Source organism: Nyctereutes procyonoides, unplaced genomic scaffold (genome assembly GCF_905146905.1).
Source record: "Nyctereutes procyonoides isolate TBG_1078 unplaced genomic scaffold, NYPRO_anot_genome, whole genome shotgun sequence".
Taxonomy (NCBI): domain Eukaryota; kingdom Metazoa; phylum Chordata; class Mammalia; order Carnivora; family Canidae; genus Nyctereutes; species Nyctereutes procyonoides.
Window position 1 is genome coordinate 114052860 of NW_026575125.1, and position 72089 is coordinate 114124948.

At 39.8% G+C, this 72089-nt stretch overlaps 1 protein-coding gene across 10 annotated transcripts; it reads left to right on the forward strand.

Moving 5' to 3' along the window:
- Positions 1–18384: 18384 nt before the first annotated feature.
- Positions 18385–57020, forward strand: FMR1 (fragile X messenger ribonucleoprotein 1). 10 transcript variants are annotated; one of them, XM_055337829.1, is made up of 17 exons: positions 18386–18699; positions 28130–28182; positions 31630–31723; positions 34316–34387; positions 34659–34807; positions 36115–36208; positions 36292–36408; positions 38657–38827; positions 38921–38999; positions 43168–43277; positions 44042–44176; positions 44699–44761; positions 47064–47150; positions 49660–49855; positions 51404–51586; positions 52058–52140; positions 54605–57020. In XM_055337829.1, exons 1-17 carry the CDS (start codon positions 18649–18651, stop codon positions 54764–54766), a joined length of 1899 nt encoding a protein of 632 aa, XP_055193804.1. In that variant the 5' UTR covers positions 18386–18648; the 3' UTR covers positions 54767–57020. The 10 variants fall into 10 exon arrangements, with proteins under 10 accessions (XP_055193814.1, XP_055193804.1, XP_055193805.1 ...); XM_055337830.1 differs by having other exon boundaries at positions 51440–51586; XM_055337833.1 differs by having other exon boundaries at positions 51479–51586.
- The last annotated feature ends 15069 nt before the right edge of the window (positions 57021–72089 follow it).

The window sequence follows — 72089 nt, forward strand, 5'->3', positions numbered from 1 at the left end:
ATAGATGTTTCTCCATACCCTCACTTTCAATCTGCAGGTATCTTTAGGTCTAAAAGGAGACTGACATCCTTCACTTTGGCTAACTCTGGCTGTACCTGCAAGAGGAGCCTGCTGTGACCTAGCAACATGGGGAAATGAGAGATCTCCCAGTGTTTTGCTGGATCTCCTCCTACTCTTTCTTCTCTTGTGTGCCCAATGTCAGAAGTACTATTGGACTGTGAACACAACAGATTTCCATCCTGTCTGATACTGTCCATTTAATACCCCTACCATCTTTTGCAATCTGCATTTCTCCAGCTTTTATTACAGGGACAATCCAAATTCTCTATATGCTAGGTCAGATACTACAGCCTCAAGCTGAGATTTTAAAACTTTCTCAGAGGAAGAAAACAAAAGAAAAGCAGACTACTCTTTTCCCAAGTCTTCTAGCCTTGAGGAAGAACTATTTAATAACAGTCTGGATTTATTGACAACTGCTCCCTTGCCCCCAGTCTTAGCAGCATCCCATTCCAGCAAGATCATCTTCTCAAGTAAAATCATGTGTGAAGTAAAACAAAGTACCTAACTTGTTAAAATTATACTTATTTTAATCCTTTAGGTAAAGTACCTGAAGGCAATTTCAGTTCAGTACACTTGCAGAATATAGATCATCACAGAAATGCCAAAACTTAGGTATCAATTGCTCAGACCCATTAAAAGTCCCAACACTATCTGATCTACCTGCCCAAAATGCATGCATATACTGAGTTATCTTTTAAACAAAACATCAGGCAGAAATTGTTTTTTGGACCATTAACCAATGGAAGTTTCATGTTGCATTTACATGTACATTTTTGGGTGGAGGGTCAAATTCCATGTAGAAAATAATTTCTAAATCCTTGTCCTCTGACCATCAATTAAAAGGAAAATAATTCACCTTCATAAATCACAAAGTTCAAAGATTCCAGCTGCCTTTGAAGGGGAACAGTTTAGTACACCTTTCACAAGAGTTACTTTTAACAGAAACTTTTAACTTGAAGCCCATTTCCTCCTTAGCCAGTTTTTCAGAGAAAGTTAATAAAAACAAAGCTTTTTAAACTTTACTGGTATTACTATTATCCATTCCTACATTTAAAACTTTAGGGGGATGCCTAGGTAGCTCAGTGATTGAGCATCTGCCTTCGGCTCAGGGCATGATCCTGGGGTCCTGGGATCGAGACCTGCATTGGGCTCCCTGCAGGAAGCCTGTTCCTCCCTTGGCCTGTGTCTCTACCTCTCTCTCTGTCTCTCATGAATAAATAAATGACATCTTAAAAAAATAAAATAAAATAAAAAAACTTTAGGTATCTACTTAAATTCCCTGATTTTGTAGTCTCCGTATTTCAGACCATTTCTACAAGGAATGAAAGTTAAAACTTTTTCGTCATTGCTGTCATCACTTACTTCCCACTTCTAAAAGCCCTGGATACTATCAAATCCCTGCCTGAAAAGTTAGCAACTGTTCATTTGTTGGGGTCACAAGGTGGTCCTCAAGACATCTCTAATTTCCTGTGTTACCATCTGCAGTAATAGGACCTGGGGGGCATCCATTTGAGGTACATATTCAGGCCCCTGGCTTGAATGTCTGGTTTCCCCTCCATTCAGAGTTCCAACTCCCTTTTGCTGTGAATAAAAAATACAAATGATACATAAAAAAGACTAAGCCAAAAAAAAAAAAGACTGCAGCAACATCAAGAGTGTACCAATGTCTCAGAATGGGAGACAACTTGCTTCTAAGTTCCACCTGGAGGTGCAGCTGCCAGTGGTACTTTCCCTATAGGCAGGATCCCCCCAGATCAGAGAAAGTGGCCAAATGATTGCTACACCGCTGTCCTTTTATTCTCAAATTCACATCACATTCTGGACAATCTGAATAATCTGGGTGTTTTCCTTCAAGGCAAGGTTTACGAACATTGAGCTCTCTTGATTCTCAACTGAAACTTGGCCACAGCCAGGGCGGGAGCAGAGTCAGTGCCACGGTGTCCCTGGGGAGTACCTTATCCTGAGGCTTTCTGGTGTCCTGGAAAGCCCATCTCCCCTCAGTGACCCTTCCCAGTCCCCCAGTTGGGAACCTGGTGACCTCTTTCATCCTATAGACCCTGGTCTTTCTTCTCTCAGGTCTCTACTGTGGACCCTCCCCCATCTGCTCCTTTTGCTTCTCTTAGGCCTCCTACTAATTTGCACATGATATATGTGTCTATCCTCAAAATGTCCTTTTATTTTCTCTCATGATTTCCATGTCTCTCTATTTTTGTATTTTGGGTTGATGTTCCAGGCCACAAAATTGGATCCCCACAGTGACTCTCCTTCAATTCATCTACTGTATTGTGTAGTTTGGAGATCCAGTTGTAGAGCTTTAGACTTCTCTTCTTGGTGCTCTTGAATATCCTCGAATGCTCTTGCTATTTTCCATACAACCTGTTTTGTTGGCTCTAGTAGGCCATTTACCTGAATGTGTCTTGATGGATCTTTTTCTCTGGCTCCTGTGCCCCTGAGCTGATGGTTATTTTGTGTTATGGTTCCCTCTTTAGGACTCAGTTCTGGATTTTAGAGAGCCCTAAGTTGAAGTAGTCCTTCAGCTAGAATCAAGTGAAGAAAAGATTCAGCCCCACAATCATGAACATAAGCAAATAGATTGCAAGTTCCCAGCAAGCAGGCACTGAAGATGACTCCATTTGACCACCAAGCTCTTCTTGGGATGTAAAGCATTCTTTCCCTAAGCCCAGGACTTCTGGCTACTGCTCAAGGTGTTTCAGTAGCCTGTAGAGGAGAAAGTCCCACAGCAGTTGTCTCCACTGGAACTCAGAGCCCAAAGGTTTACCTGCACTCAATAGCTGGAGACGTCAGCATCTGTCTCAAGAGGGAGAGATTGGAGTTGGGATCTGTATGTTCAAAGTCTCCCTCTCCACTTCCAAGACTTTGTAACACCACTAAAATTAAGGAATTTTTTATTTCAAGCTATAAATTGACTTTGAATTTTAAAACTCTGCCTGATTTTCTTCTAGATTTATTGCAAGCATTTTCAGAAATTCATTATGGTAAAGAAGTTTCTGATTTTAAAAATCACAAGATTGGTAACATTTTTTGGTGTTCTTCATATGGTCTTCTTATCACAACACTTAACTGTCAGTGATCAGATTGACACCAGCTCCAAACCCTAGTGCTGAAGAATTAATTTCTTCTGAATAATTAATTGGTCAGTTTCCATGAATAATAATGATGTTTAAAATGTAGCTTATTTTCTCTCTTAAAAGACAAGATCACCATTTACTTGAAGAAAGTAGCATTTTCAAATACACATCTTTCAAGCCAAACTGATTTTCATTTCCTTTTTTATCATTCTGTATTTTGGTCAGCATCCATGAGTCAGATTTCATGTACTAAAAGAACCCAGCAAGTAAGAATCAGTTCTACAGTGAGGCCTTGCAAAATGCGTTCTCATATAAACTGTGATTCTCGGGTCATATCAACCTCGATGTTAAAGGAAAGTTGCAATGGTGGTTGCATGTTAGTATTTCTCTGCCCCTGCTCTTATATAGTTCTGAGGAAATGCTGGCCTCTTCAGTACCTCAAACATACGTCTGTCTGTTGAGTCCCCTGGCTTTGCTTCATGTGTTTTCTTAGAACCAGCCTTCTTGGCTCTATGGCATTTTATATGCTCCTCTTCTCCCATATTGGTATCTCCTATCACTAAAACGATGCTACCGCTGCCAACTAGAAGCACCCCTGCTGATTCTTCCACCCTCCAATCAGACCAATGATGCTTGGGCCCATTGCTGAAAGTGCTACAATAAGAAAATTAAGGATGCACACTCCCATCACTCTGAAAAAAGTTCGTGTCACGTCTCTATTGCTTGGAGAAAATCATGGGCCCTATGCAGTTGACACCTTACATCCCCTGTTGGCAAACTTTATGAGCCTTTTAATATTTTTCTTACATATAGAAATCTGGCATAATGCCAGAGATTCTAGAACTGGGATACACTCTCAATGACTGATATTGCACTAAGAATTGGTCCTCTTGTCCCATCGTGGTCTCAGGCTTTGAATCACATTTCATTGATCTCTCCACCTCAAACATCAGTTCTGTCATAACAGTCTTTTCCTCATGAAAAACAGACTCATGGTGGGCCTTCCTCCCACCAGTTTTCTAGACATGCCTAAATTTGAGCTGTGAAAATACCTTACACTTGGACCCCATTCACTCTAATTACAGTTGCTGTTAATTAAATAGAAACATTTAGTTTGTCATGTAACCATTTTTCCTCCAACATTACCCTAATTTTTTCATGAACTTTTTATGCTGGAATAATTTTCAGTTTACAGAAAAGTTACAAAGATAATGCAGAGCTCCAATAAACACTCACCCAGTTTCCCCTAGCATTAACATACATATCGCCTTGTTACGTTTGTCACAAGAAACCAACTTCTGTACACTTCTATTAACTAAACTATAGATTTTATTTGGATTTCACTAGTTTTTCTGCTACCTTCTTTTATCTCTTCTAGGATCCAAACTAGGATACCACACTGCATTTTGTCATCATGTCTTTTTAGTCACCTTTGGTCTATTACCATTCCTCAGACTTTTCTTGTCCATATAATTTTTAAATGGTTGAAATATTTTTATGTCAGTTCTATAGGAAGAGTCTGAGCCCTGCTCTGCCTAGATACTAAAGGTTATGGAAAAGATTTTTTCCCATTAGGGATGCCTGGGTGGCTCAGCAGTTGAGCTTCTCTCTTTGGCTCAGGGCATGATCCTGGTCTGGAGATTGAGTCCCACATCGGGCTCCCTGCAAGGAGCTTACTTCTCCCTCCGTCTATGTCTCTGCCTCTTTCTCCGTGTCTCTCAGGAATAAATAAATAAAACCTTAAAAATATTTTTTCCCAGTTTTTCCCTTCTGAAAAGGTTGGTTTGCCATTAAAGAGAGAAGCAAGAAAGCTCTAGAATATAGCTTTACAATATAGCAATTACATAATTCTGAGTTTAGACTTTCCTTTACTCCTTCAAAACAGGCAACCTTTCCATAGAGGCCAGGCGCAAACATCTCTACATTTCACCAACACCCTTTGCTCTGTCAACTAGTTTGCAATTGTCAGCTCCTCAGCTATTACTGTTCCACAGTTGACACTATGGAATCAGAGTGTGGCACTCACAGCCACAGCCAGCTGCATACCCAATATCATTCCCATCTTCTTCCAAAATAAAACCCAAACTCCAGTTTTGTTTAGAACTGCAATGTGTCTAGTTAAAAGATGGCAATCCTCAGGCTTCCTTGCAGCTATGTGTGCCCATGAAACATCATCCTGGCCAGTAACATGTCAGCAAAACTCTACTGGATGGGGCTTTTGAAAAGCTAGTATTTTCCTAATTTTTTTAAAAAAGAAGCAGCTGGTATGTGCCTTGTGCATTCTATTCTTCCCTCTTTTTCCTGCATAAAATATAAACTTAAGGCCTGGAGAAGGAATAGTCAACTTGCAAGCACGAGGACATCAAGAACAGTAAGTGGAAAGCAGGAGGACTCCCCCCATACTAGCTCCACACTGCCTATCTCCAGGCTTCTCATTACATGAGGATAATAAATAAAATAATATTTTAAAAACCTTTATTAAGTATTTGTCAGGCTTAAGTGATATGTATACACAGATAAACAGAGCCACACTTGTGACATGTACTGACCCAGTACAATGGTAGACAGTGACAGTTGGTAACTTTTTAAAATAATCTCTGAGAAATCAAGAGAATGAGAAAAATGCCAGGAGACTGTAGATGTCAATATTCCACATTTCAAGGAGGACATACAGACCTCCAAGCTTAGTCAATTCCTGAAATAATTCTAAACATGATTGTTACTAACAAATTCAGGCTTCCAAAAGACTTTACTTACTGCCCTCCAGGTTAAAGTTCACTTAATTTTTGCAGCTAACCGGGCCCAATGGTTAAATCAAGGTTCCATTGCAACTTAAGAAATGTTTCTCTGCCCTATTAAGAGTCCTTCTTGGAGTACTCCTTGATGTATGAAGAACAAGCCAGTCATGTGTGCTGCACTCCAGAGTGAGGCAATGTTCTGTGTGAGTTTGTGGCTAGTAACGGCCATGCAAGGCAGAGGGCTACGTCCACAATCCAGTTCTAACATTGTTGATACAATACTTCTGGTGTGCAGACAGCAGTTAAACTTTTCACATAGATTATCTCACTTAGTGCTCACAATGCCCCAGTGAGGGGCATACTATTATTATCCTCATTTTACAGATAGGGAAACTGAAGCACACAGAGATCCAATAAGCCCAAGAAGACTGGTTAAGGAAGAACCTCTTACCCCTAATTCAGATATTTTGAGAAATCTATTCTTTGTTTAATTTCATCTGCGCAGCACTGGGATACTACAATAGCTCCAATCTCCTTAAAAATTGCCCTTTTCTCATGCTACTGGTCACTGTGATTTTGAACTTACACAAAATCAACATTCCTTCCACATCTCACAAAATGTATGTGTAGAACAAATGGCAATCAGCAAAACTCTAGTCCCTGGTATTTCAACATTAAGACTAATCTTTGCTTTAGTTATTTGAATAGGTGGGTGTCAGCATTACACTCTCATGGTAGTCAAACTTTTTCCTGGTCTTTCTAGTGTTTATCTATCAGACTCATTTCTTGGTTTTATACCTCAGATTCCATATTGGTTAGGTGTTTCATGAGTTAGAAGTGCATTATATCTGTAGGTATAAAGCCACCTTAAGAAGGCTAAATCAAATAGAGGTTTATTTTTCTGACACAAGAAATCTGGTGATAGGTGGCTGCTGGCAATGGTTCACTGATGTTACTTGGTGATCCCCTCCTGGTTTCCCTAGCTTTAGGTATCAAATCCACAATCAAGGCAGGCATTACAGAGGAAGTAGCAACACCAGCCAAATTTGTCCCCTTTTTTCAAAAAAAGCACTTTCTCAGAAACTTCCCAATAAACTCAGGTTTACATCTTATTTTTGAAAAGAAAGAAACCCTGTAGCCATTTTTTGCCTCCAGGTAGCTGGAAAAATGCATCTTTATGTTTTCTGGCCTCTAGAGTAGAGGCAGCCAAGGGGAGAATAAGGCTAGGAATGGAAGTGGAGTTAGCCAGCCCACTGCCTGCTATAGGTTGCATGCTAACTTGTTCTTAATGTATAAAAAGAAAATAATATAATTATCTCATAATGAAGTAGATACTTAACTGACCTTGAAAGTTAATACTTCTACTTGTGCAGGCTTATTGATGACATTTGGGCTATGAATAGGAGTTCTGACACACAACGCCAAGGTACAAGAGAAATTCCAACTCAAATGTCTAATATGGAGCTCTGACATGTAGAGAATGTGGAAGTTCTCACTCCCGGCCTCACAAGAAAGATGCTGAGCAAACAGAAAAGCAATGACTTTGTTTAGACCCAGAGAACTGAGGTCATAGGGCAGACTGCCAGCCTAAAATGCGGAAAGACAGGTGCCTACAGAGTATCAGAGCAGAGATCAGGTTACTTAAGGCTGAAGCTGCTGGAGCCAATTATTGGTAGGAACACTTAAACGGTGGTTTTAATGAATTACTCGAGGCTGGGTGTAGACTTGGTTGAGAGTTAAAAACTCCTGGGGGACCAATCTTTAGGGGAGGCCTACATTTTCATAGGTTTTGCCTCTAGAAACCCACCAGATTCTCACAGGGAAGATCAGTGAAAAAGTCCCTTCTGTTTCCTGAAGAAGATGGAGAAAAGCAACCATTCTAAAATACACCCCCTGTTCTCTACAACAAAGGCCTGCCTTCCAAGGGAAATTACTTACCAGAGCCAGTCCTAATCTGGCAGAGGGGTTATTTGCTAATGCTACTCCCCTCTAACCTTCCTCTATCACCTAAAGGTTGGGGGGGGGGAAACTAAGAGATGCTTCTGAAGAACACAGGCCAGGGACTCAGGTGTACTAAAACTCTGGGAGTTAGTCATAAGATGACCAAATGCTTTCCCTCCCTAATACCTTGCCACAATGTCAACAGGACTCCAGGGTAATAGTGGATTAGAACCTAGAAAGCTGAATAGTAGACTATATAAGAAGGAGTTCTCAGGGAAACCCAAAGATAACAAAGGGGACCAAAAAAAAAAAAAAGCAAGGATACTGAAGGAAACTGAACTGTCACCTAAGCTGCAACAAATAAACACAGCTCAGCTCCTAACCAAATTAACATAAAACCTCAAACTAAAAGCCTAATTAACTTGGTTCCTATTACTCAATACATCATTCCTTAATTTTATTTTATTTTTTTAAAGATTTTATTTATTTATTCATAGAGACATACACACACACACACACACACACACAGAGAGAGAGAGAGAGAGAAAGAGAGAGAGAGAGAGAGAGAGAGAGGCAGAGAAGCAGGCTTCATGCAGGGAGCCCCCGACATGGGACTCGATCCAGGGTCTCCAGGATCCCACCCCTGGCTGCAGGTGGCGCCAAATCACTGTGCCACCGGGGCTGCCCTCATTCCTTAATTTTAACCAAAAATTGCAAAGTATGCGAAAAGGCAAGAAAAAAAACACAGTCTGAATAGTCAAAGCAAGCACAGGAATGAGAATTAAATATGATACTTGTTCTAGAATTATTAGATGGGGAATTTAAAATAACCATGAATTATATAGAAAGATTCCAATGGAAAAAGGAGACAACATGCAAGAACAAATCAGTAGTCAAAATCAGATACTACACACACTGGTGGTTTCCAGCTTATAATTTTTGCTATTATCTCTAATCATATTTTTCCTGCCCTTATACCTTAAAATGTCCAGCACTATAGTTTTATTTTTTATTTTATTTTTTTATTGGTGTTCAATTTGCCAACATACAGAATAACACCCAGTGCTCATCCCATCAAGTGCCCCCCTCAGTGCCTGTCACCCAGTCACCCCCACCCCCCGCCCATCTCCCTTTCTACCACCCCTTGTTCGTTTCCCAGAGTTAGGAGTCTCTCATGTTCTGTCTCCCTTTCTGATATTTCTCACTCATTTTTTTCTCCTTTCCCCTTTATTCCCTTTCACTATTTTTTATATTCCCCAAATGAATGAGACCATATAATGTTTGTCCTTCTCCAATTGACTTATTTCACTCAGCATAATACCCTCCAGTTCCATCCATGTCGAAGCAAATGGTAAGTATTTGTCCTTTCTGATGGCTGAGTAATATTCCATTGTATACATAGACCACATCTTCTTTATCCATTCATCTTTCGATGGACACCGAGGCTCCGTCCACAGTTTGGCTATTGTGGACATTTGCTGCTATCAACATCGGGGTGCAGGTGTCTCGGCGTTTCATTGCATCTGTATCTTTGGGGTAAATCCCCAGCAGTAGCACTATAGTTTTAGTAGAAATTTGAGGGAAAATATTTTCATGAATGTTAGCAGTAATGGAATAAGCAGAAACAGAAGGAAATAAGAAAAACACAGTGTCATTCTCCAATATCTCTACCGAAGATGTATAAACTGAATCTAATATTGATAGAATACGAGATAAACTCAATTTGAGTGACAGTGTACAAAATATCTTATAATCCTGAAATGTGTCAAGGGGATTAAAAACAAGGTAAAATCAAGTAACTATTATATATATGTGGCAATCAAATGTCAAAGTATTATTGTAGACTGAATCCATTTGCTATAAATGGCTTTAGAGAGATAATTGGCCAAGCTTGAATAGAATAATAGGATTGGATAGTAGTATTTTATTGATGTTAATTCTTGATTTTGATGGTGGTATTGTCATTATGCACAGAATGCCCTTGTTTGTAGGAAATATGCACTGAAGTATTGGGAAGTAATGGGCATCAGGTAAACAACTTACTTCCAAATAGTTCAGGAAGAAAAAAAAAATCTCTGTAATGTAATCACAGTTTTTCTGTAAGTTTGATATTGTTTGATAATAGAAATAATAAAAATGTATATGTATAAAATATGAAAAATAATAAGTCAGTAGTGTAAGCAGAGGAATGAAATCTCTGAGAAAGAATAAAAAATTATGGAAATTAATAAAACCACAGTGTAACAGAAATGAAGAATGCCTTTGATAGGCTCATTGGTAGACTGGTCATAGGTGAGGAAAGAATCAGTGAGCTTGAAGATATGCAAATGAAAACTTCCCAAACAGAAATGCAAAAAGAAAAAAAATTTGTGGAAGAAGAAAAAAACAAAAGAGAATACCTAAGAACAGTGGAACAATTGCAAAAGGTGTAACACTAGCATAATGGGAATACCAGAAGAGGAGAGAAAGGAGAAAAAATATTTGAACTAATACAGGGTAAGAATCTTTCAAAATTAATGACAGACAATAAACCACAGCTCCAGAAAGCTCAAAGGACATCAAGCTTAATAAATACTGAAAAATCCACACGTAGGCATATCATGTTCAAACTGAAGAAAAACTAAAGACGAAGAGAAAACTTGGAAGAAGTCAGGGGATGGTGGTGGTGGCATTTACCTATGGAGGCATAAGGAGAATTACCTCAGACTTCTCATCAGAAACTATATAAGCAAAAAGAGTGCAATAAAATACTTGAAGTGTTGAAAGGAGGAAAAAGACATAGAATTCAGTACACAGTGAAATTATCCTTCAAAAGTGAAGAAGAAATAAAAATGTTCTTAGCTAAAGACTGACAGAATTTCAAACTAGTAGATCTACCTTGCAAGAAATGTTAAAACTTCTTCGCAGAAAAGGAAAGCGATGCAGGTTAGAAACTCAAATCTATAGAGAGACAGAAAGAGATGGAATAAATGAAGGTAAAAAAAAAAAAAACCTCTTGTTTGTCTTAATCTTGATCTAAAATACATAAAACTATCTTTCAAACCAATAATAGCAACAATGTACTGGTGATTATTGAGCATAAATAGTGAAATTAAATGACAGGAGAGAAGAATTGAGAATACTATAATACAGTACCTGCACTGTACATGAAGCCATATAGTGTTGTTTTAAAGTAGACTTAAATTAGTTATAAATATATATATTACAAATTCTAGAGAAACCACTATAAACATTTTAAATAAGTATAACTGATATCTTAAAGAGAGGACATAGAATCATATAAAATGCCCAATTAAAACCAGAGAAGGTAGAAAAAGAAGAAGATAAAAAAGGAAACAAAGAACAAATGCAATGGATAGAAAACAGTTACAAACATGGTATATTAATCAAACTATATCAGTAATCACTCTAAATGTGAATAGTCTACAAAAATGAATTAAAAAGCAGAGGCTGTCACAGAAGATATGACATTTTGTCTACAAGATATTCATTTTAAATATAAACACAAATAGATTAAAAGGGATGGAGAGAAATATACCATGCTAACACCAATCAAAAGAAAGATAGAGTAGGTATATTAATTTCAGATAAAGCCAACTTCAGAGCAAGGAACATTATCAAGGATAAAGAGGAGTATTACATAATGATAAAGAAGTCAATTCTCCAGGAAGACATAAAATTTCTTAAGGTCTATGCAGCTAACAAGAGTGTCTCAAAATATCTGAGGCAAAAGCTGATAGACCTATAATGGAGAAATGGACCAATCGATTACTCTGTTTTTGTTTTTTATATTTTATTTATTTATTTATTCATGAGAGACACAGAGAGAGAGCGAGAGAGGCAGAGACACAGGCAGAGGGAGAAGCAGGCTCCATACAGCCTGACGTGGGACCCAATCCTGGGACTCCAGGATCATGCCCCGGGCCGAAGGCAGGCGCTAAACCCACTGAGCCACTCAGGGATCCCTGGATTGCTATATTTGAAGACTTCAATACTATTCTCTCATTAATTGATAGACTGAGCAGCAGAAAATCTGTAAGGATATATAGTTGAACAGAACATCTCCATCAACCAACTCGATCTAACTGGCATCAATAGGCTACTTCATCCAACAGCAGCAGGATACTTTCTTCTCAAGTTTACATGGAACATTCACCATAACAGTCTACTGTCTGGTCCACAAAACATACCTTAACAAATTTGAAAGAACAGAAATCATATAATGTCTGTTCTCAGACAACAAAATTAGATCATAAATCAATAGCAGAAAGACAATTGGAAAATCCCCAAATATTTGAAGATTAAACAACACATTTCTAAACAATACATGGGCAAAAGAAGTTTCAGAAGAAATTTAAAAATATTTTGGACTAAATGAAAAAAATAACTTATCAAGACTTATGGGTTGCAGCAAAAGCAGTGGTTAGAGAAAGATTTATATATAAGCAATGAACAACTGGAATTCGAAAACACAATACCATTTATATCAACACCAAAAAACATGAGATACTTAGTCATAAATCTGACAAAATATGTACCTATATGAGGAACACTACAAAACCTTGATGAAAGAAATGCATGAAAATCTAAATGGAGGGATATTCCATGTTCATGGACAGAAGATTCAATATTTGTTATCATTTCTTCTCAACTTGATCTACAATGCAATTGCAATCAAATCCCAGCAAATTATTTTGTAGATATTGACAGAATGATTCTGGAGTTTATATGGAAAGGCCAAAGACTCAGAATAGCAAACACAATACTGAAGAACAAAGCCAGAGGACTGACACTACCCAACTTTAAGATTTACTTTAAAGCTACAGTAATCAAGGGAGTATGGTATTAATGAAAGAATATACAAATCAATGAATGGAAGAGAGACCAGAATTAGACTCATAGAAATATAGTCAACTGATCTTTTCCAAAGGAGCAAAGGCAATTCAATGGAGAAAAAGGAGTCTTTTTAAAAAATGGTGATGGAATGATTGGATATCCATATGCAAGAAAAAAAAAAGAATCTAGACAGACCTTACACCTTTCACAAAAATTAACTGAAAATGAATCATAGACCGAAATGGAAACTGCAAAAAAAAAGGAAACTGCAAGACTATAAACTTCTAGAAGTTAACGGGGTAAATCTAGGTGAACTTAGGTTTGCTGAAGACTTTTTGGAGACAATGCCAAAAGCATGATCCATGAGGAAAAAATTACTAAATTAGACTTTTTTAAAATTAAAAAATTCTGCTCTGTGAAAGACACTCTTAAGTGAATGAAAAGAGAAGCCAAAGACTGTGAGAAAATATTTGCAAAACACTATCTGATGAAGAGCTGTTATCCAAATAACAAACTATTAGAACTCATCGATAAAAAAACAACTTAATTAAGAAATGAGCAAAAGATCTGAACAGAGACCTTATCAATGAAGATATACAGATGGCAACTAAACATAAAAAGGTGCTCAACATCATGAGTCATTAGGGAATTGCAAATCAAAAGAACAAGATTCCACTATACAATTATTAGAGTGTCCAAAATTCAAAACACTGATAATACCAAAAGCTTGTGAATATGTGTAGCAACAGGAACTCTCATTCATTGTTGGTGGGAATACAAAATGATACAGCCACTTTGGAAGACAGCAATTTCTTACAAAGCCAAATATAGTCACCATACAATCCAGTTATTGCACTCCTAGATATTTACCCTAATGAGCTGAACACTTACATCCACACAAACCTGCAAACGAATGTTTACAGCAGATTTTTTCATAATAGACAAAAACTAAAAGCAACCAAAATGTCCTCCAATTGGTGGATAAACAAACCATGTACATCAGATGATAGAATATTATTCCTCAATAAAAAGAAACATGCTATCAAGTCATGAAAAGACAGGAAGAATCTAAAATGAAGACAATATGAAAAGGCTCTATACTGTATGGAACCAACCATATGACATTCTGGAAAAGGCAAATCTATGGAGACAGTAAAAAGATCAGTGGTTGCCAAAATCTAGTGGGTTCAGCTGATGTATGTAAGTGGAGTACAAGAGATTTTTAGGAGAGTGGGATTACTCTTTTTTATCTTTAAATTTAATTTAAATTCAATTTGCCAACATACAGTATAACGCTCGGTGCTCATCTCATCACATACCCTCCTTAATTAATGCCCATCACCGGTTACCCTATCACCCCACCCCCTCCCCTTCTGCAACCCTTTGTTTGCTTCCCAGTTAGGAGTCTCTCATTGTTTGTCTCCCTCTCTAATTTTTTCCCACTCAGTTTCCCCTTTCCGCTTATGATCCCCTTCCCTATTTATGCTGAGTGAAAGAAGTCAATCAGAATAATTCTATATACTATAATGGTGGATGCATTATGCATTTGTCAAAACCCATGCACTGCACAACACAGAGTGAACCTATAGGTAAGGAATGGACTTTAGTTAATAACTATGTACCAGTATTGACTCGTCAATGACAACAAATGTAACAATATTATTAGACGTTCATAACAAAGGAAACGGGTGGGGGGAGTATCAGGGAACTGATATGGGAACTCTCTCCTATTGCCTCAATTTTCCTGTAAATCTAAAACTGTTCTAAAAGATAAAGAGTATTAATCTTTAAAAGTTTTTTAAATATCTAGTTCAAAGGAGAGGTCAAATTGAGGAGAAATTGTGTGAGGGAGCGTCATGAAAGAAGTGAAGCTTTATCTGGGTCCTAGAGGATACATAGGGTTTCTAGAATTAGAAAGGACAAAGGCCATTTCAGCTGGGATTGAGGCATGAAAAAGACTCAGAGGGCTCAAATTGCGAAGGAGCAGGAAATAACACAGAATAAATCAATGCAAAGACAACAGGCAGCAACTTAATGGAAGCTAGGGGCCAAGACAAGGCTAGAAGTGCTGAAGCATCAATTCCAATATCAGATAAACATAGGCATGGGCGCAGACTCGATTTGAACTGGGTCCTCAACACATATTCACTCATTCATTCATTCACTCAATATTCATTCAATAAGCACCTGCTATGTTCCAAACACTGTGGTAGGCACTGGGGACAAGTGAATAAAAGAAACAAAGATCTCTGTTCTCAGTGAGCTTACATTCTAGAGAGAAGAGACAGCCAGAACTTGCATGGTGTTTTCAAGAAACAGCAAAGAAGCCAGTATGGCTGGAATGGAGTGAAGGGGGAAGTAGAAGGTGAGATAGCTAACAGAGGCCAGAATAAATAAGCACTTTGGCTTTGACCCCGAGACAATCAGGGAACAACCGGAGGGGTTTTGAGCGGCAGAGTGCCTTGGCTGACACCTGAATAGGGTCACTGTCTCTTCTGTGTTCAGAATACACAAGACAGTAAGAGTGGCTGCCGGGAGACCAGCAAAGTTTTTGCTGTCATCCAGGTAAGAGAAGATGGGGGCTTGGAACATGGTCTTAGCAGTGCAAGTGGTGAAAAATAGATTGTAGACTCTGAAAGGATTTGCTCATGGGTTAGGTGTGTGGTGGAAAGGCTAACAACCACTCAGTTTTAGGCCTGGAGAACTAACTTAAAGAGTTGCCAGTTACTAAGAGAGAGAACATATGGGAGGAGCAGGCTCACAAAGAGGACTGAGCTTGCATCTGGCTTCAGCTAAGCTTGTGTTGAAAGGGGGCTTTGCAAGAGCTAGAGATCAGAACAAGACTAAGAGCAGATACAGGAAGTGAAGCTAGTCAGGTATTCATTCATCAAACATTTCCTAAAATCAACCACCTTGTGCCAAGGATACAAAGAAAAATAAGACATCTTTCCTGCCTGGAAGCAACTCACAGTCTAATGAGGGAAACAGAAATATAAATAAGTGATTGTAGTACATTAAGCATCATAGGAGAGGTATCCGACATTTACTGACTCCCTGCCATATGCCAAGCAGTGTGGTGACGAAGCAGGACGTGTGTACAAAGTTCTATGAGAGCACACACAAAAAAATCCGTAAAGACATTCACAAGGGTTTTCACCGCAGTGTGACATCAGGGAGTTGGCAGTAGCCTAGAAGCCCATCACTAGGAAAATGTATCATCAGTAAAATCTATGAAATACTCAGCAGCAGTGAGAAGCCAAAAACTAGGTGTACACACAGCAACGTGGATATAACTCAAGAACACAGTATTGAGTGAAAACAGTGAGAAACACATTTCCAGTCCAATATCATCTCTTTAAATGTAAAGGCATACACAAAACACTGCAAGTCTTAAGTTATCAAGGATCTAGATCAACACATCGCAGTTGGTATCTAGAAGAAGGATGAGAGTAGGTATTAAGACAATGAAAAAATAATAACATAAAATAATAAAAATAGGAAGGGTTAGCAGTGACTGATGATGCTAATGTGCTAAGAATCGAGGAGCAAAGTTATTTTTTTTGGTTGTTTTTGAGGAGCAAAGTTAACTCAACTCTCTGCACCTGAGGAAAAATAACTAGCTAATAGGAATCCATCCGAGGGGTGCCTGAGTGGCTCAGTCAGCATCCAACTCCTGATTTTGGTTCAGGTCATGATCTCAGGGTCCTGGGATCAAGTCCCCAGTCAGGTTCTGCACTCAGTGTGCAGTCGGCTTGGGAGTCTCTCTCTCCCTCTCCCTCTGCCCCTCCCCTGGTCTCTCTCTCTCTCTCAAATAAATCTTTTATTCATTCATTCATGAGAGACACACGGCGGGGGGGGGGGGTGGAGACAGAGACACAGGCAGGCTCCATGCAGGAAGCCTGACGTACTGGATTCTGGTCTCTAAGATCAGGCCCTGGGCTGAAGGCAGTGCTAAACTGCTGAGCCACCTAGGCGCCCCTAAAATAAATCTTTTAAAAACGGAATCCATCTGATAACCCTAAGGAGAAGGGTAGTCCTGGGGAACCAGATGTGTGTGTAGAGACATGGAGGCATGAAGTGACTCATAGATTCACGGAACAGCACCAGGTTTAGCAGGGCTTGTAGAAGTTTTGAAGAGCTGATAATGTCTGAAAGCCCTGGATGAACTGAACAACACCCTACATGTGGATGGTATAACCATTCGAGTCAATCTGTCCCCTTTAAGTACATTGGGGTTAAAGAGCAGGCTCCGCTCCCATCCAGCCGTGGTGAGATTCTCTTTCCGTCACCCTGCAGTCTTCACAGCTTGTGACTACCCCAGAAACCCTATTCCAATGGTTCATTTTTGTGTACTGTGGCCTCAAGGAATGTGGCCTTTGATCCACTGCTTTAAAACTGGAGCCCCACCCCTACTGCTCTGGCTAGGAGTAGGGTGGGAAGGAAAGTGGAGGCCCAAGCATACCTCTAATTCTGGGGCACCTGCCTGGGGCGGTTCACCCAACCTCCACCAACTCTCTCTGGTCACATTCCAGCTGGAGTCACTTCCCAGTTCTGACCACCCCTGCCCCACCCAGACTGGGTCCTCGCCACTATCATAGGTGTATCTAATTCTTCACAGCCCTTATCGCAGTTGCAACTCCACATTTACTTTTCTGATAATTTATGTCCATCAATGCCTCTACGTTTCTAGGTGAAATGCTGGCAACTTTTCTCTTTTTATTCCTCGCTAGCACTTAGCACAGTGCCTGGCATATAGTAGAGGCTCAATAAACTCCTCCGTAGGATACAGGCCTTCCAAAGGAAACCTAGGTCAACGTGGATGCAAGCTCGGTGCAGAAACAGGAATAAGAAAGAGCTGAGGTTTGTTGTACTGTGTGTGTGTGTGTGGGGGGGTAAAGAGGGAGAGCTGCACCGAAAACAGGCGCACTGGCCCCTGCAGAGAGGTCACCTGACTGCTGTACACATGCGCACACTCCACCCTCTTATACAGGGTGGGCATACAGTAGGGGCCAAACAGCAGGAAAATAAATTGCAAAGAAATTTAACGGGTGTTTTAAGACATTTTTTTTTTAAGTCAAGTATGGAACTGAACCGAGGGAAGGGAAGTACACGGGTCAGTGCTGGGTCTGAGGGCGGACTGACACTTCCAGAGGTCCTGACGCAGTCCGCTGCCCTCAGAGGGCACAGGATGTAGCCACAGGACAGCCCAAAAGCTCTTGCGGAGGGAGCGGCGTTACTCTCACCTGCTGCCTCCAAGGGTCACACAAGGCTGGGTCACCGTGGAGGCCACTGTTACTAGTTCAAAGTCGTCTTCAGTGTGATTCTTCACCTTTAGGCTTGTCCCCTCCTCCACTGCCCCACTTAAACGAACCCTCCAACCCAAGGCAGCCCAGACTCGGATAAGTGCATACACGTGACGCTACGGGAGCACCGTTCCCACGCCTCTGCTTGACCTTCTACAGGAATCGGCGCTCTGGCCCTCGCCGGGCGACGCCGCCTCGGCCAGCGGCGCAACCTGTCACCGCCCTTCCCGCCTTCCCGCCCTCCACCGAGCCCGCGCACGCCCAGCCCGCGCGCCTTACGTTCGGCCCGGCCCCCAGCCGGTGCCTCAGCAGCACGCATGCGCGCGCTCCTGGGCCCGCGGGGAGAAAGAGGGCGGGACCGTGGGGCCAAGCCCGCGGGGGGAGGGGCGGTGTCGGTCACGTGACGCGGTTTCACTGTTTACACGCGGAGCGGTCGGAGCTTTCGGCCTCAGTCAGGCGCTCGGCACCGTTTCGGTTTCACTTCCGGTGAGGGGCCGCCTCCGAGCGGGCGGTGAGCCGACGGCGAGCGCGGGTGGCGGCGGTGACGGCGGCGCCGCTGCCGGGGGGCGTGCGAGAGCGCGGCGGCGGCAGCGGCGGCGGCGGCGGCGGCGGCTGGGCCTCCTGCGCCCGCAGCCCACCTCTCGGGGGCGGGCTCCCGGCGCGAGCAGGGCTTTCGAGAAGATGGAGGAGCTGGTGGTGGAAGTGCGGGGCTCCAATGGCGCTTTCTACAAGGTACTTGGCTCCAGGGCAGGCCCCATCTTCGCCCTCCTTTCCCTCCCTTTTCTTCTCGGCCTCGGCGGGAGGCAGGCCTGGGGCCCTCTTCCCGAGCGCCGCTCCCGGGGGCCAGGGAGCACTCGTTGGGATGTTGTTTGGGAGAGAAGGACCGGACTTCGGGCCTGTAGGAAGCCCCTCGAGCCCCGCTGCCTCTCCTGCGAGAGGCCCCGGTGCCTGTGGGAATGAGAGCGGGCAAGGAGAGGAAGGTGTCCTCTCGGGAGCAGACGGAGAGCCGGGGATGGCCGAGGGCCGGCAGCAGGTACAGGATCCTGGCGGGAAGGGCCGGTATCCGCGCGAACTGCCGGCGACGGCTTATTTCCCTTTCCTAAATATCCTCTCCCAGTGGGATCCGGGCCTGACGTGTGGGTAGTTGCTGAGTAGCGGGGGGCGCTTCCGTCGAGCCGCCTCCTGCCTTGCAAAGAGGTTTTGAGATCTCCTTTGGCTTCTCTTTTCCGGTCCAGCATTGGGACTTCGGAGAGCTCCACTGTTCAGGGCAAGGGGTGTGGAGAAAGAGTAGTAAGAAGCTGTAGTCCGTACCGACTCACAATGGCAACTGATTTTTGGATTTCAGAAGAGATTTTAGATCCAAAAGTTTCCGGAAGACCCTGACATAACCGAGTAATGCATTAGAGAAGTTCGTAGTCTTAAATATTCGCGTTCCCTCTCCCTTGTTGTAAATGCGGCCAAATCCAGGAATTCAGATGCTTCAGCATCTAAAAGCATTATAGCAACTCTGCTGCTTAAGGAAAAAAAATTTAACCCTCCAAAGGCCTTGAATGTATGCCACGAAACTTCAGGCAATTAACTGAGAGTGCATTATTACTAGAGAATTTTAAATCGTGAGTAGAGATAATTGTGTTGTGCTCCAAGTACTTGACTGTCTTCTCTGAATGTGTAATGTTGCAGTCGACGGTATTCAGGTTTTAAATAGACATGCATAGTATTACTGTGGATTTTTCTTTTTTACGTTACACCACTGCAGATCACCTAATAGCTTAGATTTTCAAAAGGAGGTTTAGAAATATGTTGATGTATCGGTTCTGCATCTGTTGATACATACTTACTCTAGATCTCATGATTTATAGACTCTTGTTTTCTCTTAAATGTTCCTCTGTAACTTCTGTAGGTAATATCCCACCTTAGTACAGTATTTTGGCAGTAAAAGGTACATATGGAAAGAAGCATGGAAATTAGCTATTGTTGTCCAACACAATTCTTAAATTTCTTATAGCATGACTTACACGTTTCAAATGAGACCCGTTTGCAATGGGAAAATTAACAATTGACTTCATGTTTACCAGTTCTGTGGAGGTATTTGGAGATCAGCATATTTCATAAGTGGGTAAACTATGTAAACTGTTCATACTTTGAGCCAAAAGATAAAACCTGTAGCGGTAAAAGGAAGAAACCCAGCGTTTATGTTAACATTCTCACCAATATAAAACTGTCTCAGTTGACTCTGCAGTCAAAATTTTGGTTGTATTTATTTCGGTGATCCATAGTGATTCCTACTAGTTAGTGTAGAATCATGTGGTTCCTAGATTAGTAGTTTTGCTCACTAGATTTGTGGTACTAACTGTAATAAATATAAGTAGGGGTTAATGATTGAGCAGTATTCTAATAGGCCTGTAATATTTGCTAAGATTGGACACCACTGTTAACGTCTTCCAGTGGAGTTTGCCTGCTACAGGAGGGGCTAGTAAGTAGCACATGGTGGTGTTGAAGGACATACTGTTCTCTTCCAGCAGCAACGAATGATTTGCTCTGGTGATTTTGCCTGCAAGGTGATTGGAATATAATAAGAATCCTCTATCTTTCCTATTAATCCCCCATTTTATTTTATTTTATTTTTTTTAATCCCCCATTTTAATTGTCTTTAACAAATTTGCTTAATTTGAAGATGAATAACAAAAATGGATTGTCCATTAGTTCCTTGAGGAGAAATGTGAAACTTGGTCAAATATGTGTGGAGAAAAAAAAAACAAAAAAAAATATGTGTGGAGAAATTGCTATTACATTTACTTAAAGTTTATTTTTCAGAAAACTTCGAATGGTCTGTATTGGTAGAAAAAGGTTCAAGTTTTTATAGGACTCATTGTTGTGAGTTACAAAAGTAAAGCAAAAAGTAAACCAAGTTGCTTATCCAGTGAGATGGGCAAAAAATATGGGAAATGAAAGACCAATAAAAAATGAACTACTGTGGAGAAATGTTACATTCATGAAAAAATAGGGACCTGTTCATCAAATTGATAGAAAAGCCTTTAAAAAACTGAACAACTCAGATGGCTTCAGTATTAGTGAATTCGACTTTGATTTGCCTAACAGAACCACCATATTGCAAGGAATGATTCCCCATCTTCTGAGCACATGGTCCAAGTTTACAGTATAAACTGGATAAAGTATACTTGGGCATATGTGGATTCTTTCTTTGCAAAATAACTAAAGCTCAGGATTCAGAATTAACAGAACCATGAAACCTAAACCCTAAGATTGGACAGCTCATTTCTATTTTTCCTTCTGTTTATTCTTAAACACTTGAAAGTTAGATTTAGTAGTTCTCAGAGCCACTACTTTTGTGCTTAGGTATTACTTTGACTTAGAAAGTTAGTCTGTACACCTTAAACTCTTATGTTATTTAAGACGTGAAGTCCCTTGGATAAACCTCACAAAATCTTTACGAAGTGTTTCCTAAATGCATAATGTTGAAATAAGGTCTTTATTCTAGGGACATCTACCTAAAATAGTATAGTGTTTTGAGGTTTTTTTTATGTTGGGGGTTTCTTTGGAGGGGGGACTTGAATTTTGGTGCACTGAGAATGAAAATGAATTTAATAACTCCATTTTATATATAGAATGTATGTCATTCTGATATGAATATACTAGTATATCCTGATTCTTAGGTTTTAGGTACCAGTATGAAAATTGCTGAAGATGCATAAATCATGTGTTGGAAACATAAGGTTTAACACCTTTTTGTTTTCTGAAAATACAGTGACTGATACCTGATTCGTTATTGTAATATGGTGTGAGAAAGCTAAATTGTATTATTTTTAGATTTTCATCTAATATATCTTATGTTTTTAAGTTTGATATCAGGATAGCTTTAACATGGTGAGTAATATTATGGAACTAGCAGCTACCTATGACAAAATGTACAATCAGGAGGAAATATTTTTAAGACATTAGTGGCCTAGCATGTCACGTTAGTTACCTAGCCTGCTAGAAATCAGTGTTTTACCACAAATAAACTTGCGTAAGGCATTATTCGTGTTTTCTCTGAAGTCTCTAGATCTAACTTTGCATGCAGATGTTATTATGTACTTCAAGGAAGTGAATTATTCAGGTCAACCACATCTTTTTTTCTTCCCCAAGTCTAACTTTTTAATGTTTGGTGTCTTTGTGGAAGCATTGTTTTTCCCCCATTGAACTGTGCATTTTCCAACTTCATGGTCACACATTCTGAAAAACCTCCAAATTATTAATTAAATGCAAAATTTAGTGATACAATAATTGAGTTTCTGATTCCTGTCCACTGTGGGAAGGTGCACCTGAGATGACTGCAGTCATGATCACAATAACTGAGAGCTTTCTAGGTGCCAGGCACTATTCTAGACATCTCTAAATAATTTACTTAATCCTCTACCACAATCCCGAGGTCCTGTTGTTATTTCCACTTCATAGATGAAGATGGAAATGTACAGAGAGATTAGGTAAGTGGCTTACTACTAAGCAGCAGAGCTAGTAAGGGTCCTCCGATCTGGAATTTGAGATCAGATAGATTGACTTCCTGAAATGATGAAATTTAGCTTGAGAAAATGAACTGCATTTGATTTCCTGCCTATTTTCATATTTCATTATAATCCTTAATTATATTTTGTTGCTGTAACACCTCCTTAGCATTCTTTACAGTTGGAAGGTGATGCTGCCACTTTTTAGTATTGATGCAAAGATGTCATGACCTACTCAGCTTACCTGTCTGCCTCCTCTTTTATTAACTCTCACAACTTGATGTATTATACTGTATTTCATCATATGAATGCCTACTAAGGAAAGAGAAAGTTGACAATCTCTGACCTTGCTATAAAATCTGCTTTTGTTATTTTGGAAGCACATGAGAACTGAAGTATTGAAAAGTTAGAATACACACACACAGGAAAGTTCATACTATTCTCTCTCTCTCCCTCCCTGTGTGTTGTCTTGTCTGGATGAATCAGAAAAGAACGCATTTTTCTCAGAATTTGTGTTAAGTGCCCAAGTAAAGTCAAGTATTCCTGGACCTGTGCGGTGTGGTTTGAAAGGTTGTTGATGCTGTTAATTGTGCTTTTCCCTCTCCATTGTTCATTCCTTTATGTTGTTAGTGCCTACAAAGGTGACAAAGTGGTAACTAATTTTATATGTGAAGCCTTGGGTTTGAATTATATATCCCTATCCTCTGGTCCTGTGCGTTTTCTTTAAGAGGGACATTTTGCAGTGCTCTGCATTTTTTTTCTAATGAGAGTTGTCTTTACACTACATGTGTTGTCTTTGGTGATAATGTAGTAGTTGTAGTCAGTGGTGGTCAGGGGCTTATATTGAAATTTTGTCTGTACAAGTGCTCTTGTGACCAGTGACTCATTCATGAGTTTACTAAGCTAAGGGGTATGAGATTGACGGTGAGGGTTAAGAGTTCACCCAAATAAGGATGGACTTTTTAGTTTCATCAATCCTCATAATGTAATGTTTGAATTGGATTACTCTAGTCATTGCACACTTTGGTAAGTATGATTTTGTGATTGCTTCTTTGATCTATTTGCCAATAAGTTGGGGATCACATAATGACTTTTTGATTTGTTTATTCTCCTCATGAGGAGCCTATATCTTTCTGCACTTTAGCACCTTTCTCAAACCCCAAAGATTTTTGTTACGTTTTTGTCTTCTCTGAGTCTGTAAACAACCTTCTAGTATTTCTTCAAGGAAATAGCCTTTTCTTTTTGTATCCCAATTTTTAAGTCTTTTTGTGTGTGTGTGCTTTAAGACGTAGCTTTCTCAACTGCAATAGTATTTATAGTTCTGCATCTTTTATAAAATACGCCCCTCTCTGCTTTACCTCCCATTTATTTAGTGCCAACTATGTGACATGCGGGCATTGTAGTAGACAATAGACATGTTTGATTTCATTACAGCACCCTTAGAAAGCAGGTCCAGTTCCCCTGTATCCTTTTGTACTTGCATTTGAGGAATCTGAGGCAGGGAGACCACTTGGAGAGTCGAGTCTCACAGCTTATCTTGTAGAACCAAAATTTTGAACCCAGGTCTCATTACCGACTCCTATAAGATCCCTAGCTCTCATTCAGAACAGTGCAGCTCCTTTTGTGCATTCTATTCAAACTCATTCTGTTGGCCTTCTTTGGTAACCTCTCAGGAATCCCCTGAACCTGTCTTCTCCCCAAATACCAACTTTGCTTGGGATCAGAACAAAATGTAGTTTTCCTGATGGTGGCAGGTGGAGTGATAGTGCTCTGGCGATACCCAGGGAACAAGGGGAAGAGTATTGGAGTAAGGGAGGGGTGGCTAAAAGAACAGCTGTTGGAGAAAGTGTAATGAGCAGCAGGAGGATGGGACCTTTGTTGGAAGTGGGTGACAGTTTAGTAAAAAGGCGTTAGAAGTCTAAAGAGGTGTTTGTCCTTGGTGTGAGTGCAGGAGAGATGTGACCAATAGTTGTTTTGTGTATTACAGTAGCAAGGAGAAGGTATTACTTACCTTCTGTATTTACTTAATATGCAAAGTGACTAAAAATGACTGATTTTGGAACAATTGTGCAAATATCCACATATAGATAAGCCTCATTAACTTGAAGGCCATGGGCTAGTAGGCCGTATGATTATTCAAACTGTTTCTGACACTCTACATCCGGAATTGCTTTCCGAAGCCTTTGGTTGTTAATAGTCACAACAGTTGCAGACCTTCCTCCTTTGAGGGAATGTTTGATATTAGGAACTAGGCAAATGTGATGAATGAGTATGATTAAACTATGCAATAACTTTGTGACAGAAAAAATGCAGCTATAAAGTAATAAGACTTTTAGAATGCTTTTAAGGTGGGTTTGAAATCAGTCCCCCATGTTTGGAAATTTTTTAATACTATTACTATTTTTTAGAGAGGGAAGCAGGGGGAGGGAGGGAAGGAGAATCCTAAGGAGGCTCTATGCCCAGTGCAGAGCCTGAGGTGGGGCTCGATCCCACAACCTGAGATGAACCGAGCTGAAACCGAGTTGGACACTTAACCAACTTGAGCCACCCAGGCGCCCCTGTAAATGTTTTAGATCAGTGCCATACAATGGAATTTTCTGCAGTATTGGAAATGGTCTCTACCTATGCTATTCACTACAGTAGGCACTGTAAGCCCTGTGTGGCAATTGAGCACTTGAAATGTGGCAAGTATAACCGGGAGACTGCTTTTTCATTTTATTTAATTGTAATTAATTTAAATTTAATCACATATGGCCAATGGCTGCTATAGTGGAATAGTTAGAATAGTTTTAGACAAGGGCAGTGGTATTGGAAAGATGCCTGATTAAGTGAGAACAGTTCCTCACTTAGCTGTAACAAGGTTCCCTTAACTGACTAAAGGACTTAACATTTTCAGCATAATAAACAATAAGGAACTTAAGTTAATTACTGCCAAGACATGCAAACATAAAACTTCAGACAAGAATGAAAACAGAAGCAATGGCCCTTCATGGTACATAAGGGATCACTCCTAATAGGAGTCTTGATTTTAGCCCATGGTGGACTCCCTTCCCCCAAAAGCAGATTGTTAATTCGGTATTAGCTATCAGGTAAAGAGAAGGGAGAAATGGGGCTGGGGGGGTCTGTTATTCCTATTCTTCATAATTTGGGGAGCTTACTTTTTAAAACTAAGAATAACCAAGAACTAACCAGAGCTAGAACTATAAACAAACAAGTGATCCAATGAAAATGTCTTGGTAAACATCTTCAAAGACTTGAAGTTTGAGCAGAGTCTGCTTATCTTTCTCCCTCTGCAGCTCTCCCTCTGCATGCGCTCTCTCTCTCTCTCTCTCTCTCTCATATGCTCCCTCAAATAAATAGATTTATCTGAAAATTCAAAAATTTATTTGAGTCCCATCTTCTTGGAATCTAAGAAAAACAAAAATGTAACAAAGTGCCCTGGTGGGGACATGCTGATGTCATTTCAAATAATGCCTGAAAAACATGTCTGAGAATGAATTAAGGAAAGGAAAAAATGCCCTCCGGATAATGGAAAACCAGCCTCCCTCATAGAATCTAAACACTGGTTTTTTTTTTAATTTATGATAGTCACAGAGAGAGAGAGAGAGAGAGGCAGAGACACAGGCAGAGGGAGAAGCAGGCTCCATGCACCGGGAGCCCGATATGGGATTCGATCCCGGGTTTCCAGGATCGCGCCCTGGGCCAAAGGCAGGCGCCAAACCGCTGCGCCACCCAGGGATCCCCCTCCCTCATAGAATCTAAACACTGATTTTTAAGTTGTCATTATTGTATGTGCCACTAAGACAGAACATTAAACTATGACCTATAGTAACTATTAAAAAAAAGAGAGACTTGAAGTTGATTTTTGTATGTGGTCTGACGTAAGGGTCAAAAATTTATTCTTTTGCACGTGGATATGCAGTTGTCCCGGCACCATTTGTTAAAAACACTGTTCTTTTCCCCCCATCGAATTGTGTGGGCTTCCTTGCCCACAAAGGATTTATTTCTACCATACCCTAAGCTGTGTGTCCAGGTCAGAGCTTTTGTTCCTACCCCTCCCCCTTAGGCCTGGCGGACCTCTTCTATCCTCCACTCCCTTTTGTGTGGCTAATTCTTTCTCAGCCTTCAAAGTTTCATAAGGAAACTCACCTTCTTCAGTTTGTCTTCCCTGATGAACATAACACCACGCACAGTATGTGTGCACGGGCACGTCTTTCCTCAAAGGGTAGGATAGGAACCCCTTAGGCAGTGATCCATTTGATAACTACTCACGGAGTTCTTAGTAGGCACTCTGAAGCCCAACTAAATAATAAGACCTTAGAAAACTTACTCTTAATGGGGAAATAATAATAATATGGTGGGGTAAGTTTATGGTAGGGATAAGCATGGGATATGCTATAAGAATGCAAACGACGGAATTTAATCTAATCTGGGTTTTCCCCTAGGTGGTGACATCTGAACTGAAACCTAAAAGACTAATAGGATGTAGCTAGATGAAAAGAGGGGAAGGACAATGAGAAAGAAGGAACAGCATTTAGGGAGAGAGGCCCAGTAGTTTAGCACTTTGCTGGATCATAGCCTCCAGGGATGTGAAAGATGAAGCTTGGAGAGGTGAGGGGTGGGGCCAGGTCTTGAAGGGCCTTTTACAGCCAGTAAAGGAGTTTGGCCATAATCCCACAGGCAGGGAGAAACCAAGGAAGGAGAGAAACGTGTACAGAACACTTTTGAGTAAGAAGCTTAAATCTCTCAAGCCATTTTAAAATGAATTAAGAGATAAAGCCCCTTGGGTTTCTTTATGCTTTACCCTACTCCTCTAATTGTCAAAACAAAAGCAAAACCTCCTTTCCTGCACCTATTAAAAACTTAATTTTATAGAATTACAGACAGCATGCTGCTTAAAGAATTCTTGATAATTAGTTAGCTATTACTTTAGTTATGTCATTTTATAGAATCATGGACGGCATGCTGATTAAAGAATTCTTGATAATTAGTTAGCTATTACTTTTGTTATGTCTTTCTGCAGATTACTAGCAATTGCGTCATCAGATTTAAAAGATTTAAACCTCTACTTTGTATTACTGTTTTTTCCTTCAAGTGCCTCTGAGATTGAGAATTTAATTAAACTCTGGTAATTGGACATTTTAGTGGTATTAGCAGCATATTGTTGTTAAGGAAAATTTAGTGTGCTTGTATATACCTTGATTTGAGATTGTATTTAGTCATTTACCGTGGTATTCTCCTAAAATTTATTAAGGAGAAAAAGATAAGTTACAACAGACCTATACAGGCTGGCACGTGGCTTGTGGAAAAAATTTCTTTGTTTTCAATAATTCTAGCCTAAAGTGCACCTCCAGGTTTGTACTCACCACCTGCATTGTAATTTTCAATTATTTTGCTCTCTCACTCTCTCATTAGATGCTGAAATCTGGAGCAGTTTTTTTCATGTTTTGTTTTAATTAATCTGTATTCCTAGGGCCTCACACATAGTAGGTGGCTAAATAAAGATGTGATCCACAAATGGGTCATCCTCACAAACAGACAAACTTTCATTTGAAGCTCCATTTTTTTTCTTAAACAGAAAATATTTGATATCTCTATAAAATTAAATAAAAACATGGTCTTAAGCTTAGAAGTTAATTTACCTGGTGTTTTTCTTACAGGCATTTGTAAAGGATGTTCATGAAGATTCAATAACAGTTGCATTTGAAAACAAGTAAGTGTCTTGCTATAATGTTAATGTTCAGGTTCTTAAATATTTTTATAGTAATTATTCTTTTTATTCCTCATTTAAAATATTTCAGGTCTAGTTTGAGTGTTTTTCAGGAGTGGATCTTCATGTTACTGACCAGGAAGTTCCTGAACAACTCCATGTTAAAACCAATGGAATGACTGTTCCGCCTAATGACCTTAGAGATCCCTTTCGTTTAACCTTGATGCCTACATTTCCGTCGCCTTGAATGTGAAAAAGAAACCAGATACTTCTGTATTAATAACTGAGAGTTTGGATAGAAATCTTTGTTACAAGATGAAAATGAATGAATTCATGAGTATTGGTAAAAATAATGCGGGTTTTATAATGTTAAATCTAAAATCGATGGTTTTAGTTGTCTAGTATATTTTATCAGGAATAATCATATTATTTTACATCTGTTTTCATGTATTTATAATCAGTAACAGTGGTAACCAATCTTTTCTGCTACAAGAGTAAATAGAAATACTTATAGGCCTACGAATGTTAGCCATATGAAGACATATAGATGTTAGCATTTTATCAAGAGAGACAAATTTCTTGACTTAAATTTTTTGAAAAGTAATAAGGGCTATTTTCAGAGTAGCAATTCAAGATTCTAAAGTACGTATAAACAGCTTAGCCAGAGTGTTGATGTGATCATGATCTTAGGATCATATTGAACTCTGAAGAATGGTCAACAACTACAACATTTTGGATTTTGTGTACTAAGAGAATTGATAGTATCCCAAAAGCAGGTTGCAAATCTATAGAGAAAAGAAGTAGATTAGTAGTTGCTTGGGGGTGGGGGTGGGGAGAATCCTAACTAAAGGGCATAGGATTTCCTTTGGAGGTGATGAAAATGTTCTTAAATGCGGCTGGTGATGATTGTACATATCTGTTAATATACTTAAAACCACTGAATTGTACATGCACAAGTGGATTATATGGTATGTGAGTTACATCAGTAAATTTGTTAAAATATCATATCTGACCGAGACATACTATAATTTGACTGTTAGATTCTTTTAGCTACCAAGAGGACAAAGTAGTAGTATTCTTGGATTCCTGTAACACATTTAGGGGACAGAGATAAAAGGATTTAGAATGTCCAACCCTATTCTCAGCTCCAGTCTAGTCTCAGTCCAGAATATAAGTATGAATAATCGAATAACTTTTTCTGAATGTGTAGAGCCAAAAGTTCCAGAATTTGCCTCTGCTGTTTCTAGTATGCATGGATTTGTGTGGTTATACACTAGACCGCAATATCACACTTTTAACAGGACAATCTTTGATAATTTGAGAGTAATTTTTTTTGTAATTATACTTTTATCTGCTTGCTCCCATTATTAGATAAACACTTTCCCATAAAAGAAGAGTTCTCTTTATTTTCCACTTTTAATTTCTCCTATAGTGTTTAAAGTGTTAAGCAAACACTCATTTCCTCCATGCATTTAAGAATGTGTCTGGTTAATATACTAACTCATCAGATCAGTTTCTCTTTTGTTTTCAGATTTCTACTATAAACCTAGAATAATTCTACATTCGGACCTTCTAATTCTCTTCTGTATTATAGCTGCATAAAAGTTTCTCTTCAAGATGTCCTGAGAATTTGAAACAAATAAGCTGTTTTCCTTGTGTACATGAAGTATGTTTGAAATTCAACACTGGGTTTGAGCACATCACTAGGGTATGATAGGTCTCTACCAAAGTAGTTTCTGCCCTTTCTTGGGCATTTTCTTTTTGTTTTTCTGTTAAAAAAAATAATGTTTTATAGAACTTTGGACTGTATTTACCCTTTCCTTTCAGTCATAAATTCCTATTACTATAATACCACTTTATTTTAGATGCTATGTTTTTCCTTCCATATTTCACATTTTTGAATGAAGAATTTGAATTTTTCTGTGTACACTTAAGACTTAAATCATCCTTTAGAAAATTATGTATTTTTTTGAATCACATTTAGCAATGAATTTGTAACATGTTAAAAGTCATTAATTTTTGGTAAATATAAAAAGGCTTTTCTGAAGTAAAGACAATGTTTTCAAAGCTTCATAGTTTTCACATGTGTATAATTCAGAGAAAGGGTTCCATATATAATACAGGCCTAATTGGATTTCCACAAATTCTGACTTAATTACCTACCCTTCTTATATATGGCTCTTCTTTAAAAAAAAAATTAGGGGTACCTGGATGGCTCAGTTGTGTAAGCATCTGACTCTTGGTTTTGGTTCAGGTCATGATCTCAGAGTCCTGAGAGTGAGCCCCACGGCGAGCTCTGTGCTCAGCACAGAGTGTGCTTGAAATTCTCTCCCTCTCCCCCTCCATACTTCTCCCTCCTCCACCCCCTACCCCTGCACACTTGCTCTCAAATAAATAAATAAAATCTTTAAAAAAATTAGCACTTTTTTCAGTCCGATTTTACTAAAGAAAGCTCTTCAGAAAACAAGAAATGACTGCTGCAGCAGTTGAATCCTCCAATGTTTTTGCAGTTTGTCTTTTTTTTTTTTTTTTTTTTTTAAATTTTTATTTATTTATGATAGTCACACAGAATGAGAGAGAGAGGCAGAGACATAGGCAGAGGGAGAAGCAGGCTCCATGCACCGGGAACCTGACGTGGGATTCGATCCCGGGTCTCCAGGATCGCGCCCTGGGCCAAAGGCAGGCGCCAAACCGCTGCGCCACCCAGGGATCCCTGCAGTTTGTCTTTTAATATTTAATATCATTTTGGATATAAAAGAATAATTTGGTGTTTTTCAAAATTGTTCCATATAATTTTAAATTTAAAAACATAGGCAACTTACCAAACTCCTATAGGCTGTCTCCATCGGGTTTCTGTGGTTTAGCAGACCCCATGAGGCCATGCTGATCAGCAGCCAGCTATCCATGGCAAGAATTGACCACCTCGTGGGATCTAAAATTTAAAGGGGGAAAAGTGAGTTGTGAATTGCTGATGTGCTGACTGCCCCATTTTGCTTGGGAATTAGAGGGCATTTAGGACCAGTTTCTGTGGTCCTTAGAATGTGCTTAAAATTCTTTTGCAAGTGGAAGTATGGTGATGATGTTACTAACACTTACTAACATTTAATTTAAGCATCAGACGAAATTGCTGTTGTGGCCTTGCATTTAGCACTCTTAGAGGTTGATATTACTGAAAGACAGACTTGTTTGGAAAATTGTAATGTTGATCTGTTGTGTTTAGAGGACTATTCCAAACAGAACTACAAGGCTGCTATGCTGCATGCATACTTTGTTGAAATGTCTCTACATTGCCATTATGCCCGACTCAGCAGAACACTGACTGTTTTCAAAGCATTTGCCTCTTTAAACTAGAAAAACAGAGGGTCACACTTAACCAAGAGTTGATGGCAGTATGGTCATTATTTCCATCAAACCAGAAAGAATGTTAATTATGTATTTGCTTATTTGCAGCTGGCAGCCAGAGAGGCAGATTCCATTCCATGATGTGAGATTCCCACCACCTGTAGGTTATAATAAAGATATAAACGAAAGTGATGAAGTTGAGGTAAGTTTCCTCTGCCCTCAAGTTACTAAGCACTGGAGTGGGAGCATTGAATTTGCCTGTGTGTTTTATACCCCTCCTATTTAACACTGCTTAAACTACCTTGAAAATTATAGCTGTGATGGACATGTGCTTTTGACTGAGCCACCTTAATAATAATCTGAAAATACCCTGTGATGTTTATATGTGGCTTCTTAAGCAGCACTGAGGGCACATCATTGAAAGTCGGTACTGATTTCCTTTGCCTGCTAGGAAATTCCTTTTGCCTTTTCCTTGAATCTCTGAATCTTTATTTGAATAATGTATTGTTGGCTTACAACTTTGTCTCCATTTTAAGCAAAATGGATTAGGAAAATTAGTTTCATAAAGGAGAAGAAATCATGCCTTATAATAGAGCAGCATTCTAGAATTTCTTTAGCAGTAAATCCTCCTGGTGTATTATGAAAAATTCATCTATGAGTTTTAGTATAAACACATATAGGGAAAACATCTTTTCACTGGACATGCTGTGAACCACCTGCGCATGTGCCATTGATGTCTTTGATCAAAATGTGCTATAGAGATATAACACATTAACAGAAACATTGTGTTTATAATTTCTCTAGCCACTGAAAATTGAGGACTTAAAGCACTCGGAGTCTGTTTTATATTGTAGTTGATCTGTGTAGTGTCCTCTCCTTCCTCCCTTTTCACACCATTTTAAGCTGCTTCTCTTCTTTTTTCCACAAGGCCTATTAATAGTTGCAAATTCATGAATATTTGTGGTATGAAGGAGGCAGCTAAGTAGACATTTATATACAGGTAAGGTAAAGTGTACTAGGTCCTTGAATTCTTATTTCCTGTGCAAGGGTACAGATGGTATAGTGAAACAGAAGAGTCCCCTGCCTTTGATGAGGTCACATTCTAGTCAGGGTAGCTAATATCATGGCAGATGGAAGGAAAAAAGTAAAAGGATGCAAGGTGATAATAGGGGCAGGAGTAGTATTCTAGGCAATACTCACCTCTTGATGTCCAGGCCTGTGTTCTTTTCTCTTTCTAAAGTGGAATAGAATAAAGTACTATTTAGTTACCAAAAATGTACTCAGTATCTATTAGATATAAGGGAGTGGGCTTGGTGTTGTGAGGGATCCTAGTAGGAAACACATTGTCTGTACTTGAGGACCTTTAGTTGTCTGCTTCCCTAGGAGACTATAGGCTTCCTGAAGGCAAGGACATTTGATCTATGTCAGAAATGCTCTGATAATGTTGGGGTGGACAGCAGAGACTTTTTCCCAACTGAGTCACATGACAGGTGGAGACCAATGAAATACTTTGCTAGAGTGGCCTTACAGTATTACTTGACAATGATACATAACTGAGATTGTTGCTATAGCTAGAACAGAGATGAAAGGGATTGATGGTGGCAGGAGGGAAAGGTAGGTTAAATTGTGTTAGTCACCGTATTTTATAACCATTAACTTAGACTATAAAAGGGACACAAGACACCAGGTCTTTTGGTCTGTCTGTATCAGGAATGCTCATGGTAGCGACTGATTGAGAGAACTCCCTCCCCCCAATTTTGTCACATAAAGATGGGTGACCAGTGAGTTGCTGTTGCCACGATGACCTCCCTGTATTACTTAACAATTACCTGGGTTATTTCCTTGACTAGAGCAGAATTGAGACGAAGTGATGGGGGCAAGAGAGAAAGGGCAGGTTAAGCTGTATTTAGTCACTGCATTGTGTGACTGTTAACTTCAATTGTAAAAGGAGGCAAGAACTGCCCCCTTCAGTTACTCATCACCCTTAGGCTCTGACCTCTCTCTCCTTTCCTCTCTTATCCTCCTTGTCTCCCTGCTTCTTTCTGCTTCTGAGTATTTGTTTCTCTCTCCATGTATACTGTCCCATTAATTTTGATTTGCTAGTGTCTTTACAAAAGGTTCCATGCTGCACATCGTAAGTGAACTTTGACGTGATCACCAGAGAGATTGGTTAGAAGAACTGATCCAGTACGTGAGAGCAGGAAGGTGGTATCCACAGGATTGCCAGGATGGAGTTGTCCATTTTAGTGGAGAGAGAAAGCGGACAGGAGACCAGAGAGTGACCAGGGATCTGTTCATTTAGGCACCAGGAGACATGAATGCTGGGGTGGTATCCTTAGTGGACTGAGTAGTCAGAGGTCTCACCTATTTAGTGACCAGGCAGTAGGCCAGGGTCAATAATTTCCAATTAGTTATTTGCTTATTAGAGAAAAAGAAAAACAAGTATATACATTTTTAGATATGTTTTCATAGCTCACAAAGTATCCAAGCAAAGTATGCCCAGGTTTATGAACAGTCTGCTTTTCTTGAGCATTCATATACAGAGGACTGATTATTACTGACCTGAAACAAAGAAAATAGGAAAGTGCTTTGTACAGGGCTCTCGCAGGTAATCAAGCAGTTTCTGATTATGTTTCTCTGCCTAGCTATAGGGTTGCAGTCTACTTTAAGGTATATAACAAATGGGTTTGAGAGATACCTGGCTCATTTTAAGAATTTTCTTCAATGTCTGATAATCTATAGATTTCTGAATGATGTTAATTATGAAATAATCTATGTTGTAATTTTTGTGTAGGTTTATTCCAGAGCAAATGAAAAAGAACCTTGCTGTTGGTGGTTAGCTAAAGTGAGGATGATAAAGGGTGAGGTAGGAAACTGCATATTTAAAATTTTTTATACTATTTGCGTTTTCTAAACCCAGGTATTACATTTCGGTGTGGATGTCTGTTTTAAAGGAATATCTAACGTGTCATTTTATTAAAATGTTTTCTCTACATGTTCAGTATGTTTCATGTGTTTTACTTGTGAGCAAAGAGTTTTTTCTTCCCTTTGGAGAACTTAAAAATAACTGTATAGGTATAGCTTATTGTTCTTACTTTAAAAACTGACCAGGAATGACTTTTATCTATTTCTCTCAGTTTTATGTGATAGAATATGCAGCATGTGATGCTACATACAATGAAATTGTCACAATTGAACGTCTACGATCAGTTAATCCCAACAAACCTGCCACAAAAGATACTTTCCATAAAATCAAACTGGACGTGCCAGAAGACTTACGACAAATGTAAGTTGGTATGCAAGAAGTGCTGAGAACTTACAGGTGATATGCAATTAATTTAAAAGAATACAAATTTTAAAATAATAGAAAACATTTTTTAAATTCGATGACCTTTGGCAAAAATGATTTGCAAAAGTAGTGAAAAAAATGTCTTTAGCTTTTCAGCTGTATAATCAAGGCAGTACTGCACTTGTCTAAACTTAGTTGGCTAGATACATAGTTAATATACATTTGTTTTCTAAAATTAACTTTATACATAGAATTTTGAAATTTTAAAACTGAGTAGTACAGATCTGTCATAAGTTACAAATCAAAATCTGGACAATGAAGACTTCCCCAGGTCTTTTTCCTTTAAGTTAGTATTTTCAGATAAATATGTAATAGGAGTTAACGAAGCTTCCAGAGGTCATCTCCATCTTTTAATTCTTGGTCTGGAGTAATGGTTAAGACTTTTTAGATAAGAGATTCCTTTTTAAAGGTTTCATCAAGGGGGTATACTAGGGACACCTGGGTGGCTCAGCAGTTGAGCGTCTGCCTTTGGCTTAGGGCGTGATCCCAGAGTCCCGGGATTGAGTCCCACATCAGGCCCCCTGCATGGAGCCTGCTTCTCCCTCTGCCTGTGTCTCTGTCTCTCTCTCTCTGTGTCTCTCATGAATAAATAAAATCTTTTAAAAAGGGGGGGGTATACTGAGTTTGATTTGGATGTGTCATACCTCAGATAAACATTAACCTGCAGTTTACAGTACATAGGAATCCTGCTTTTTTGATTGGAGAGATTGCATATATGTATAAATTTTTGTGCTTTCTGACTCTTATACATTTCCTTCTCCCCTTTAAATTGGTCAGAAGTTTTTCTATAGAAAAGAAGCAGCAAAACAAAATTGAGTACCCGGTAGTTAACCCCAAAGGTTAAGAAAATTGCTAATCATATATAACTGAAATAAGGAAACTTGCAGAGGAGAGTGACTCTCCTAAATAATGTCACCTTTGGTAATCTAGAACCACAAGCAATCCCTTAAGAGCATAACTGTTTTTTTCCTCTCTGTAATCTCAGATCCTTGATAGGGCTGAGTATTACAGAGATGAATAGCAAAGGAACCTTTTTTGTAATCTCAAATACTTGAGTAGGCTAAAAGTATTTCAGAGATGCACAGCAAAGGAACTGAACTTTTTAATGGATATAACATTTTGCATGCATCATGTTTAGTATGAATTCACAGTTCTTTACTAAGTACAAATCTCTGCATATACTTAGGCCTGTAGTTGGTAATTATTCATCTTAACTTCACAGTGGATATTATTTTTATTTCTAGGTGTGCCAAAGAATCGGCACATAAGGACTTTAAAAAGGCAGTTGGTGCCTTTTCTGTAACTTATGATCCAGAGAATTATCAGCTTGTCATTTTGGTGAGTGTTTTTGACTTCTCTATTTTGAATACTCATTTGGAGTATTTGCTTTGATAATAATTGTGTTAAATTATGTCCTTTAGTCCATTAATGAAGTCACCTCGAAACGAGCACACATGCTAATTGACATGCACTTTCGGAGTCTGCGCACTAAGCTGTCTCTGATACTGAGAAACGAAGAAGCCAGTAAGCAGCTAGAGGTATGTGGCTTTCCCTAGTGCTGCTTGTGTAAGGCTATCTAGAAATGATAACTGGAGTTACAGAACTTGAATATGGGCAGGTTGTCCTTTATTTACTTTTTTTTTTTAGCAATTCCCTATATTTTATATTTTGAAAAATTAAATTATACAAAGCCTAATCATACTAAACTTTTTTATGCCTAAGGTTTCAGAATTAAGCAGCAGTTGATGTATAATAAGGAACTTCTTGGTCAACTCACTTTTTCTAGAAGTTCGTCAAAGCTGCTAATAAAATGAGGCAATGCTTCTTCCATATAACATGTTATCATTTAAGTACTAGAGAGTATTTAAATATCTAATCATATTCCTTTCATTATGTATGTTTATCTCTGTTTAAAAGGGTATAGAACTTCTTCATTCTAATTGGTTGTCACTCTTTAAAACTCCTGTCTTCAGATTCCTGCCAGAGGCTATTTCCCTAACTTACTATTTCGTCTCTTAAGGTGCATTTTATCTACTTTATTAATCTTCCAATAATTTCCATCACCATACATTTATTTTCATTGATAACTATCTAGTACTTCCATCCATTACCATAGAAACTAAATGGATTTTAATGTCCCAACTCAAGTGTATTACGGTCAGGTTCCAGAGTTCCTTGTCATTTATTCATTTCATTAGAGGGAAAAGACTTATGCAGTTGAAATAATAAAGAAAAAAAGTTGCAAATTGCATATTAAGAGAAGGTAGTCAAGGCTATATTCTTGTAAAACTTGCCACCTTCCCACTTGATGTCTGATTGCTGAACTCTTAGCAGGAGAGGAGACACTCATACCTCCTTTTGCTACTTTGTTTTCCTTATGGCCATGGAGGTCTGTTTAATTGGTTTTTACTCTCATTCTTTCTTGATGTCCCTATGTTCACACATTTGTGGTTTCTTTAGTAATTCTCTCATAACTTTTAGGCCAGAAAGAGCGCCCGGATAGCTCAGTCGGTAGAGCATCAAACTTTTAGGCCAGAACAGCCTCCTTATTTTCATTGTATTATGGAAAATATACTCATGCGTCTTCTTAAACATCTAATTCTTCTTAAATGATCTGTTAAGATACCTTTGACTTACCATTTATCAGTGAAAAGAATAAACCAGGTGAATGAACCAGGATTCAAAAAACAAGACTTCTTGAAAAGTCCTAGGAACATTTGATACATTTTGTTACTCTGATACGCAAAATGGATGATTAGACTTTTAAGAATTGTTTACAGTAGTTACACTCATACATTCAAATTAGCAGGTATGTTGAATACTGAGAAACTAGTGTGCATGCCTATCTTTCCTCACTACTAATATTAAAGAGATCCACATATTCAGATAAGAAATTTCCATTTTTCAACATGAGCCACTAATATGTTTGGTTTTCATTAATGGCATGCTAGAACTAAACATTAAATTTTGATGATGCTGTTTAAAGAGAGAGCAATTATCCACAAGTTTGAGGTGTCAAGTATAACATAGTTCAGTCATTACTGAATATTTGAAAGAACTCATCATACTTGTGGATCCAGACCACAAGGTCTTACAGACTCCCATATTAGGTTACAGGTGCGTATGCAAGATAAGTTGTAAATCTTTGGCATTCTGTAATCATTTGATTTCATGACTGCACCAACAATTTTTTTGATTCTGTTCCTCAGGTAGGGGAGGTAGGGGAAGGAGAGTATTGTTTTAATGTCACCATTTCATCAGAGGGATATCTAGATCACAATATCTAATGATAAGTTACATAAATGGTGCATTTTCCAGGAGAAAAACTGAGAAAAATATATATGTATATGTATCCTTTAAATAAAAACGAACACGATTTCTGTAAAGATGATATTTAAATTTTTATTTTACTTAAATAACATTGAGTCTGTCAGATCTGGTGAGCTGGTTTTTTATTTGGGAACATTTGATCTGCTTCTTAAGTATTACATTATTGATATCATTGGTTAACTAAGGCAGCCTTGCAAATAGGTTTTCTAAAGTTACCTTGGAAACTTGACAATAAGCCCTTTCCTATTAACAAAAATATATCAAATGGTATAGACCTTCAGGAACCTAAAAAGTACTTATGCCATGGAAGGTATTTTCTAAAACCTGTTAGTTTACAATTGAAACTAATTTATAGGCCCCCAATATATAGGGTCAAGATAATTTATATGGCTGACCTAAATACAGTTGTCTTAATAGGTAATAAAGCATATTAATCAGATGTGCATTTCTCTTTAGAGTTCAAGGCAACTTGCTTCAAGGTTTCATGAACAATTTATCGTACGAGAAGATCTGATGGGTCTAGCTATTGGTACTCATGGTGCTAATATTCAGCAAGCTAGAAAAGTACCTGGGGTCACTGCCATTGATCTAGATGAAGATACCTGCACATTTCATATTTATGGAGAGGTAAATATTTTACAATACAGCTTTTTTTCTAAAATAATATTTTAGAATATTTCGCATGGCTCATCTTTTGTCCTATTTTTTTTCCCTTTTTAGGATCAGGATGCAGTGAAAAAGGCTAGAAGCTTTCTTGAATTTGCTGAAGATGTCATACAAGTTCCAAGGAACTTAGTTGGTGAGTCAGAAATTACTGTTGACATACACTACAAAACACCATTTAGAAACAATTTAGTTAATCCTGATATCATTCCATGTTCATATACTTGGGGGAGTGTCATTTAATTGAAGCTTAAGCTTTGAAATATGGTCTGTTGTTACAGTGTACAGAAAATATATGATAAATACAATACTCAAAAATTAGAAAGTATATCAGATACTGCTTTGCTAGTTCAAACCTATTAGTGCCTGGAAGGATAGATTTTGTACAGCCTCTTGAGCGTATATTTTCTATATCTTAAAATTAAACATTTTTTTCAAAGGGTGCGTGGGTGGCTCAGTCAGTTAAGTGTCCAACTCTTGATTTTGGGCTCAGGTCATGATCTCGGGGTCCTGAGATCAAGGCCCTGCGTTGGGCTCTGTGCTCAGCAGGGGGTCTGCTTCTCTCCTTCTCTTTCTGCCCCTCCCCTAACTCACATTCTTGTGCTCACTTTCTCTCTCTGAAATACATAAATCTTTAGGAGCCCTGTGTGTGTGTGGGGGGGGGTAGTTGGTTAAGGATCCAACTCTTGGTTTCAGCTCAGGTGGTGATCTCAGGTTTGTGGGATTGAGCCCTGCATTGGACCCTGCGCTCTGTGTAGAGTCTGCTTGGGACTTTCTCCCTCTTTCAAATAAATAAATAAATCTTTTAAATAATCAATCTTAAACATTTTTTCAAAATGAATTGATATTTGAGGGCTTTATAATTTGGAGGATATTGGTATTTATTTGATCTAAGGGGTCTATGAAATCATAACATTTTGAGTTGAAGGTCTGAATGTCAGTTACTTAAATTTAGTAAGTTACAAACCTAAAAGTAACTGAATGTCTCTGGGGCTTTTTGCAACATCAATAGTAATTCTTCATTTTGACTTTGAATATTGTTGTATTATTATCACCATCACAAGTACCAGCAAATACCAGAAACTCTCTACCAATACTTTCAGGTGCTGCAGACACCATTAGCAGAACATATCAAAACAAGTTGCAGTTTTTATCAAGAATATTACCTATGTCTTTAATTTATAGATAAGATTGTGACATACTGCCTATACATTTTTTTATTTTCTGAACTTGATATCACAACTGATTATAAAAAGTAGCACACACCCTTTGGAAGATTTGAAGAATGAGAAAATACGGCCTTCCTGTGCATTTTTGTTCCCATAGTTTCTGTCCTGCTTAACCTGCTTTTATTTTTTGTCAGCATAGAATTAATCAGCATCTTCCTCTGCCATTAAAAACACTTGGAATAATATTTTTCTCTTGAAGAAAATTAGTTCAAGGATAAAGACTAGTGAAATGAATGCAGAATTATTCATTCGGCTGTGTTCTACAGACAGCTAAAGAATGCAACGTTATTGAGATAACTTGGATACAGTTGTGTGTATAGCACTATTCTGATTACTTCAGAGTAAGCAGGGTTTTAAATGATAATTATTTTCTTTTTATTTATAGTTTGTCAAGCAATTGCATACATTTTGTAGTTAGAAAAGTTATTTTAAATTTAGAAATTCTTAAAAAAAATAAATTTAGAAATTCTTATAAAATATAGCCAGAAGACAGGTTTTTTTTTTTTTTTTCCAGTAATTACCAAACAGAAACTTAGGTGTCAGATTCACTAAAGTTCATTTGGGAGAAGGCATGATGCCTCTAGGGGAACGTTCTTGGGTGTTGGAGGTTGAAGTTGGATTTAGATTTCAGTCTCTAATTCACTTTTTGGTAGCTATTTGACCTTGTAATTGATTCTGCCCCCTTGAATCTTATTTTCTTGCCTCTAAAAAAATGTGAATAATAGTGTCCACCTTACAGAGTTGCTGTGATAACTAAACAGATTGTAGATAGAAAGGTATAGATAGATGTACATTGCCTAAGCTCTGGATGTAGTAGGGGACCCTGTTAATGTTACTTCTCTTTTCTCCTCCTGATTCAGAACAATTCCAGTTTAGTAGAGCAGAATTGTAGTAAGCTGTCAGTTGAAACTTGAAAATAATCGTGTGGAGTAGAATTACATCATCTGCTATTAAAAATAGGTTCTACCTGTGGTCATACCTGAAGAGAAGAGGGTCCCAGCAGTGATCTTTCACCAGAAAGCCTGCTGAAGTACAATCAGCCTGGGTTTTGTTTTGTTTCTAGTGAGTAAAATAAAACAGTTCTGTTTTAGAGATTGTCTACTATGACACTGGCAGTGTTGAGTTTTTTGAGAAAGCATTTTTATATAATAGATTTGGCAAGGCAAATCTTTTTTTTTTAATTTTTATTTATTTATGTATGATAGTCACAGAGAGAGAGAGGCAGAGACACAGGCAGAGGGAGAAGCAGGCTCCATGCAGGGAGCCCGACGTGGGATTCGATCCCGGGTCTCCAGGATCGTGCCCTGGGCCAAAGGCAGGCGCTAAACCGCTGCACCACCCAGGGATCCCCTGGCAAGGCAAATCTTTAGGGAGAGGTCTAATTAGTATTTTTTTTTAATTTTTATTTATTTATGATAGTCACAGAGAGAGAGAGAGAGAGAGAGGCAGAGACATAGGCAGAGGGAGAAGCAGGCTCCATGCACCGGGAGCCCGACGTGGGATTCGATCCCGGGTCTCCAGGATCGCGCCCTGGGCCAAAGGCAGGCGCCAAACCGCTGAGCCACCCAGGGATCCCGAGGTCTAATTAGTATTGCATGAGTTTTCTTTGAGTCCCACAATATGATTTGTGTTCTCTTTTATTTTCACAAACTCTCTAGTACTGACACAGATTTGTCATTCTTTTCTAAAAATTTGCTTGTTTTTCATCCACTTTGACAGTGAATTGGTTTAATTATTCAGTTAACTATAGTTAACATGTAATACCTAGGATAGTTGAGATATTAGCAACATGTGCCAAGTTCATTTTTCTTTTTCCTAACTCATTTAGACCTTTATTAAAATCACATTAATTCAAAAAATGTAAGTATCATAGATTAAAAACAAACTGGGACAACTCCATGTAACTTCTCTCTTCCCCCACCTCTTTTCCTTTGAAGACAAGAGGAGCAGAAACAATTAATTGACAAAAGGACCTCCCTGTATTGGGAGTCCTGATTTAGTATCAGTTCTGTTCCCTGACCGCCAACCAGTCAAAGGAGATTATAGGGGTGAGGCTGCCAGACATGGCAAGAGTGCCAAGGTTATGCTGATTAGAAGAACCACAAGATCTTGTCGTGAGGCTTTCCCTGAGTTCTTCTGTAGGATAGACTCGAAGCAAATTTTGGCTTCCAATTTTTTCCCTATCCTTGCCTTAGACGAGATGGTGGAACAAGCACATGATGAGTTTGGCTGGTATAAGGGTGCTTTAGGTACCTTGAGAGGGCTCCTGGAATCCAATGTGATTCACATGTAGATTTCTAGAACCAATAGTTCTTTTTTTGTTTGTAGAGTCTTGGTTTACACTAATGCATGATGACGGCTATGAAAGTGGTCATTTCCCAGTTAAGGATATGATTCAATTTTATAAAATGAGGGAAACAATGCCTGTTGATTAGCAGTATTCAAAGTCTTTGGAGTTAGAACAGATGGTATGAATAATACTTAATCTTGAACTGGTTATAAGTTTTTTCATTGTGGTTTTGAGTTATCTTAAAGTGTGATTTCTTAATCTTTTATTCTGTGACTGACTAGAGATTAAGAAGTCATACTTGACCTTTTAATATACTGATACAAGCTAAGAGTGATACACAGGAGTAGTATTATATTTAACACATTGGCCTGAAAAATGTGCCTTTCTTTTAGTGTATGTTTAGCTGCTTAATTCCTTTTCAACTTAGAGTATCTTTTATAAATGTGACATATAAGATTCTAAAAATATTTACCATAGGCAAAGAAGCAGATTTAAATCAGATACAGACAGAACTAAAATTGTTGAATGAATAAACGAATGAATATATTTTCTATTATCTGCCCTTTCCCTTCATTCCTTTTACAGAACTTTGCAGAGTGATACAAACCACACAGTGACAACCTAGTAAAACAGAAAGCCAGGTTAACTCTGTCTTTATGAAAAGAGTTTCTGTTTGGGTTTTGAAATCTTACAGTTTTATGTGATAGTTTACAGTGGGGTGTGCTTACTGGTTTGAGATAACATGTTTTTAAAATCAAACATGAATTATTCATTTCTTAACTTAGGCAAGGTAATAGGAAAGAATGGAAAACTGATTCAGGAAATTGTGGACAAGTCAGGAGTTGTGAGGGTGAGAATTGAAGCTGAAAATGAGAAAAGTGTTCCACAAGAAGAGGTATGTTATAGTCATGTGTTTCTGATTTGTTGATAAAAGTTTCGTATTGTTTTATTCAACATGTTAATTTAGAGCCCTCTACTGTGCACATGCTGGGAATGTGAAAATTCTGACCATTAGTCATGCCAAACGTTGTTATAGCTGGAAAGTGACTTGGGACTAGTCACTTGAACACCTTTAAATCTTCTTTCTCAATCTTTAAAATGGATGTTCATAAATTTAAAAAAAAAGTATAAGGCATTTTTCAAATATTGTTTAATATTGCTGACAGATCAAGTTGGGACACTAGTTAGGTTTTCTGCCTTTTGTTCTCTGTCCTTTTCAGTTTGTGTGTGTATGTGTGTTTATTTTGTCGTTGCTTTCAATTTTTATCTGGGCATAATGTCTCTTCCCAGTCTTTAAATTGTATAATCTCCACTTTTATCTTCATGAATATATGCTTTTTGGTAGCAGCTTGTAAAGTATTTGTGTGGGTTGGGGGAGGTAAGGGTGTGCTCTTCTATACAGCAATACCGTTTAAAAATAAAATCCCCCTAAATTGCCATGTTTTTCACATATTGACTAGTCTTCTTTTGTGCAAGGTTCTTTTAGCTGATGTTAGATCTTTTGGGGGTTTTACTGCATAATATTTGCATTCTGTAATTCCATGTGCCAAAAATGTTTATAGTAATTAATATTCTTAAAATATGGTCATTGATACAAAAATGGAGCTAAATAAAGTCTTTTAAATTGGTCCTTTTTTCTGTTTTGTGTTTTTTACCAAGGAAATTATGCCACCAAATTCCCTACCTTCCAGTAACTCAAGGGTTGGACCTACTCCCTCAGAAGAAAAAAAACATATAGATATAAAGGAAAACAGCACTCATTTTTCTCAACCTAACAGTACAAAAGTCCAGAGGGTAAGAAATATTTGTCACTCTGAATTATACAATAAGTAATTTCTTTGACCCAGATGTCACAGTTGGTGTTTTGGGTGTTTTCTCTGATTAGGCTTATGGGCTACTCATTTTTTTGGTGTTTTTTTTTTTTTTTTTTTTGAAATCTAATTGCCAGCTTATGAAAGATTACAAACCAAAGTGATACCTACTTCTCAGTTTACTCACAGTGACAAATATGATGCTATAAACCTAAAATATGGGGTTACAATTAATGATCACATTTTTTCTTTTGAGGGTGGTCTTTCATTTTTACATGCTGTATCTTTTAAATTTTGCAGGTTGTGGTAGCTCAAAATGTACCTTCTGTTAGATACATTAGTTACTACTTAGAACCATATTTTAGAAAGTGGTTTTCAATATTTGAACTGACCTAACTGTTTAGAAATGGGTTTAGAAGTCCTACAGTGAAAGTCCTGCGTTCAGGCTTCTGTGTATCATTTGTTATAGTTAATGACATCACTTGCATTCCTTATACTGCTTTAGGTGTTAGTGGTTTCATCAATTGTAGCAGGGGAATCCCAGAAACCTGAACTCAAGGCTTGGCAGGTAGGAAAACATTCCTTGAAAAATAATTTTAATTTTATATTTTAATGTTTATTCCCCTTGTTAAGAAAGACCATCAGGGTTGGGGGATGGTGGAAGAGTGTTTTGGGGTATGTTCATCCATTGCCCTGGGGAAAAAGCTCAAGTTCCTTCCTGTTGGCTTATCAGGCCTTTCTTTGATGCTCACCTGTCCAATGTCATCTCTTATCACTCCGCCCTCCTCTACCCTCCAGAGCAGCTTGAACCATACTGAAGTCCTTAGAGTTCTCTGAACACTATTATCTCTGTGTACATATGTTTCCTCCATCGGAGTGCCTTTTACCCTCCAACTTGCCATCTTGCTTGGACCTTGCTCCTTGTGCAGCTTTCCTTGTGTACTTGCCACAGGTCCCCTTCCCCTGGCTGGTTCGAGGGCCTTGTCCCCTTCTGTGTTCCAGTGTGCTCATCCCTCTTGGTAGCACTTACTACATACACTTTCACTTGTTAATCTCTTTGGCCACATCGTTAGTTATTTGGCGGCAGGACCCACTCTGTGGCCCATGAGAACTATTTATGGGAAAAATGTTATGGCTCACCAGAGTTGAAAAGCAAAACCTATCATTTTATAAAGAGAAATATAACCACAAGTGGATTGGATATTCCTCTCTGCCGGGCAGCTCAGTTCTTATCCTAGTCAAGGAATCCCTTTGTCCTGGTGTCCATATTGAAGGCCCCCCTTTGTGCTCTTGGCCCTTTTTCATTTTGCTATTCTGGTCCCCTAGTGATGTGCTCAAATTAGAATAGCACTTGGGTACCACAACAGTTTGGATGTGGGGAAAGAGAATATGTTTTAAAATTATTTGCTCCAGAGTGATCAGACTAAATCTGGGACTTAGGGTTTTAAAGTTTATTTTAGACATACATGATCTAGGGGGAAGAGTGTAGCATTTCATCATATGACATTTTGGAAAATAATAAGGTTTAACTGCTTTGTAACAACATTAGTTGGGGGAAAAATAGTTAAAAAGTGTTTTTGAGAAACGGAGGTCTGATTCATAAGCCTGATTATTTCCACAGTACATATTCAATGCAAAAAAAAATCTGTATGAAGCCCATGGGTTTTCAGTGGCATATAACTCTTCAGGTGATCATTGCGCTAGGAAGCAGTGCCTTGCCTACCAGATACAGGTCATTTGACAAACATTATTTCCTCATTGTTCAGTTTTGTTCCCCATCAACAGCCATGTTCATGTGGAAAGGTGGGGGGAACCTGTTCAGCCCCATAATGCATTTAAGATGCTGTTTCCTGAATGCAGGCAAGCAAAAGCAGCCCAACAGTAGCCACACCTATCAAATGAATGCTCTTTCTAATTTAAAGGGGTGATACTTGGCTAAAGACACAGCTTCTTGGTTTTTCACACTTAAAAACTTTGCCTAGGAAATTTTATCCTCATCAAAGCTGTATGGTTTTCTATAGTCACATGTGAATATAAGTAACCATGTACATTTCTTCGGTCGCAAAATATTGATGTCTTCTCCACTTCAGATGTCATCATTGCTAGCTATCTGCACAATACGTAGGTTTCCCTAGAACTTCTGACAAGAAATTTTTTTTTCTCCTTTGTATTCATGGGCTAGAAGTATATATTTTTCAGTATATTCCTTTCTGAAAATCTACATTAAAGTAGTATCATGGGGAAAAGATCAAACTTCCCTTATGATTCAGCCTTCTATAATTTTTAGAGTACATTACTGAAATTTATTGAAATGCTAAATTTTGTGCGCATGGACCTGCCTCTTTACCCCATTCCCCCGCACGGATTAATTAGTGCATTTTAATTTATCCTAATTCTTTTTGTGTTTTGTTTTTACTCTCTTGACTTGGTTAGCAAAATGGATTTAGTTTTTACTTCTGTGCCCTACTAGTATTTAACTTTGAATTTCTTTAAAGAATTTGATCTAGATTAAGCCTGTAGTGTATGAATTAAAGTACTTTAAAGTATTTGTTTTGTTTATGCATCTCCTGTCAGAGCTTGTATAATTTTGAATTACATAATTTGTGATTTTGCCAACATTTAATAGTAGCATTTAAAACATAACAATATGGTACACTCATGGGGTTGCTGTATTGATCTGTCGTTATTCACAGTAGATGTGTAAAATCTGCCAACTACTTTTGTTTCCATGTATTGATTTATATTTTCAACAAACCTTTGTATACCTTCTGTTTGTCAGGCCCTGTGTTAGGGATTTAGTCACTATTTGCATTTTTGTCAAATAATCCATTTTTGATGTTATAGGATCATTGTTGCCATTTATTTTTCAGGGTATGGTACCATTTGTTTTTGTGGGAACAAAGGACAGCATTGCTAATGCCACTGTTCTTCTGGATTATCACCTGAACTATTTAAAGGTGAGAACAAGAAGAACTTTAACTTCTAATCTTTTTGTACTAAAATATAAAAAACTCCACAGTCAGGCAGTCTTTCAGCAGTGAAGGTTCATTCTAGCCTGTACGTTACAATGAATGACCTGTAAAAGGTAATAGAGAAAATACTTTGTTTTGCTTATTATATTCCTTCTGAAAACACAAGTCCATCTTCTATCATTACAAATTTAAGGACCAATATCCCAGTTCTTAGTAAATTCCCCTATTTCCCATTATTCTTCTGTTGTTAAACCCTTACACTCAATTTAGGCACTCCTGTACATAGCCTTTTCATTCAGTTGATCCTTTCTAGCCTTTGTGAGTTTTTTCCAGGCCAAATTTTGTGTCTGTTAACACTTGTCTTTGTTTGTCCCTTTTATGTCATATATCAAGGAAATCTCAGTGTTTCATGAAGTCGTCTGTTAAAATGTTTACCCTTTGTATTTTTCTCTATACTCTGTTATACAAAATATAAACAACTTATGTCTTTTAGATGCTCGTTTTAGTTAGTGTTTGTACAGTTAGGCCTCCTCTAGATTGCAAACTGGAAATCAGGAACTAGGAAGCTACAAGATATAGTGGAAGGAGCACTGGATTGGCAGTCCAGTGGCTTGCTTCTAGTCTGTCTTCTATCATGGACTAGTTTATGTGACTTTAGGCAAGTCACTTCTGCCTATATTGGATGCTTTTCTAAGATTTCCTGTGGCCAAAATGTTCTATAATTCAATGAAATGAGATCTTACCCATGTCACTTTTATAATTTCTTCTTTTTATATCTGTATGCATCAAAATTACAAGTGATTGGTACTAAATAGTATTTAAAAATAATCCAGCTTTCTATTTTATGTATGATCCTATCTTAATAAGAATATTTTTGCTGATTTCTTGAAAGAAAGAAACAATTTTGACTTGGATGCAAATAAGGGGAACAAAAGTGCAATAGTTAGGCATTTCACTCATCTTATGGTGGTCACGTAATAATTGAAAATGGGAAGGTTTCATCCAGCAAGGTTTGCATGGGTAGGATACCCCATTGGTTTGCTTTTTATTTTTGTTTTAAGGTGTGTTTTATTTGTAATCTGTTGTATGTGTTTTTCTTTATATTCTTAGCTTAAATAATTATGATGACCTGGAAAGTTAGGGTTGCATTATAATCAATCCCTTGTTCTTTTGACTAATGTTCTTTTTAAGATCCTTTTATTTATTCTTCACAATTGAATCTTTTTTTGTTATCAGCAGTTGTCCTGTTGCTATTCTTTCCATCACTAGATCTTCCCTTGATTGGGCCTGGCATCTCTCACCAAAAGGTGACTGCTTTGCCCCATTGGGATAACCTGGACTACCATTCTGTTTTGCAAGATACACCCATTCCATGAGCTATAACTATACTCTTGGAGTAAGCTACCCACTCAGTCTCTCCTTTGCTCAAGTCCTTTGTAAAACAGAAAATTTGGTTCAGAGCACAGATTAAACCTATCTGCCCTTTCTTTGCCAGAAGCATCCACAACCAAGATTTTAAGAACTTAGCTTAACAGGGGCTTATCCAGTGACTGTCCATGTAGGCAGTCCCTATGATGGCCACTGCTTTCCTCAGACACCCAGTACTATTAGAGTTATGGATCCAGTTCCCTATAGCCAGTAAAGGAGATGTTTTTTGGGTAGATTGCAAGGACAAGGGTTAGAATTGAAGCTTCATCTGAATTTGACAGAACCCAGCATATCAGAAGCACTGTGTGTAAGGGTCTGTCAGTGGAGCCCAGGTGTATATTTTGATCAACATTAATACTGTTTTGTTGTACTTGTTCTAGCACAGTTGTAGTCTTTAAGAACTTTCAAGGCATGATGTTAAGTCTAACTTTTTTGGTCAGCTCTTAAATAGTCATATCCCCCTCCCCTACCATATAAGGAATAGGAGCATTTTCAGTTTGCTGAAAATAATTTTTCCTTAATTGTGTGATCATATCCAAAGACCTACCATACTATATGTTCCTTGAAAGCAGAAGATGGCCCAAACGCAGTGCTTCATAAATTAAGATACGAACTGGCAAATATATTTCAGTTAAGATTATTTACAGTGTGTGATTTTTTAAGGTTAGCTGGTTAAACCTTAAATGTCATTTACCTGTATTTTAGAGTTGCTTTATTCAACATCCTATCATCAAGAAGTCCCCAAACTAGCATATCTGTGCCTTAACAGATTCTATTGGATAATAGTACCAAATCAAACAACTTTAAATTCTATACAGTAGAATTCTAATGCTGAGTATTTTTGTTATATCTCTAATTATGGACATCGATAATCTGTTATCTATAGTAATTTTTCTTTTTAAGGAGACCATTCAATTTCCTGATAATTCTGTGTAACAGTGTTTACTATAAATTTAGAACTGAAATTGAAATATTTCCAGTATATTTTTATCTGATGAAAAGGAGAAAGGTATTATTAAGTAAAATGTCAAATTATTTTTACTGTTATCTTGTATATTTTAAATAGGAAGTAGACCAGTTGCGTTTGGAGAGATTACAAATTGATGAGCAGTTGCGACAGATTGGAGCTAGTTCTAGACCACCACCAAATCGTACAGATAAGGAAAAAGGCTATGTGACTGATGATGGTCAAGGAATGGGTCGAGGTAGTAGACCTTACAGAAATAGGGGGCACGGCAGACGCGGTCCTGGATATACTTCAGGTACAAACTAAGCATTTTACTCAGTAACTTTATCTGTTCCTAGACTTAATAGCTGCTAATCTCTAATATTCATTAGAACCCCATTATAACGGTTTCTCACTACATGGTTTCCAATTCACAGTGGGTCAAATTGTGTTGCAAGAGACATATAGAGTTAAAACATGATAATAACACACAGAGTTTACAGGGCAGGTGTGAGTTCTGTCCACGTTCTGACTGGGGATAAATCTGCTTAAGCCCTTGTGTGTTGATGACTTTCTTAAGGCCTTTCCTGATTTTATTACTGTATAGCCAAAATTTTTTTCATTTGTGTACTGTGGCTCATTTTTTTGTCAGGCATGTGCTGGTCATACTTGCTGGATGGACTGTGTAAATCAGGGCTCTGCATCCTATGGCTCATAAGGTGATTTTGAGTGTCATGGCCAAAGTCAGCCCCAGGCACAGTCAAGAAGTAGGCAAAGCTTCTCTTTGCCTTCCCAGCTTTTCTGTCAGTGCTTCTTTCTTCTCTCCCAGTACCTTCCATTGAACACTGTCCCCACCTGCCAGTTCCTACTGTCTTTCTTGCTCAACTGTGTATCTACTATGTAACTTGCTAATGATGGTATAAGGTATAATCCATCTCACAAATATTTGCATTTCAAAAAGGAACTCTTTAAGATGGAAAAGCCTTCAAGATCCACAGGAAAGAAGCTATAATGGTGAAGCTATAATTGGTCATTAGCTCCAACAGAGGAAGAGAGAGAGGTAGTAGAGTTGATATTCTGGAGTGGGGGAGAGAGACACCTACTCCTAAGGCCAACCTTGAACCTAACCCCTAACCCCTCTCCCAACAGTCTGTTCTTTTTGCTGTTGAAGTCCCACCTCACCATAGAGCTCTATTCCCCCACTCCCATCCCCCCTATATCATTAACCCACCCCCCATGCATAATGAGTTTATCTTAATAATTCCTTTATTAATGATAAATTATTTCAGTGGGAGTGGGAGGGAAGGTTGTGGACCAAGCATCAGGCAAGCCTATCCCCTTTCAGCTAAATTCAATCCCTCATCCCACAAAAGACCCTTCGCTGACACAGTTGCCATGGTGGCCTTGCCACCCTCTCAGAGGTGACCAAAATGTATGCATTCCCCTCTGTTCCTGGGCCAAACCTTGTTAAAAGGAACTCTCTTTATAGAGGTTTTGTTTATCAAGGTATTGCATTTAACTGTTGTAGACAACTTTTCCTCCAGAGAGCGCAGATGTTTAAAGGAGCACAGCTGTTTAATGATGTGGCATACTCAGGTTTGAACTTAGATGGCTAATAAAATACCTTTTATTTTTTTTTAACGAGAACCAAAAACATTTAAAATCAAAATTACCTCAAATATTGTGAAACCCTTCATTTTGAATTTAAGATAATTTGTTTTACAAAATGGAAGGTGATAATACTCTTTGGGCTTGTAAAATTGGGAAGAATATTGGATTGCCCCTGAAACGTCTCTGGAAGCTTCTGTTAACCTAACTTTTTTTTTAAGTCGGACAACGGTATATAACTTTTAACTCTTGATAGGAACTAATTCTGAAGCATCAAATGCTTCTGAAACAGAATCTGACCACAGAGACGAACTCAGTGATTGGTCATTAGCTCCAACAGAGGAAGAGAGGGAGAACTTTCTGCGCAGAGGAGACGGACGGCGACGTGGTGGTGGAGGAAGAGGACAGGGAGGAAGAGGACGTGGAGGCGGCTTCAAAGGTACAGAGGTGTTCTTTTCTAATAATAAAAGGTGAATTTTAACAACTGTCTGAAGTCCTGTGAAAGATCGTGGTGATTCAAGGACATATTACTAAAACCCTCTTTTCCTGTTATATACTGGTCACCAGAGGAAAGGCTCAGCAGTAATCAACATTACATTAGCCTTTCCGTGGTGTGTGTAGAATACACAAATAAACACTGATGACTAGTTCAGCTTCTTTGGGGATTCTATGCATAACCTGTGATCATTAGCTCAGGCTGACTGTAACATAATTGATGTAGAATTGTAATGCCTATTTTCTCCTGCTTGGTACCATGCTGGATTTCTGAGCATTATGTACCTGGAATCACTAGATTGTTGATTATATTTTAGATTCTGTGCTCTAAATAAGTTGAGAATGTGGGAATAAAGAACTTCCAGTAAGCATGTCAGAATCAGTAACTGTTGAATGTCTTAAAAATGACCTATAGGAAATGACGATCACTCCCGAACAGATAATCGCCCGCGTAATCCAAGAGAGGCTAAAGGAAGAACAGCTGATGGATCCCTCCAGGTAAACCTGTGTGCCACTTTTCATCTAAATTATTTGAATTACTGTAGTTTGAGACGTAAAAGTTTATTTTAATTTTTAAACATATTCAAAAGTAAAATTGGTACATGTGAAGATTTTCAGCATTACATTGTGGGCAATCCTAGTTTTTCATGACAAGTATACAAAGATTTCCCTAGAGAATATGCGGTCTTAAGCATTTGTGAAGACTTTGACAGCTCATCAGGACTTTAGTTCCAAGTTGGTGGTTCTCCCCGAACTCCCTGAAGAAAAGGGACATCCTGGAATATACTGAGAGAGAGAGACCTCAGTAAACCCTGTCGATCCCTCTTCCCCTTAGTTGCAGGGATAGGGTGATCTCTTTGAGTGGAAAGTAAGGAAAAGAAGGTGTCTATCTCATAGGTAATATGATAGGGCTGATGATGCTCTCAGCTAGTACATGCTGAATCAGCCAGCTGTTTGTTTATAACCAGTCTCTATTCTGGGAATCCCATTTCAGTTGGTTATGACCTATGCTGACCCCATTGTTAAATAATTTTAAAATTACCCCTGGGGGATGTCAGACACCGTTGCTAAGTGGTTTGTGTGTGTTGTGTTATCTCATTTAATCTTTCAGCAGCCCCTGAGGTAAGTAGTTTTATTTTTCTATTCTTTAGGTGAGTAAACTGAAGCTTTTAGAAAGATTCAGTCCTTTGTCTGTGGTCACATAGTGAGCATACATATAGTAGAGTGATATTTGAGCCCTGGTGTCTGATTCCCAGAACCCATAGTCTCCTCTGCTCCTTTAACTCTCAGTTCTTAGTCTAAGTAGTTAGGGTTCCTTACTGACTACAGATTGGTTTGGGACCAACACCAACATTAGTGGGATGCTTTTTAAGAGCAGAAACTTCATGACAGAATATTCCTTAGGAGTCATAGCGCAATTGTAAGTAAGTGTTAACTATTGGCAAGTTCCCAAGGAATAGAAAAGACCTTAGATCGAGATAAAGAGATGATGAAATGATGTACGTATGTGTGCTTTACAAAGATGTAAGGCATTTATCTGTTGGCCTTGTAATTCCCCACTTAAAGTGTGTTCCATGAATTTGGCAATCTGGTCATATTGGTTAAAAGGATGCATGTTCATAATTATATTTATAATTAAAACAGGACATCAAGTAAAAAGGTTGTGTTTTCTGTGTAGGAGAATAGATCCAAGTCAGAGCACTAAATCCTTGACAGCCAAACATTTAAAACATACACTGACCTCTCTCTCTCTCTCTCTCTCTCTGTCTCTCATGAATAAATAAATAAAATCTTTAAAAAAAAAACATACACCGAGGGATGCCTGGGTGGCTCAGTGGTTGAGCCTCTGCCTTTGGCTCAGGGCATGATCCTGGGATCTAGTCCCACATTGGGTTCCCTGCAGGGAGCCTGCTTCTCCCTCTGCCTATGCCTCTGCGTCTCGTGTATAAATAAATAAAATCCTTAAAATAAATAAACACACTGAGACACCCAACATGTGAACACACTTTGAAATTACAGCAAACCATTTTGAGATACATGTAGCATTTGTACTGGAAGCAGATCAATATTTGTAGTTGTTTTAAGCCCGCTGGTCAATATTATCTTCGTTTTATACAGCATCTGGAATTGTTAGCAGTGTTTTAAGTGTTCCATGTTGGCACTTATAAGTGTTCCATGATGGCACTTATATTCCAAGATTTATACGATACTTTTATTTTCTGAATTGCATTCATCTTTACACATGTCTTGGGATTCCACTCCTTCCACATATTAGTATTGTCAAATTTCCGTATACCATCATTTTCTTCAGACAGAGCTCAAGTTGTATTATCATCTGACTTCCCTTACCCAAAATACAAGCTATAAGAAAGCAATGCTCAAATTTTTCTCATGTAAGATCGTGGGAGCCTCAGTATAGAGAAAGTTAATCATACCTATGGTAGACAATTCAGGTGTTAACTAAAGGCTAGTTACATAACAAGTTAGTTGACTTCTTATTCTGGTAAAGGTGGAATAGGAAGGCAATGATTTGGGCCCCGCCCCCTTGGGTTTCATAGTCTTTAAAGAATAATCCATTCTTTTGAACTCTGGTATTACATAGGTATATATTATCTCATAATTAGTAATAGTAATTCATTAACTATTTCTCATTATTTTATTCTGCTTAGAAGAAGACACGGTAGGATTGTGAGTTTTTAATCTAACTTTGGACGCAATGAGATGACCAGTGTGTTCCGGTTAAAGAAGAGAAGAGTGTTTTAAAATCATAAACTAAATAAAAAATCCTACCTGACCTTAATTTCTTGTACCTGACCTTAATTTCTTATACTACTTCTATCCTCACTCCCATTTCCCCTTTTAACATGTGGAACTTACACTTCAGGCTTAAATTTCTTATCAGGCCAATTACAGATTACAATAGGATATGGTCTGTGTATATAACAACTATAACTTGTTTTAGATCAGAGTTGACTGCAATAATGAAAGGAGTGTCCACACTAAAACATTACAGAATACCTCCAGTGAAGGTAATCGGCTGCGCACGGGTAAAGATCGTAACCAGAAGAAGGAGAAGCCAGACAACGTGGATGGTCAGCAACCACTTGTGAACGGAGTACCCTAAACTGCATAATTCTGAAGTTATATTTCCTAAACCATTTCCATAACTCTTATTCCATATTAGAAAACTTTGTTAGGCCAAAGACAAATAGTAGGCAAGATGGCACAGGGCATGAAATGAACACAAATTCTGTTTAGGAAATTTATTTTTTTGGTATTGGCCATAAGCAACAATTTTCAAATTTGCACAAAAAGACGTTGAAATTTTGAAACATTGCTTTTAAGTAATACTTTAGCATTTCAGGGCAGGATTTTAGTTTGGTTTATTTTTTAAAGTACTGAGCAGTGATTTTTTTTTGTTGTTGTTGTTGTTGATTTGGACCATTTTCCTGCATCGGGTGATAACTTGCCGGTACATTTCAGTTTTTCTGAATAAATAGCATTTTTGGTAATCATTACACTTCCGTTTTCAATCTCCTATAGAAGTCCATGAAAATACTATGTCATTTCATGTCCTGTGTCAGTTTATGTTTGGTCCACTTTTCCAGTATTTTAGTGGACCCTGAGATGTGTGTGATGTGACGTTTGTCATTTTCATTAGCAAAAAAAAAAAAAAGTTGTATGATCTGTGCCTTTTTTATATCTTGGCAGGTAGGAATATTATATTTGGATGCAGAGTTCAGGGAAGATAAGTTGGAAACACTAAATGTTAAAGATGTAGCAAACCCTGTCAAACATTAGTACTTTATAGAAGAATGCATGCTTTCCATATTTTTTTCCTTACAGAAACATCAGGTTAGGCAGTATAAAGAATAGAACTTGTTTTTGTTTTCGTTTTGTTGCACTGAAGTTTGACAAATAGTGTTATTGAGAGGGATGTGTAATTTTTCTGTATAGACAGGAGAAGAAATAACTATCTTTTCATTTGAGAGAGGCTAAAATGTTTTCAGCTAGGAACAAATCTTCCTGGTCGAAAGTTAGTAGGATATGCCTGCTCTTTGGCCTGATGACCAATTTTAACTTAGAGCCTTTTTTATTTTGTCCTCCCCAAGTTTTGTGAAGTTTTTCATATTTTAATTTCAAGGTTATTTGGGGGAGATAGGAAGGTCATTTTCATGTGTGCATAATAATCCTGTGAAGTACAGGTACTTTGTCTAAGAAACATTGGAAGCAGGTTAAATGTTTTGTAAGCTTTGAAATGTTAGGTCTAATGTATAAGTGGGATTGGAAAGCAGACTAGAATTGGTTAACAAATACTTCTTTCCTTTAGTTTTTTTTTTTCTTTTGTTTTTTGATGTGTTGGGTTTTGGTTCTGTTTTTGAGTCTTTTTTATGAATGAAATTTACTGAGGAAAAATATGTGAAGGACCTTCACTCTTAAGATGTTATATTTTTCTTAAAAAATAACTCCAAGTAGGGGTACCACTGAATCTGTACAGAGCCGTGCAAACCGAAGTTCTGCCTCTGATGTATTTTGTGAGTTTGTTTCTTTGAATTTTCATTTTACAGTTACTTTTCCTTGCATACAAATAAGCATATAAAAATGGCAACAAACTGCACATGATTTCAAGAATATTAAAAAGTCTTTTAAAAGTATTGCCAAACATTAATGTTGATTTTTAGTTATTTATTCTGGGAATGTATAGTATTTGAAAACAGAAATTGGTACCTTGCACACATCATCTGTAAGCTGTTTGGTTTAAAATACTGTAGATAATTAACCAAGGTAGAATGACCTTGTAATGTAACTGCTCTTGGGCAATATTCTCTGTACATATTAGCGACAACAGATTGGATTTTATGTTGACATTTGTTTGGTTATAGTGCAATATATTTTGTATGCAAGCAGTTTCAATAAAGTTTGATCTTCCTCTGCTAAATTGATGTTGATGCAATCCTTACAAATGATTGCTTTTAAAATTTTAAGATAGGAAAAGAAATCTATAGGAAGTGTTCTGTTACAAAATGTAACTGTTACCACTGGAAGTTTCACATGTCATAGGAAGTTAGCTGTTATCTACCAACTTTCAAGAACTTGATCTTGTTTAATAAGGTGGAAAAAAATCAACAAAATGGTACAAAAGCACATTGTGCCATTACAATATGCACTAAGTCTCTTTTTTTACAAAGGCTGAATTCAGCAAGGCGCTAACTTGCTTAAATGTGAATTACTAACTTCTAAAACTGTAATTTGATTCACATGTTTTCAAATGGAGTTGGAGTTGATTCGTATTACAATATTTGTGTGCTAAACGTGTATGTTTTTCAGTTCTAAGTCATGATGTTTTTAAAATCTTATTAAAGTTTCAAAAATCTGAAGATTGTTTATCTAGATGTAAATTTTTATTAAAAAGTTGCACTTATGAAAAAGCAAAAAATTAGTCTGAAAGATGTTTGCTCCTGGTCTTAAATTTCTAAATATAGCAAATATTAGCAGTATCTGGGGGGAGGGGGAATTATGTATCATGCAAAGCATATATGCCTTGCAAATAATGTTTTATGTGCCCTTAAAGGGCAAAAACATAACTATTGGAAAGTGATTCTCCATATTCCCAGTTATAAGATTTCAACACACTAATTACATAGGGTGCCACCATCCGTATTAAACACATACTCCTGTCTGTGTACACATAAATATACCCTGCCATTTGGAAAATACTAAATGTGTCTATGTAGTTTAAAAAAGAAAACACAACTTTTGATGTCGGTTTCTCCATAATAAAATAAATGATGGGTTTGTAGGTAGAAGGTGCCTGAAATGGCTGTTGTGGTCACTTCAAGAAACTTGGGCATACCCTAGAAGAAAGGGTAGAAATGGAGATGTGATCAAGACAAAGTTTTTCTCCGTGTTAGAATCCAAAATAACTTCCTGATGCAGGACAGTCTCTTCTACATTGATGGACTGCCTCTCCCTTCCCCCGACGCCTCCCTTGGAAAAATCCATCTTCATTTTCTGCCTTTCTGGTTTTTCATTCTCCTGCTATCTCTTCTGCCTGGTTCTGGGCTCTTCCAGGGCCAAAAGAACTGAGCACAGTCCATTAAATATGGTAGGTAAAACCAATCTATGAATAATTTGATTGTGTTTTCCTGGTTTCACAGTGGGCTCCAATGCTGCATGTGAATAGCCTGTTGACATCAGCCTTGAGACTCCACTTGGCTTGCTCAGGCATTTCTCCCATCTGATCACGATCTTAGAGCTCCTGCCTTTTAGAATCAATATACTGATTTGATCCCTGTTGAGTCCATTTGTCTCGTGGCCAAAAGTAGCATCTTTCCCTCATGACCTTCTGATGCCTCTGTAACCAGTTACTCTGAAATAGCCATTAGCAGATGTGAATCTTGATTGCTCAGAAGGCTTAACAGGTACTAATATTTAAATCTTCACCATCTTTTCCACTGTATGTTTATTTAAGGCTGTTTAAAATTTTTATTTGGGGGCTATTTAGAAGTCCTCTTTACAGCGCTCCTGGGTGGTGCAGTGGGTTAAGCGACTGACTCTTGGTTTCAGCTCGGGTTGTGATCTCAGGGTTGTGAGATCGAGCCACACGTCAGGCTCAGCGCTCAGCAGCATGGAGTCTGCTTGAGATTCTGTTTTCCTCTCCCTCTGCACCTCCTGCTCATTCTCTCAATAAATATTTCTATTTAAAATTTTTTTCTTTCCATTTCTGAGTACTTGCTAGAAAGAAACAGGGAAATCCTTTTTTTTTTAATGTTGAGTTTTATGTTAGTGGGAGAGGCCTTAAAACTCTTTGCAAGCTGCACTTGCTAAATGATTAAAGACTAAGCTTCAAAACGGAGTGCTTGAAGGCTTTCCCACCAATTTGTGTATACCATAGACTTGATTACAGGGATAGGTGGAAAATTGGAAGGAAGATTGTCAATAAGAGATGGTTACACAGAATCCTGGAAATTGGGATATATGATGATGATTCAGCATCATTCAAAACTTCGATGGCTCATGTGGGGAGGAAAAAAAAATCCAATGTTATTTCTTCGGGTATCCAGTTTCTTTGGTAAATACTAAGGCATCTTTGTCAGATTTCCCTGGAAATCAAAACCTATAAAATACTGCATCAAAGAACAGTGCTAGTGCTCAAGGAATATATATCATTAAAAGTTGCAAATGCAGTGTAGCTACTACATGACAAAAAGGGACATCGGGAGTTATGCTGTGGAAAAGGGATTCCACCCTTGACCAGGGCACAGACTAGCTCTGTGGTAACTGAGTAAGTCATTTCATTTCCATGTGTAGGCTTTTCCATGGGTTAAAGAAATGGTTGCTAATAAGGGTCTGTGTTTTATATGGAGAAAGCTACAGAGTCAGTGGCCATGAACCTCACCCCTGGTTTCATCTGGCTCTCCGTGAATAGTCCCTGAATATTTACTAAATAGGCACTTCACAAGCTTCTTGGGGAAATGGGCAGTATCTGAGACGTTCCAGAAGTTCACTGTCAAGTGGGAGAGCTTGAATCAATGGGCAGCTGCAGCATCTGTTACGGAAGATCCTAAAATGCACAGGGTGAGGTGGGAGCATGTAGAGGGACCTGCCCAAATCAGGGTGGTGTAGAGCCAGTAAAGGGCTTCTCAGGTGAAGTGAATCTTACTTAAAACAGATTGGAGGTGTTAGCCAGGTATAAGGGTACTGTGGGCATTAATCTAGGCATGAGAAACTATTTGGGAAGTTTCCAAGAGTTCCTCATGGCTAAGGCACAGAATTTGAGGAAGAGAGAGAGAGGAGATGTGCTGTCGGAGGCCTACGGTGCCACGTTACAGGTTGGACTTCAGAGCCTTGGAAGGGTCTTAAATGATTAGATTTCCACTTGGGGTGTGGTGGGACAGACAGGATTTCCCCATGGCTTGGGGAGTCCCTGTCAAGTAACCTTGTAACCACCTAGCAGGAGGGACTGGGCCCAAATCCAACTTCCAGGACGCTCCTCTGCCCCACAGTTCAAATCCAGCTTCCCACAAGGTCACAGGTGCCAGTGGTCTGTGTTTCCAGACAGCTCCCCTGACAGCCGGCAGTTTTAAGTCCTGACTTGATCCTCCGAGTACAAGGCTGCTCCCAGGCTTACCGTGTGGAAGGATAGGCTCCCAGAGAAGAAATAGCCGCCTCCCAGAGTACAAACCCCAAGGTGCAGCCAGCAATGCTGGGACCTTCGCATCTCTGCGAGAGAAAATGGGCATCCACGTACCTCTCCTTGCTGGTAATTTTGCCTTATGAAAACCTCTTGCTTTTGTCTGGTGGAGTGCTGTTTGCCTTCACCCACTGTTTCACAGATGGTGCCCAGCATGAGGCAAATGCCACTTACTCCAGCTCTGACCTCCTGAAAACTGCAAAAGGGATCAACGAAGCCATTCCAGGATGGACAGCGGCCCTCCAAGAGCTAGTGGGAATCCAAAGGTAGTGGGAAAGCTGGCTGAGCTGAAATCACAGGTGAACATGTTATTCCAGTGGCCATTCCACGTGCCACAAAGGCCATGGAAAGCTCTCTGTGTGACGCAGACTGAAACAGTTTGATCCCTCAGCACTCTCAAGTCAGCCATCCCTGTGAGCCCTAAGAAGGAAGAAATGGGGAGAAAAGAACCTTTGGCCCCAAGTGCCATTAGAAGAGTCGATTGAGTCTAACCTTTTGGATCTGAAATCTGTCATCGTGCCATGTAGCACCCAGGGGTTGTCAGGGGTGGGATGGAGGTGCATTAACAGTCACAGGGATCCATTGAGGTTTGAAGTGCTTGCAGGATGAAGAAGCTGCATCCACGAGGTAAGTGACAGAGTGGCCAGCATTTGGGGTTTACCACGGGATTCCCTTTTGTGGAATGAATTCGCTAGTATAACCAATGAGGAGGGAGCAAATGTGCCTGCCCTGTGCTTGAACTGGATGCTCATGGAAATCAGATTCACACAGCTGCAAGGAGGAGACCTTCCTGAGGCACTGAATGCAAAGGGAGACATCCCTGCTGAGGTCACTGCAGCTTTGAGGCACCCAGGCACTATTTACATGGTTATAGGAAAACTCTGGGCATTGAGGATAACTTGTGACCAAGTGACTTTAATTCAGAGAGTGCTGGCAAAGCTGATGGCATCTTACATGAGGAAAAGATCCCTAATTTTACCCCCACCGGGGAGTGAGGGGTGGGATAGTCTGTGGGCTGACTTAAGCCCCATCCAAAGCTGGAAGATGAGATAAGGGGCCCTGTAAGGTGCACCAGGTCTCGACAAAAGTGGAAAGGCGGAAGAGCACCACTCCAGACCTCTTCTGAGGCTCTCTCAGGCAGCATGTTCTGGCTCTGGGTCTTGAATGAAGGGGTCCCTAAGTCAGGAGATAGATAGGGAAGGTAGGGAGGCAAGTGGGGTAAGTAACCTGAATCACTGTGAGGTTGCAGAGAGAACACAGGGAGGTATGCAGGACAATAACTTACTCTTTTAAAATTCATTATTTTAGAGAAAGTGAGTCAGCGGGGAGGGAGCGAGGGCAGTGGGGGAAGGAAGAGAGAATCCCAAGGAGACTCCTCATGGAGCACAGCCGGAGCCCGCCTCAGGGCTCCATCCCACCACCCTGAGATTATGACCTGAGCCAAAATCAAGAGTCAGACACGCAACCGACTGCGCCACCCAAGCACCCCATTCATAACTGATTTTACACCAAGGAGACCCCTATAGAGAGCTGATGCAAGGAGGTCCTGGGTGGGGGGATTCCCCTTGGAGATGGAGGCCAGTTGTTTTCCCTACTGCCTGGTCAGCAAATCAGCAAAGCCTCTCATGTCCTTGGAGAAGGCTCCAGAAGAGGAAGTTCAGTGGTTAGCCACATCGTAATGCTGCTGAAACTCAAAGACCCCATCTCGAACAGACCTCCGTGCCACTCAGGAGAATGATTTTCTAATCCAACTGCTGGAGGGCCTTCCAATTCAGATTTGAGTTCATTACCAAGCAAACTTGGCCCAGGGCCCAATCCTCTGCCCTCTTCAGGGGGTTGCTGACTTTCTGTCCTGGTCCATGTAGCCTGGAGCAGGTGTGGGGAGGATCCAGCAGACCTGGACCTACCAGACACTAGCGCCCGAGGAACTGTTGTTCTGGGACCAGTAAGTGCAAGGTCAATGAATTTCCCTGGGAGGCTTTGGGATTGGTTTTATTACAGCCAAGAGACTCGGCACAGTTACTGCATATGCTGTTGGTCCCCCTGTCGGGCTGCATGACAGGTATGGACATGCCGGGCTCCCTCGACCCAGCGCAGCGCGCTGACCCGCGGAGTGGGTGCGGGTATTGCCATCTTTCCCTGTGAATGCAGAGCCTCTTGTATTTCCGAAGCCTGCCGGGATCATGCAGTAGGTGAGCAAGAACACATTTGAGGCCTATTCCGTTGCCAGGAGGCAGTGGTAGCCCCCCCCCCAGTACCCTCCAGTTCCCAGCCCTCTTCAGCCAGTGAGTAAGTCCAGCATCTGTGGCCCCTGATTGCAGATCATCGTGTTTTTAATAGTGGCCACCAGGACACCCAAAGCATCTGATTCACCAACAGGCCTTACTGGCGCTTGGTACGTGGCCGTAGAGTTGCACTGTCCAGTTCTTCAGCCACTAGACACATGTGGAGGCTGCTCAGAGCTTCTAACGTGGCTGGTGTGAGCTGAGATATCCCGCCCTGAGCCGAAGGCCGACTCTCAACCACTGAGCCACCCAGGTGCCCCAACAATTCAGTACTTGAATATAAGGAATAATTAGGAAGTCTTCAAAATCCATCGTATATTCTCTCAGGAATAAATAAAATCTTAAAAAGAATAAGTACTGAATTGTTAATATTTTGGACCTGTTCAGTCAATTAAACTATGTCATTAACATTAGTTATACCTGTCTCTTCCTGTTTTCCTTTAAAATAGGTCTACTAGAAAATTTTAAATTCCATGTGTGCCTCACATTATATTATTCTTGGACAGAATTGCCCTACGTTTTGCTAATGTCGTCTTCTCCAGATTTCTCTAGGAAGAAAAAAAGTACTTTGTTTTCATCTGGCGGAAGTGTTAATTTTACCTTTATCATCGTGCCTCGGGCATTTTGAACTTCCCCAGCAATAATTAACAACTGGAATATATCAGTAATGAGTAGGGTAATCCATTACATTACGTTGATGATATTTTAGGGGTTTTATTGTTTTTATTATTTTTATTTTTTAAATAAAAATTTTATTTATTTATTCATGAGAGACACACAGAGAGAGAGGCAGAGACACAGGCAGAGGGAGAGGCAGGCTCACTGCGGGGAGCCCCATGTGGGACTCAATCCTAGGACTTCAGGATCATGGCCTGAGCCAAAGGCAGGCGCTCAACTGCTGAGCCACCCAGGCGTCCCTATTTTAGGGTTTTTTTTTTAATTTTTTTTAAATTTTTATTTATTTATGATAGTCACAGAGAGAGAGAGAGAGAGGCAGAGACATAGGCAGAGGGAGAAGCAGGCTCCATGCACCGGGAGCCCAATGTGGGATTCGATCCCGGGTCTCCAGGATCACGCCCTGGGCCAAAGGCAGGCGCCAAACCGCTGCGCCACCCAGGGATCCCTATTTTAGGGTTTTTTAAAAAGATTTTTATTTATTTGAGAGAGAGAGAGAAATCATGAGGTGGAGGGGCAGAGGGAGTAGGAGAAGCAGACTCCCTGCTGAGCAGGGAGCCTGATGTGGGGCTCCATCCCACTGAGATCATGACCTGAGCTGAAGGCAGACGCTTCACCAGCTGAGCCACCCATGCACCCCAATATCATCTTTTTATATAGGCTCCATGCCAAGCCTGGTGCCCAACACAGGCTTAAACTCAAGACCCTGAGATCAAGACCTGAGCGGAAATCGAGTTGGACCCTTAACCGACTGAGCCACCCAGACACCCCTATTTTTCTGGTGGCCCTCACAGCTCTCTATGCATGCTCTCTAAGCACAGCTGTGCACAGGTGGCTACACCTTGAATTAGGATGGAGACCAGGACCAGGCCACTTGAGTGCCCAGCTTGGGGGCTACATGAGCAGCTGTCCAAAGAGCTATTCCACAACCTAAGAAGAAAAATTGTTTGCAATTTTTCTTGCAACACTAGCTAGGCAAAACAGCCCTTCTCACCTGTTTGGCCTCTGGGTATTAGAGACAGCACATCCTGCACCCAAGAATGTTACTTAAGAACCCACTAGAGTCATCGGACAGGTAGACAAATGTGATTGGAGGCCTCTGCGGTAAAGCCATGGAAGGAACACAGGTAGCAGTAAAATAATACCTGCTCCACCCCCAGAACTCCTTCTGATCCCATGGAGTTTTAAGTACCGGGAACCTGTCTCACATCTGATGCCTCTGGCAGTAAGACTCTGCCTGTATATGGATGGGTCATATCTTTGCCATGGAATGGTACGTGCCTTTTGGGACAATTACTGGTTCTGGTGGGGACAAATTGTCTCACTACAGAAGAAAGTGTGATTCTCAGTTCCAACATTCCCATCTTGCCATGGGGTGTGGTCACTAAACCAATATCGATCATGGTCCAATCAGGAAACCAGAAATCACACCAGTGTTTTTAATGGGAAATTTAATATAGAGAATGGTTAGACAGACATTAGAGGATTGAAAATTCAAAACAGGAACATTAAGGTAACAGCAGAGGTGGAGTCTGCAGGAAGCATCTGCCATCTTGAGGCCTGGGAGAATGAAGGGATGAGGCTCAAAGGAAAGGCCCACAGATTTAAACCCCTGAGCTCTAGGAAAGGGATGCTGTTGGTTGATACTGGTACCTTGGTAACTCACGGGAAAGCCTCCATGGAGCTGGGACTTAGACCATTGAGGAGGGAGTGGCAGCCAACTGGTTGATGCTGGTTCCCTGAGATGTGCTGATGCTGGTTCTGATGGGGGGGGGTATAGGGGGGGATCTGGAAATTGAATTCAGCTGCTGTTACTGGAGCAAACCGTTCCTGCCACGGTCTTCCAGCCTCCCTCTAGAGCCTCTTATCGGCAGAACCTAATAGGCAGCACTGGCAACGGAGAAATATGGTGTGCGGAGTTCTAGCCCCAGCCTCAGAGAGCAGAGCAGAGGACAGAAAGATGGTTTGGGACTGAGAGACAATAGCTTAATCATTGACAAAGTGCAACAAGCTGAAAAAATGTAAAATGGAAGCACAGCCAATTGGGGGTTAGGCCACTTGCAAAAATAGGTTGGCTACCCTCTCAGTAGGAACTGAGATGCCCCCATTGGCTGCTTTGCTTGAGTTACTGGCTTAATAGGGGCCTCAATTTTTGAGACTTGGTACCATACAAGGAAACATGTCTCACTGATGGGTGAATAAGTTCAGTAGAGTACTAAGCCATCTGTTATAATGATGGTTAGTGCTGACAACCCGTGGCATTAGTTGCTCTGCATGATGGGTGGAACTGCAAAGTGCTGCTTTCAGCAATAAAGCATTCTGCTCCTCAACGAATGAAATACACCTTTTCATAGACTCATGGGCTGCTGCTAACGGCCTCACTCCAGTCAGGCCATTGAGCGACCCAGGATGAGACCAGTAAAATCATACCCTATGAAAACAAATACAACTCACCCACAGGCTCAATAAGTCACATAGGTGTTTGTCTCCTAGAAAGGGCCACATCCTGAGAAAAGCAAGGCATCTGCAAGAAGTAAGTTTATTGAGGCCATGAGACATCAGTCATATCCATATCCATGATGACCTACTAGATCTATGTACAGACCCACAACAGTAACAAAACTACCACGAAGGGCTGTCATTTGACATACAAAGAAGCTACCAATGCCACCCCCACCCCCACCCCCACCAGAGCCTGCACTCACTGACAGCTTCCTAACCCTGTAATTCAGGGTGAACTTGGTCACACTACAGAAGACCAGACTGGCTGGCTCATGCTGACAGACAGACTTCACAGGCCCCCTGCCCTCATGCCATTTGAAAATGCTCTCTGGGTGTAGGGTTGCTGTCCCCTCCTCCAATCAGATAGCCCATAGAGATTTAAGGCTCTAATGGACCACCTTGCCACATGGCAGAGGAGGTCAAGAGAGACTTTCAGACCATGATGCAGATCTGACATTTAAGAGGGAAAAGGAAGGAAGGAAGATTGAGTAGGAAGGATCTTAGAGTATAACACGGTTCCAGGCAAGTTTCTACCAGGCTGATGGGGGTTCTTGAGCCAAAGTTACCTGTTACAGGGGTTCTTCTCCTCATAAGAATGGATCCGCATTTGTCCCCCGCCACTGTGCTCAATTATTGGCTTGAGGTGGTCTATAGGAAACATGACCTTGGCACAAACAGCCATGAATGCAGAAGGGTAGCAAGTGGGGCTGTCAGACAATCATGCTTGCCACAACAGATTGAAGTGGCACACTTGCCACTTGAAGTGGGCACCACACTACGTAATAATAATTCCCCCTTTCTTTGGACCTGCATTGACTACAGTGAGTAGCTGGAAAATTTTACTACATAGATGAAGGAAATGTGGATGAACACAAATTTAAAATGGCATCTGGTGTCCTTTCCCACCAGGCAGACAACTCTGACACTGGGTATGTCATAGACCTCCTCTGCAAGTCGAGGACACTCCTGGGGCTCTTACGCTCATGCAGTAAGTCACTTTTACACGGTAGCCATCTTCCTTGATTTCAGGAGACTGCCTTTGGTAATTGAATTGTTAGCCCTGGGTCTCTGTGGAGCTTTTCACTCCAGCCTATAAAATAAGGGGCCTGGTTCATTCCTGAGGGGAGCTCATGGAACCCAACTGGTTGGGCATGGACAGATCCAACTCTAGGAAGCAAGTAGAGGATTAAGGGGCAAATAACCTCTCTTTTGTGAAATAAGTCAATCAGAGAAGGACAAACATTATATGGTCTCATTCATTTGGGGAATATAAATAATAGTGAAAGGGAATAAAGGGGAAAGGAGGAAAAATAAGTGGGAAATATCAGAAAGGGAGACAGAACATGGAAGACTCCTAACTCTGGGAAACGAACTAGGGGTGGTGGAAGGGGAGGTGGGCGGGGGGTGGGGGTGACTGGGTGGCGGGCACTGAGGGGGGCACTTGACGGGATGAGCACTGGGTGTTATTCTGTACGTTGGCAAATTGAACACCAATAAAAAATAAATTTATTATTAAAAATAAGTAAATAAATAATAATAATAAATTCATTACTTGAAAAAAAATAACCTCTCTTTTCCTAGGCCAGATATGGACAGATTGTTCCCATCTGGGGCAGTGACCATACTGCCAACTATCACAAAGCTTGATATGTCACCCCCAATTTGATTTGACTGTGGGGGATCTTATGACCACCCCACTATCAAACAGCAGCTTCTACCAGGCAGAGGACTGAGCCACTCTTTGCCTGGATTTTCTACACTCATGTACCCATTGCCCGTGATGTACATGCTAAATGGGTACAGACGTTCACCTTGGACTGAACTCAAAGCAGGCTTTGTGTTCTTTTCACTCACTTCCAGGGACAGCCTCCATTGCCTCCCCTGCCTCCTGCTTGGACACAGAGTTACCCGCTTCCTGAGAATAGCCATACAACTCTTTGGTAACCAAAGACCCAGTGGGCACAGGCTATATATCCGAGATTCCGGTGCCTTTAGCAGGATCTATCTGGTGGCCTTAGGGACACAGTTTATCATCATTTTATATGGGCTTTCCTCCCACCAGGAGGTGTTTCTAAGGCAAACTTGAGGAGATTCCCAATGAGATAGCTGGGGTCTTAATATCAAAGATATTCTTGATCCCTCGTCTCTGCTTGTGTTGGATACCTGCATAGCTTTGCGTTATTTACTTTGCACTCTGGCCAACAGCTCCTGCTGTTTCTGACTGAATACCTCACTGCAAGTGAAGCTAACGTCAACTATAGGCACTAGCCACATGGGTCTAAACCGCCTCCCACCTAAGCCCTACAGTTTTCATGATGAACTTTGTGTTCTTATTTAGGATCGTCTTCATTTTGCAGTGTCTTGTTTGCCATTGTCACCATTTCCAGAAACCCCATTGGCAAATCCAATTAATGTCTTAGTCCAATGGGAAGGCAGGTTTCACTGTGGGATAATGACAGAACATGAGACCATGTGCCTCATCTCACTAATACTTAGGCTTATGAGGTACCCCAATTAAACCTATTCTTGTGCCCACTGTACAGGACTGGCATCTTCTTTCACTCACCTTCCAAAGATAGATTAAATGGAACAAAACTAGAGACAGGGAGGCCACGTTGTTGGAGTAATGAGCCAACGCAATGACACTGAGAATGAAGACGGTGGGATCACTATGATATTTAAGAGCTAGAATCAGTGAGACTTGGTGATTATTATGAATGGGAAAAGAGAAAGGGAAGAAACTAGGGTTACGATTCACATGGTTTGGGCTTAATTAATAGTTTTCTTTCAGAGGAATGGAGATTTATTCATACAACTAATGTTTATTAAACATATACCATGAGGGGGATCCCTGGGTGGCGCAGCGGTTTAGCGCCTGCCTTTGGCCCAGGGCGCGATCCTGGAGACCCGGGATCGAATCCCACGTCGGGCTCCCGGTGTATGGAGCCTGCTTCTCCCTCTGCCTGTGTCTCTGCCTCTCTCTCTCTCTCTCTCTCTCTCCCTCTCTCTCTGTGACTATCATAAATAAAATTAAAAAAAAATTAAAAATAAATAAATAAATAAATAAACATATACCATGAGTCAGGCAGTATATTTGATGTGGAGATGCAGAGGAAAATGACACTCGGAAACAGAAAAATCAGCATAAAATAATAGATAATTACAGGGACAAAGAGATAATCGTGCCTCTTCATATGATGCAATGAGAAGGGCACAACTCACTCAGCAGTGTTCCTATTAAAAAAAAAAGCTTAACCTAATAATTCGGAAACATCAGACAAGTTCAAATTGATGGACATTTTACAAAATAAAAGGCTGGTACTTGTCATAATTATTGAGGTCATAAAAGACAAGGAAACACTGAAGAACTGTTTCCAATCAAAGCAAACTGAAAAGACATGACAGTTAAATGCAACATGTGGTCCTGCATTGGATCTTCAACCAGAAAATACTGTTATCTTCTGTTACAGAGGACACTATCGGGAAACGTGGCCTATAAATCAGATCTGCAGATCACGTGCTAGGACAATGCAAATTTCCCATTTTTGATAATTGCACTGTGATTATATAAGAGGATGTTCCTGTTTTTAGGAACTACATGAAGTATTTAGGAGCAAAGGGCTCCAATATGAACTGAAAGAAGTTTCGAGCAGTAGCATAGCGGCTAAGCATGCTTAGGCTTCGGGGTTAGACTGCAGGAGTTCCAATCCCAGCATAGTTATTTACTACCACCTATGAGGCTTTGGGCAAGTTATTAAAACATTCTATAGTTTAAGATTCCTCCCTGGTAAAATGGAAGATGTTAATAATAGCACCTAACTCATAGAGATGGCATGAGAGACAGATTGCCATATGTAAAGCACTTAGCCCCGTGTCTGGTATGTATGCATAACCAATGCTGGCTGGATTTCAGCTCTTTTGCCTCTACCCTGGAAATACAGAGAGAAATGGGATATGGCTCCCTTGTTCAAAGAGCCACAGTCTAGTGGGAAAAACCATGCGATGAGTGTTCTGCTAGGGATTTGAGCTGAGGGCAACTGAACCTAGGACAATGAGTTCTGTAAGAGGAAGTCAGGAGAAATTTCACAGAGGGCTTCTGGTTTGAAATGGATCACCAGGGGTGAGCAGGAGTTTGCCAAGAATGCACTTTTTCCCATTTTTGTCAGGCCCAGGGCATCATTGGTGCAAAAGCACAGAGCTCTGGAAAGGGCATTAAGTAGTAAGTAGAGTACAGCTTTGGCCATTCAGTAGTGGTTGGCAGAAGGGCCAATATTGACTGCTAGTCAGTTGACACAGGTTGAGATCCCAGCTTAAATATCACCTACAGCCTCAAACAAAACAATCTCCCTAAACCTTGATTTCCCTGAAATATGGAAATATTAACACTTCCCTCATGCCTGTTAGGAGGAATAAAATAATATGCTTAGCCCAGCGCCCAGGACATGGCTCATCCCCAATAAAGGATCGTGGTTAGTACCAATGCTAGTGTTAGATATTTCTAGGGTTTGCCAAGTTTCCTGATTCTTCTTTCCTAGGCACAGGCCTCCTTTGAGTGAGGCTTGGCCCTGTAACTTCCTCAGGCCCACGAGGTGAAAGCAGAAAGGATGCATGCCCTTTTTGGGTCAAGGCATTGAAGAGCCAGGATGCTGTGATTCTCCACACTCTCTTCCTCTGACACAGCGATGTGGAAGTTCAAGATGAGAGGGTGCCATCAGAAGACGGTGGCACATCTGTCAATCCAGTTAACGGTGACAACAATGAGCAGAGTGCCGCCTGCCAACCTGTGTTGGGCATGTAGCTTGAGCAAGCAATAAACCCTTGCTGTTTTAAGGTACCAAGACTTTGGCATTTTATTATCTTTAGTCACCCTTATAAGCCCTGAGGAAACAGTGACTTTTCTAGATCCTTTGGTGTCCCATGCCGATTCCAGCTAGGGGAAAATAGGCATTCATCACTCTCCCACTTTGTTGATGGGGTGATAAAAACGGATGGAAGATTTAGAAGCATGTGTGGTTAACAGAGGAATTCAAAATCATTGTAAACAAAGAAAAGTCATCCTGTCTTGCAAAGACTCAAACAGTGAGTGGAGGAGGTGATAAACATGGAGCAGATCTTTCTTTCTCTGAATTAACTATGAATTTGGTTTTTCGCATTCAAGCACCATAAGATTAGTGATGTTATAACCTAACCTTCTAGGGAAGTATCAGGAGGGACTATAATCTTGTCTGGGGCTCAGGAAAAGTCTCACGAAGAAGTGATATTTGGGGTGCCTGGGTGGCTCAATTGTTGAGCGTCTATCTTGGGCTCAGGTCGTGATTCTGGGGTCCTGGGATCGAGTCCCGCATCAGGCTCCCCACAGGAAGGACTATGTCTCTGCCTCTCTCTGCCTATGTCTCTGCCTCTCTCTGTGTGTGTGTCTCTCATGGATAAATAAATAAAACCTTTTAAAAAAAGTGGTATTTAAACTGAGGCCTGAAGGAGGAAGAGGACAGGAAGAGAAAGTGTGTGAAAAGGTAGCAGAGAGCATCATGAGTCTGGGCGAGCTGGGTGTGGCCATAAGAGGAGGAGCTGAGGCTGGGGTGGTCAGCAAGGCGCAGAGCAGGTGAGCTCTCAGGAACCAGGACCCAAGGAAAGGAATTCGGGTTGTCAGGGCAATAATAACTGGCTGTCAAAAGGTTTCCAGAACGGGAGAGGGATGTGATCCGATCTATGTCCCTGCAAGTACACGGGGGTCCCAGTGCGGTGAATGGACGGGAGTGGGCAAGGCTACAGGTAGAGACGAGCTGAGACTATCTCAGGAGTCTAAAGACAACGAGGGGGAGGCAGTGGAAACAAGAACAGCGGAAGGAATAGAGACCTTGTGTATCAGTCAGGGTTCTCCAGAGAAACAAAACCCATAAAATATGTAAAATCAATATAGATTTAGTTTGAAGAATTGGTCTATACGATTATAGGAGCTGACAAGTTCAAAATTCCTAGGGCAGGCTGGTAGGCTGAGAAGTCAGGCCGGAATTGATACTGCTATCTTGAGGCAGGATTTCTTCGTCAGGGACATTCCGATTTTGCCCTCAGGGTCTTTCAACTAATTAGATAAGGTCCGCCCAGATTATTGAGGCTAATGTCCTTTACTTAAAGTCAGCTGATTGTAGATGCTAACACACAGCTATAAAATACTTTCACAGTGACACCTAGGCTAGTGTGATGGACTGACTAGGTTCTACAGCCTGGCCAAGTTGACACCGAAAACGAATCGTCACACATAGTTTCAGAGTTAGAATAAAGAGCTGTTGGTGACTGAATGAATTGGGATTGAAAAATATGGAAGACTCCGGGACACCTGGGAGGCTCAATGGTTGAGCATCTGCCTTCGGCTCAGGGAGTGATCCTGGGGTCCTGGGATCGAGTCCTGCATCAGGCTCCCCGCAAGAAGCCTGCTTCTCCCTCTGCCCTATGTCTCTGCCTCTTTCTCTCTGTGTCTCTCATGAATAAATAAAATCTTAAAGAAAAGAAAAGAAAAGAAAAGAAAAGAAAAATACAGAGGACTCAGAGAAGACTCCCAGATTTCCCACTTGAGAAACTGGACAGAAGGTAGTCCTGCTGATTAAGATAGTGAACAGTGCAGAAAATGCGGGTTTGTGGCGGAGAATCATTCCATTTTGGATGTGAGCCGTTTCAAGTGCTGCGAGTCAGCCAAGCAGAGATGCTTAAGTGAGGTTAGGGAGAGAGATCTAAACTGAAGTTTTGTAAATAATCAAGATGTAAGGGCAAGTCAGCTGCTGGAGCGTAGTGAT

Bases quoted from the DNA above. Each gene is read 5' to 3' on its own strand.
- FMR1 (XM_055337829.1), top strand. From the start codon at position 18,649: ATGGAGGAGCTGGTGGTGGAAGTGCGGGGCTCCAATGGCGCTTTCTAC. The intron at 28,183-31,629 runs GTAAGTGTCTTG...GCTTATTTGCAG, and splicing joins ACAGTTGCATTTGAAAACAA to CTGGCAGCCAGAGAGGCAGA. The intron at 49,856-51,403 runs GTACAAACTAAG...AACTCTTGATAG, and splicing joins CGGTCCTGGATATACTTCAG to GAACTAATTCTGAAGCATCA.